The following is a 72,089-nucleotide window of genomic DNA, read 5'->3' as shown; positions in this document are numbered from 1 at the left end:
TATATATATATATATGCATATATTTCTTATAAAGTGTTACATGGGCACATTAAGATTATTAATATCTTCTTACATAATTTTTCAGCTTGCAGTTTTTTCAGGCATATTTGATAGCATAGAATAATTCTGATGATGATGATTAAAGACCTAAGTTGACTGAATGTTTGCTGTGTAAGGCCGTGTGTCAAGCAGTTATATGCCTTTTCTTTTAATTTTCACCACAACCTGATAAGGTAGATAGAACTTTGGGGCCTCTTCTTATAAATTATAGTAAACTTTGGGCATTTTTGTTGAGGAAAACCTTATCTACAAATATTACCTTAATCCGTCTCCATGTGTCAGTCAGTGAGTTTTTCTCTAGGTTCATGCCTAATGAGTAGGATTCTTAACTTTCATAACAAAATATTAAAGCTACTATTTTCTTGGATGCACATTGAGCACATGATTCTGCCTTTAGTTAGTACCTTAGAATTAAGTGGACTTGAGGGAGTGGCAGAAGAAGATGTCAGAACAGGAAGTCACTGTGATAATCTCCTCCAATATATAGAAGCAGCTACATCTAATACAATAAACTCTGAAAATGACTGGAAGACAGAGGAAAAGACCTTCTGCACCTGGTAAAAAAAGAGCAGGCCACATTGAGAAGGGTAAAGGGGCAGGACCATGATCAACTGGGATCCAGGCCCTTACTTAATCCCAACACACAAGTGGGAGGGAGAGAGGAACAGAGTGGGGACAACAAAAATTCTCAGGAACTTGGCACACCTGATGCTGGGAAGACGAGACCCCATAGCATTGCACTTTGAAGATTAATGGGCTGGATGCCAGGGAGAGTTGGAGTGCTGTGGGGGGGCCAAATCTCCACTTACAGAGGACCAGCAGACTCTATTGATTCCTGTGAGACCCAACACAGAGGCAGCAATTTTAAAAGGAAATTTTCTAGCTTTGGGAAGTATGCCAGAGGGGCACGTGTCTCGGGGAGCTCTTGGTAGAGGAGAAAGGGCTGGCAGATGACACTTTTCCAGCCCTCCTTCAGACCAACTGGGCCAGATGCTTGTGGGAGTCAGGTATGAAACACTCCACCTCCCTCACTTGCTCAGTCCTGGCATTCCCTTGCTGACCTGCCCCACCCAACATGCCCAGCCTAGCAGTAGTTAGCCATTGTGGGCTACTAGGCAGAGGGTGGCCCTGCCCACAGTGCATTGCAGAATGGCCAGGCATCACATACTGAGGCATAGCAGTGGGGTTCAGCCATTGCTGGCAGTTGGGCAGAATGCAGGCCCTGTCAACAGCCCACCAATAGCAATCATACCTCAGCCACAACAGACAGCACCCAGCTCTGATGAGCAAAGGGTTTGTGCTTCAAGGCACCACAGAAGGCCTATTACATACAGCCACTACCATCAAGACCAGCAGACATAGCTGACTCTAGTATATAGGGACAAACAAAGACAGACAAAATGAGGAGGCAGAGGAATATGTTCCAAACAAGAGAAAAAGACAAAACATCAGAAAAACTGCTGAATGAAACAGACAGACAATTTGCCTGATGAAGAATTCAAAGTAATAGTTATAAAGATGCTCACTGACCTGGGGAGAAGAATAGATCTTAGGGAGGACTTCAAAAAGAGATAGAAAATATAAAAAAGAATCAGTCAGAGTTGAAGAATACAGTCACTGAAATGAAAATACAGTGAAGGGAATTAATAGTTGACATGAATATGAAGAAGAATGGATCAGCAAACTGGAAGCCAGGGTAGTGGGAAATAACCAAGCTGGGGAACAGAAAGAAAAAAGAATTTCTAAAAGTGAGAAGGTGATGAGAGCTCTGTGATGACTCTATAAACAAAACAATATATACATTATAGGGATCAAAGAAGGAGAAGAGAGAGAGAAAAGGGGAGAAAGTCTGTTTGAAGAAATAATAGATGAAAACTTCCCCACCATGGGGAAGGAAATAGACATATATGTCCTGGAAGTAGAGGGAACCCCTAACAAGATGAATACAGGATCTCAAAAAGATCCTCACCAAGATACATAGTAATTAAAATGGCAAAGACGAAAGATAAAGAGATCCTTAAAAACAGCAAAAGGGAAAGGCCCCATAAGGCAATCAGCAGATCTCTCAGCAGAAACTTTACAGGCTAGAAGGGAGTGGCATGAATTATTCAAAGTGCTGAAAGGTAAAAAATCTACAACCAAGAATACATTACCCAGCTAGGTTATCATTCAAATTGAAGGAAAAATGAAAATTTTCCAGATAAATTAATGTTAAAAGAACTCATCACCACTAAATTGGCCTTACCGGATATGTTAAAGGGACTTGTTTAGATGGAAATTGTTTTTAATTAAATTGTTTTTCAAGTGAAAATAAACCTACTGTGAAAGTAGTAGACCAATCACTTACAAACAGAGTATAAAGTACAAAAGACAAAAATAGTAAAATCAACTAAACACAAAATCAGTCAAGGGATACACAAAATAAAAACATGTAAATTTTAACATCATATACAAAAAAGAGGGGGATCAATAATAAAAAAGTAGTACTTTTAGAATGTTTTCAAATTTAAGCAACCATCAACCTAATGTAGATGGTTTTATGTATATATAAACCATAAACCAAAAGCATATAATAGATACACAAGAAATGTGGTGACTATAAACCAAAAGCATATGATAGATACACAAGAAATAAGAGAGGAATCCAAGCAAAGCACTGAAGAAAATAATCATATCATCATAAGGGAAGAGAGCAAGAGAGAAAGAAAGGAAGAAAGAACTATAAAAACAACCAGAAAACAATTATCAAAATGGTAATGAGTACATGCCTAACAAACATTACTTAAATGTAATGGGAGTAAATGCTTTAAAAGACATAGCATGGCTGAATGGATAAAGAAATGGAGACTCACTTCAGATCTAAAATCTGAAAAAGACATTCTACACAAATAGAAGCAAGAAAAAAGCAGGAGTAACAAGATGTATATCAGGCAAATAGACTTCAAAGCAAAGACAATAAGAGACAAAGAAGAGGATTACATGATAAAAGGATCAGTCTAACAAGATAATATAACAAGTGTAAACGTCTATGCACTGAACATAGGAGCACCTAAGTATATAAAGTAAATACTAAGAGACCTAAAGGGAGAAATTGACAGTAACATAATAATAGTAGGGAACTTTAATACCCACTTACATCAATGGATAGATCATCCAGACAGGTAATCAATAAGGAAACGGTGGAATTGAATGACACATTAGAATCAATGGACCTTACAGACATGTATAGAACATTCCACCCCAAATCAGCAGAGTACATATCCTTCTCAAGTGCATATGTAATGTTCTGTAGGATAGATTATATAATAGGTCACAAAATAAGTCTGAATAAATTTAAGGAGACTGAAATTGTATCAAGCATCTTCTCTGACCACAATGGTATGAAACTAGAAATTAAATACAAGAAAAAATGAAAAAACACAAACACATGGAGGCTGAACACCATGCTTCTAATAATCTATGGATAAATTAACAGATCAAAAAAGAAATGAAAAAATACGCAGAGGCAAATGAAATCAAATACAATGGTTCAAGGTAAGTGGGATGTCACAAAAGTGTTTCTAAGAGGGAAATTTATAGCAATACAGACTTACCTCAAGACACAAGAACAGTCGCAAATAAACAGTCTAATCTTAAAACTAAAGGAACTAGAAAAAGAACAAAGCCCAAAGTTATTAGAAGGAGGGACATACTAAAGATCAGAACATAAATAAATGAAATAGACATTAAGAAAACAATAGTAAAAATCAATGAAACCTCAAGCTGGCCCTTCAAGAAGATAAACATACTTTTAGCCATATTTACCAAGGAAAAAAAGAGAACACCAATAAAATCACAAATGAAAAAGAAGTTAAACTGACATCACAGAAATTCAAAGAATTATGAGAATTCTATGAAAATTTATATGCCAATAAATTGGACAACCTAGAAATGGGTAAATTCCTAGATACATAAAATCTTCAAAGACTGATCCAGGAAGAACATCAGCACTAGTAATTTTTTTCTGGATATGTCTCCTTGGGTAAGGGAAACAAAGACAAAAACAAGTGGGACCACATCAAACTAAAAAGCATCTATGCAAAAAAGGAAACTTGTAACAAACTGAAAAGGCAACCTACTGAATTGGAGAATATATTGCAAATGATATTTTCAATAAGGGGCTAATATCCAAAGTAGACAACTCATACAATTCAACACCAGAAAAAATGTAATCTGATAATAGGCAGACAACCTGAGGAGACATTTTTCAAAGAACACAGACAGGTGGCCAACAGACCCATGAAAAGGTGCTCCACATTGCTAATCATCAGGGAAATGCAATCAAAACCACAATGAGAGATCATCTCTTACTGTCATAATGACTACTGTCCAAAAGACAAGAAATAACAAGTGTTGGTGAGGATGTGGAGAAAAGGGAATTCTCCTACATTGTTGGTGGGAATGAAAATTGCTGTCCAGCCACTGTGGAAAGTATTATGAAAGTTTCTCAAAAAACTAAAAATAGAAATACCGTGCAACTCACCAATTCCACATCTGGAAATTTACCTGAAGAAAACAAATCATTAGTTCAAAAAGTTACATGCACTCCTACATTCACTGCAGCATTATTTACAATAGCTAAGTTACAGAAGCAACCAAAGTGTCCATCAATAGAAAAATAGATAAAGATGTGATATATAGAGATAATGGAATATTACCTCATCATAAAAAAAGAAATCTTGTCATTTGCAACATGGATGGACCTGGGGGTATTATGCTAAGTGAAATAAGCCAGACAGAGAAGGACAAATACCACATGATTTCACTTACATGTGGAATCTGAACAAAACAAAACAAACAAATTAGAAAATAGATTCATAGAGAAGAAATGGGTAGTTGCCATGGTGAAGGGATTGGGGTAGGTGGGTGAAATAGGTGAAGAGGATAAGTTATAAAAGTTATTCACAGGGATGGAAGAACAGCGTAGGGAATATAGTCAATAATATTGTAGTATCTTTGTATGTTGAAAGATAGTAACTACACTTATTGGGGGGAGCATTTAATAGTATAGATAACTGTCAAATCATTATGTTGTATACCTGAAACCAATATAATATTATAGATCAGCTGTACTCTAGTAAGAATTAAGTGGGCTTGAATTTTCACTGTCTAGTCCTTGTCAGAAGCTTTGCTGTGAGGAATATTGCTCATGGAAGAGCACTCAAGGTGTATGTGGTCTGCCCAACATGCCTTTAGGTATGTACAGCACATGGTAACCACTAGTTTCATGTGGCGGCTTAAATTTAAATTAACTAAAAATAAATAAAAATTCAGTTTTTCAGTCAAAATATCCATATTTCAATTGGTCAGTAGGAATTGAACATGTGGCTAGTGGCTCTTATGTTGGGCAGCACAGTTATAGAACATTATGATCATTGCAGAAAGTTTTATTGGACAATGCTGTTATAGACTCTAGATAGAAAGTTTTGCATCTGGAAAGCATATTTCAAAAAAATTTTTTTCATTGAATTATGCCTTGATGTGTTGATCATGACCTACCTTGTGGCCTATTCTAATAATATGTATTGAGTGTTTTTATGTATCAGATACTGTTTTGAACAATTTTTAGGGATTGACCCAATTCTTCTAACAATTCCATGGAGTTGACATTATTATCATCTCCATTTTACAGATAAGGAAATAGAGGCTCAGAGAGGTAAATGACTTGCCTTTGGCCACCCAACTGGTAAAGAATGGAGGTGGAATTTAAGTACTGTAAGTTTGGCTTAAGCCTATGTTCTAAACCGTACAATGCTGTCTTTGAAATCCCTATAAAATTGCCTTCGAATTTATTCTCAGCATATAAATAGTGACCTCATTACTTTTCTCACTTTCTTTTTGTATCCTTATTTTTCCTGGCTGTAGCTCTTTATTTCATTTGTTATTATAATGTTACAGTGCAGTCCTGATGCCAACCACCTGGAGTCAGCACAGACACCAATAGTTTAAGGGCATACTTTCCAAAAAGACTGCCTTCACTTCTGATGCCAGCCACAAATTCAGGGGTCCCCAGATCACCAAAACTTCTGACCAACTGGCTACAAATTTGGGGGTTCCTGTGACTCTCAGGTCTGATAATTTGCTAGAATAACTCACAAAATTCAGGAAAGTTCTGTATGTTTGATTACAGTTTTATTTTAAAGGTTATCAATTAGGATGAGCCAATTGAAGAGAAATTTAGGATGAGGTCTGATGGGAAAGCAGGATGCATCACCCTCCCCACACACTGATGTGTTCACCAACAAGGAGGCTTACCTGAGAGTTGGTGTTCAGAGTTTTTATTGGGGTTTCATTACTAGGCATTAATTAATTGAATCATTGGCTATGTAATTGAATTCAGTCTTTAGCTTCCTCCTCTTCCCAGGAGATTGCTGGTTCAAAGCCTCAACCCTCTTCCCATGGCTGGTCTGTCCAATGACTAACCCCTATCCTGAGTTACCTCACTGCTAAATCAGGTGAGATACCAGGGACTCAGAAATAACAGTCTCTCCTATTACTCAGGAAATTCCAAGGATTTAGAGGTATCTCCCAGGAAATAGGAAGCAAGACCGGACAAATTCTTAATTTACAATAGTATGTATGTCTTTAGGCTGTCTCAGATCTTTTATGGAATAAAGTGGAGGATTTGTGTGTGTGTATGTGCAAATATAAACATTTTATGTATATATGTATACATATATATTTTTAATATAGTTGCAAGAGGACTACTAGATCATAGTTATATAGATTTGCAGACATAAACTTGCTTTAGGAATAACTTGGTTTTATAGTCCTATTTTACTGATGAAGACGTAAGCCAGGGAAGTGAAGTGGCTTGCTCTGGTGGTTAGTGGTAGAGTTGAGACTGAAACTCAGGGTTTTCAATCTTACACTTAATACTCTTTTTCTCTGCACAATCTTAAGCTCCCCCTTTGACATTAGTCATGTTCTTACCAGCTCATAGTTTTCCTGCCATCTTGCTGTGCTTGGAAACCTCAGGCTACCTTCAGGAGACAGCTTTGGAGTAAAGAGCAAAGCTGAATACAAATGTAATTTTCTATTTCCTTCCTTTGCACATGCACTGTTCCTTCTGCCTCAAATGTCATTCTCATCTATTGGCCATTTCTTCATTTTTTGTAAATATGCAAACTAAACTTCACCTCCTCTGTGAAGCCTTCCTTGACCTTCTCTTTTCTCACAGAAGACTCTTCTGTGTTTTTAATTATTTAGAGTATGCCTTATCTCAGTGGTAGTTATCACACTGTATTTTTAATTAATTCTTTTCCCACATCTCAAATATTAGCACAATTCTTGATTTCACCCTTATTGTCACTAAACCTGTTCCTCTTTTCATCCTCCCAGTCCTGATAAAGCGTCATCAGTGACTCAGCTGTTCCATCCAAAAATCTAGGAGTCACCTTGATTTACCTCTTATCCTTATCTTGCACCTCTAATTACAGGCATACCTCATTATGTTGTGCTTTGCTTTATTGCACTTTACAGATTTTTTTTACAAATTAATTTTTATACATTGAAGGTTTGTGGTAATGAGACATTGAGCAAGTGTAGTGGCACCATTTTTCTAACAGTGTTTGCTCACTTGGTGTCTCTGTATTATATTTTGGTTATCTGAAACTATTTCAGACTTTTTCATTGTGTCTGTTATGGTGATCTGTAATCAGTGATCTTTGATGTTAAAATTGTAATTGTTTTAGGGCATCATGAACCACACTCATGTAAAATGGCAAACTTAATCAGTGAATGTGTGTGTTCTGACTGCTCCACCTGCTTCAAGGCAGGAGACAAGTTTCTCCCTTCCAGCCAGATAGCTGCCAGGATCTTTAGTTTCATTTCTTTTCAAGACCTGGTTAAAATGTCGTCTTATCAGAGAGGACTTCCTTGTTCATTGTATCACCCTCCAAGCTCTCTGGTATCACCTTGTTTTATTGAGTTTGGTGGCACTCAATAAATTGTCTTGTTCATTTTAAGTTTCTGTTATCTAATCTCACTAGAATGCTCCCTCCAGGGTACCAGGAACCTTGTCTGTTTTGTGCATTGCTTACTTCCCAGCACTCCTGTCATACAGGGCACATAGAAGACCCTCAAGAATTGGACATTGCTGACTGAGTGTTGTCTGCAGCAGGCTGTGCACTCCCTGAAGGCAGGCATTGTGATTTATTTTCTGATATCCCCACTGCTTAGTGCAGAGAGTTCCAAAGGGGAGGCAGTCAGTACAAGTTCATTGAGTAATACTGAATAAAATTTGGCCTAAAACATTCACTATCTATGTGACCTTGGGCAGGTCCCTTAACCTCTATGAGCCTCATTTATAATGGCCATTTGGGTTGTTGTCAAGATTAAAGAAAGTTAGTACATACAGGAAATATAAGGGATTTTTGTTGCTACCATTGGTCACTTTTCTGCTAACCATGCCACAGGACTTACATAACAGTGCATTCCTTAGTAATGCCAAAGCTCCTTCTAACCAGCCTTCACAAACCTGAGATGCCTCATATAGTAAATTCTCTAGAGACTGAAAGATATTATAGTAACTCTTTTGTTTCTGTACTGTTTATAATAATGCAAGCCTGTTGGTAACTGGAGCTGCCTTCAGACATATTGCTGTTACCAACACATAGTTCTCATTTCCCCTGTGCTTCCCTAGTGTTTCCATTAGCCATGTAATACAGTTTTCTCCAGCTAAATGATTAGCGACCAACTGTTCCTGTGTTAATGCTTGTGTTCAGCTCATTAAAAAAAAAAAAAAAACCTCCTGATAAGGGTTCTTAGTTCATTTAAAAACTGTTTAAAGCTCAGAGAATTCTTTTTTCTTATTTTAAAAAAAAGTAATCATTCAGCTCAGGGATTTCTTTTTTTTTTAGAGTGAGATTAAGAATCTTTAAGATTTCAGTAGTTATTTGGAAAAGTTAAATTGAAATGCAATTCACTGATGTTGTTAAGCACAACAGCTACTGAAGCTATATTTAAAAATGAGTTTCAAAGTGAAGGGTGAGGAAAATTGATTTTTGCAGATGCTCAGATGAAAGCATTTTATATTAGGCAGAAAAAGGTAGTTTGAGATAATCTCAGTTTGAGGGAAATGTGATTTTAGACCAGCCAAAGAATAGGACCACAGTGGGTGGGCTGAAAGTGTAAAGGGTGTTATCACTGATCTGAAGATGCGGAGGACTGAGGAGAGCCTGAGGAGAGTGTTAGCCCAGGTGAGGAGGGATCGATTATTTTTAGTTTTCTCTCCAACTTCAGTTCTTCGACATCCCAGGTGCTTTATCCAGGCCTCCTGTTCTCTTGCTCTACCGTGTTTATTTTAACCTTTTACATCATGTGTCTCATCACAGCATATGCATCCTCTCACCTATTTCATTAGCAGTGTGTTAGCTAATCTGAGATCCTATTTAATGGATACTGAATGAGCAAAGAATGAGCTTATGCAGGTATGTTTTTGTATTTTTCAGGAATCCTCTGCAAATATAATTCCCAATCCTTAAAATGATGATGAGTGCTAGTTTGGATTTAAGATACCTATCTTTATAAAATTTCCCTGGAATAACTTTCCATAGACATTCACTAATTCTGCCCAAATGGACAAAGTTAACCTTGGCCTGGACCAGCAGGCAGTTCGTTGTGGTAATCAGAATTGGAAAAATGTGCTGGCATTGGCTATTCAGGCTCCTCCCTCTCTCAGTTTCAATCCTTCCAAATCAGCTTTCCTATCTCTGTCTTGAGACCAAGGATACAAATACAGTATAATCCTCAGCTTACTAGATTCAGAGACTATTACTAAAGGATTAATATTTTGAATTTTATTATGTAATCAACTGGTTTATCCCCTTCTTCTGTTTTTTTGATTCAACAAAACTAATTTGACCAAATCACTCATGTGTCTTAAGCTAATAGAATATCAGATCAAGCCCATTGAAACCATTGTTTTTATAGGTCAAAATGGTGAAGTATTAGTAATTTTAGACAGTTTAATCTAATAAGAATAGCTAATAATAGCTAATACTTATTACCTATGATATAATTGTGTTTATTAGAAATTTTTAGTATAAGGAAAGTACTACAGTAGCCCCTGGCATAATAGGGGCTTTGTTCCAGTGTACTTTATATGGATGTGTTCTGTTCCAAGTACTTTATATGGATGGTCCCACTTAATTCTCACACACACTTTTTGAGGTAATTGTTCTTATTCACCCTGACTTATACATCTAGAAAATGAGACTCAGGTTATGCAAATTGCCCATGGTGAAATGGCACTGAGATGAGCCAGGATGTGTTCCCAAGAAGTTTGTTCCCCAGCCAGGTTTCTTGACCACTGTGTACATAGTCCCAGATGGTGCCTATGATATTCTCATTAAACAGTAGGTTTTGTTGAACCTACTGCCCAGAATTCTGCCCTAAGTGAAGTTTTCTGGAGAGATAAAAATTGTGCATAAAAAATTTTATCATGAGTGGGCATTCTGGGAGCCAAGATGGCGGCGTGAGTAGAGCAGTGGAAATCTCCTCCCAAAAACACATAGAGCTATGAAAATATAACAAAGAAAAATCTTCCTAAAATAGAGACCACAGGACACAGGACAACATCCAGACCACATTCACACCTGCAAGAACCCAGCGCCTTGTGAAGGGGGTAAGATACAAGCCCCAGCCCGGCGGGACCTGAGCGCCCCTCCCCCCGGCTCCCGGCGGGTGGAGAGAAACCGGAGCGGTTTTTTTTTTTTTTTTTTTTTTTTGGCGAGCGCTTTTTGGAAGCCTTAGAGGGACGGGCCCCCGTTGCTGGGGAGGCAGGGTGGCGGGACCGGTGAGGAGGTGCCTGGGAACGGCGCCGGAGGACAAAGAATATCCCGCGTTTCTCCCTGCGAGACCTGGGGGCGGGTGCCTGAGACCGGTGCCTGAGGACGGAGGAGGTCGCGCGTTTTTCCCCTTTTTTTTTTTTTCTCTTTTTGGCGAGCGTTTTTTGGAAGCCTTGAAGGGACGGGGACCCCAGTGCTAGGGAGGCACGGTGGCGGGACTGGTGAGCGGGTGGCTGGGACCGGCGCCTGAGGACAAAGAATATCCCCCGTTTTTCCCTGCGGGACTGGTGGGCGGGTGCCTGAGACCGGCACTTGAGGACAGAGGAAATCGCGCGTTTTTCCCCTTTTTTTTTTTCTCTTTTCTGCGAGTGCTTTTTGGAAGCCTAAAAGGGACAGGGACCCCGGTGCTAGGGAGGCAGGGCGGCGGGACTGGTGAGCGGGTGCCTGGGACCGGCACCTGAGGACAAAGAATATCCCGCATTTTTCCCTGTGGGACCGGTGGGTGGGTGCCTGAGACCAGCACCTGAGGACGGAAGAAATCGCGCGTTTTTCCCCTTTTTTTTCTCTCTTTTTGCCGAGTGCTTTTTGGAAGCCTTGAAGGGACAGGGACCCCAGTGCTAGGGAGGCAGGGCGGCGGGACTGGTGAGCGGGTGCGTGGGACCAGTGCCTGAGGACAAAGAATATTGAGCGTTCCTTCCCTGCGGGACCGGTGGGTGGGTGCTTTTTGGAAGCCTTGAAAGGACAGGGACCCTGGTGCTAGGGAGACAGGGCAGCAGGACCAGTGAGCGGGTGCCTGGGACCGGCACCTGAGGACAAAAAAAAAAAAAAAGAAAAAAAAATCGCTTGTTTTTTCCTTTTTTTTTTCTCTTTGTTTCTGTTCCCTCTCTCATTGTTGCTGCTGTTGTTTTGGTTCGGAGAGTGCTTTTTGGAAATCTTAAAGGGGCAGGACAGGTCACTTAGACCAGAAGCAGGGAATCTGGGGATCTCTGGGCACTTTAACCCCCTGGGCAGCAGGGAGCACAGAGGCCCCTTACGGAGATAAATAGTCTCCTGGCTGCTCCCCCTCCAACGGGGCTCCACCATTTTGGAGGAGCAGCCCCAGCCAGGCCAAGCCCACAGCAACAGCGGAGATAAACCCCAAAGCAACTGGGCAGGAAGCAGAAGCCCTGTCTGCGCACAGCTGCCCAGCACAAGCCACTAGAGGTCGCTATTCTCCCAGGAAAAGGCTACAAACCAACAAGAAGGGAAGCTCTTCCAGCGGTCACTTGTACCAGCTCTGCAAACTATCTCTATCACCATGAAAAGGCAAAACTACAGGCAGACAAAGATCACAGAGACAACACCTGAGAAGGAGACAGACCTAACTAGTCTTCCTGAAAAAGAATTCAAAATAAAAATCATGAACATGCTGACAGAGATGCAGAAAAAAATGCAAGAGCAATGGGATGAGATGCAGAGAAAAATGCAAGAGCAGTGGGATGAAGTCCGGAAGGAGATCACAGATGTCAGGAAAGAGATCACAGAAGTGAAACAATCCCTGGAAGGATTTATAAGCAGAATGGATAAGATGCAAGAGGCCATTGAAGGAATAGAAGCCAGAGAACAGGAACGTATAGAAGCTGACATAGAGAGAGATAAAAGGATCTCCAGGAATGAAACAACACTAAGAGAAATATGTGACCAATACAAAAGGAAAAACATTCGTATTATAGGGATACCAGAAGAGGAAGAAAGAGGAAAAGGGATAGAAAGTGTCTTTGAAGAAATAATTGCTGAAAACTTCCCCAAACTGGGGGAGGAAATAATCGAACAGACCATGGAATTATACAGAACCCCCAACAGAAAGGATCCAAGGAGGACAACACCAAGACACATAATAATTAAAATGGCAAGGATCAAGGACAAGGAAAGAGTTTTAAAGGCAGCTAGAGAGAAAAAGGTCACCTATAAAGGAAAACCAATCAGGCTAACATCAGACTTCTCAACAGAAACCCTACAGGCCAGAAGAGAATGGCATGATATACTTAATGCAATGAAACAGAAGGGCCTTGAACCAAGGATACTGTATCCAGCACGACTATCATTTAAATATGATGGTGGGATCAAACAATTCCCAGACAAGCAAAAGCTGAGGGAATTTGCTTCCCACAAACCACCTCTACAGGGCATCCTACAGGGACTGCTCTAGATGGGAGCACCCCTAAAAAGAGCACAGAACAAAACACACAACATATGAAGAATGGAGGAGGAGGAATAAGAAGGGAGAGAAGAAAAGACTCTCCAGACAGTGTATATAACAGCTCAATAAGCGAGCTAAGTTAGGCAGTAAGATACTAAAGAAGCTAACCTTGAACCTTTGGTAACCACGAATCTAAAGCCTGCAATGGCAATAAGTACATATCTTTCAATAGTCACCCTAAATGTAAATGGACTTAATGCACCAATCAAAAGACATAGAGTAATAGAATGGATAAAAAAGCAAGACCCATCTATATGCTGCTTACAAGAAACTCACCTTAAACCCAAAGATAAGCATAGACTAAAAGTCAAGGGATGGAAAAACATATTTCAGGCAAACAACAGTGAGAAGAAAGCAGGGGTTGCAGTACTAATATCAGACAAAATAGACTTCAAAACAAAGAAAGTAACAAGAGATAAAGAAGGCCACTACATAATGATAAAGGGCTTAGTCCAACAAGAGGATATAACCATTCTAAATATATATGCACCCAATACAGGAGCACCAGCATATGTGAAGCAAATACTAACAGAACTAAAGAGGGAAATAGACTGCAATGCATTCATTGTAGGAGACTTCAACACACCACTCACCCCAAAGGATAGATCCACCGGGCAGAAAATAAATAAAGACACACAGGCACTGAACAACACACTAGAACAGATGGACCTAATAGACATCTATAGAACTCTACATCCAAAAGCAACAGGATATACATTCTTCTCAAGTGCACATGGAACATTCTCCAGAATAGACCACATACTAGCTCACAAAAAGAGCCTCAGTAAATTCCACAATATTGAAATTCTACCAACCAATTTTTCAGACCACAAAGGTATGAAAGTAGAAATAAATTCTACAAAGAAAACAAAAAGGCTCACAAACACATGGAGGCTTAACAACATGCTACTAAATAATCAATGGATCAATGAACAAATCAAAATAGAGATCAAGGAATATATAGAAACAAATGACAACAACAACACTAAGCCCCAACTTCTGTGGGATGCAGCGAAAGCAGTCTTAAGAGGAAAGTATATAGCAATCCAGGCACACTTGAAGAAGGAAGAACAATCCCAAATGAATAGTCTAACATCACAATTATTAAAACTGGAAAAAGAAGAACAAATGAGGCCTAAAGTCAGCAGAAGGAGGGACATAATAAAGATCAGAGAAGAAATAAACAAAATTGAGAAGAATAAAACAATAGCAAAAATCAACGAAACCAAGAGCTGGTTCTTTGAGAAAATAAACAAAATAGATAAGCCTCTAGCCCAACTTATTAAGAGAAAAAGAGAGTCAACACAAATCAACATAATCAGAAATGAGAATGGAAAAATCACGACAGACTCCACAGAAATACAAAGAATTATTAAAGACTACTATGAAAACCTATATGCCAACAAGCTGGAAAACCTAGAAGAAATGGACAACTTCCTAGAAAAATACAACCTCCCAAGACTGACCAAGGAAGAAACACAAAAGTTAAACAAACCAATTACAAGCAAAGAAATTGAAACAGTAATCAAAAAACTACCCAAGAACAAAACCCCGGGGCCGGACGGATTTACCTCGGAATTTTATCAGACACACAGAGAAGACATAATACCCATTCTCCTTAAAGTGTTCCACAAAATAGAAGAAGAGGGAATACTCCCAAACTCATTCTATGAAGCCAACATCACCCTAATACCAAAACCAGGAAAAGACCCCACCAAAAAAGAAAATTACAGACCAATATCCCTGATGAATGTAGATGCAAAAATACTCAATAAAATATTAGCAAACAGAATTCAACAGTATATCAAAAGGATCATACACCATGACCAAGTGGGGTTCATCCCAGGGATGCAAGGATGGTACAACATTCGAAAATCCATCAACATCATCCACCACATCAACAAAAAGAAAGACAAAAACCACATGATCATCTCCATAGATGCTGAAAAAGCATTTGACAAAATTCAACATCCATTCATGATAAAAACTCTCAGCAAAATGGGAATAGAGGGCAAGTACCTCAACATAATAAAGGCCATATATGATAAACCCACAGCCAGCATTATACTGAACAGCGAGAAGCTGAAAGCATTTCCACTGAGATCGGGAACCAGACAGGGATGCCCACTCTCCCCACTGTTATTTAACATAGTACTGGAGGTCCTAGCCACGGCAATCAGACAAAACAAAGAAATACAAGGAATCCAGATTGGTAAAGAAGAAGTTAAACTGTCACTATTTGCAGATGATATGATACTGTACATAAAAAACCCTAAAGACTCCACTCCAAAACTACTAGAACTGATATCGGAATACAGCAAAGTTGCAGGATACAAAATCAACACACAGAAATCTGTAGCTTTCCTATACACTAACAACGAATCAATAGAAAGAGAAATCAGGAAAACAATTCCATTCACCATTGCATCAAAAAGAATAAAATACCTAGGAATAAACCTAACCAAGGAAGTGAAAGACTTATACTCTGAAAACTACAAGTCACTCTTAAGAGAAATTAAAGGGGACACTAATAAATGGAAACTCATCCCATGCTCATGGCTAGGAAGAATTAATATCGTCAAAATGGCCATCCTGCCGAAAGCAATATACAAATTTGATGCAATCCCTCTCAAATTACCAGCAACATTCTTCAATGAATTGGAACAAATAATTCAAAAATTCATATGGAAACACCAAAGACCCCGAATAGCCAAAGCAATCCTAAAAAAGAAGAATAAAGTAGGGGGGATCTCACTCCCCAACTTCAAGCTCTACTACAAAGCCATAGTAATCAAGACAATTTGGTACTGGCACAAGAACAGAGCCACAGACCAGTGGAACAGATTAGAGACCCCAGAAATTAACCCAAACATATATGGTTAATTAATATTTGATAAAGGAGCCATGGACATACAATGGCAAAATGACAGTCTCTTCAACAGATGGTGCTGGCAAAACTGGACAGCTACATGTAGGAGAATGAAACTGGACCATTGTCTAACCCCATATACAAAGGTAAACTCAAAATGGATCAAAGACCTGAATGTAAGTCACGAAACCATTAAACTCTTGGAAAAAAACATAGGCAAAAACCTCTTAGATATAAACATGAGTGATCTCTTCTTGAACATATCTCCCCGGGCAAGGAAAACAACAGCAAAAATGAGCAAGTGGGACTACATTAAGCTGAAAAGCTTCTGTACAGCGAAAGACACCATCAATAGAACAAAAAGGAACCCTACAGTATGGGAGAATATATTTGAAAATGACAGATCTGATAAAGGCTTGACGTCCAGAATATATAAAGAGCTCACACGCCTCAACAAACAAAAAACAAATAACCCAATTAAAAAATGGGCAGAGGAACTGAACAGACAGTTCTCCAAAAAAGAAATACAGATGGCTAAGAGACACATGAAAAGATGCTCCACATCGCTAATTATCAGAGAAATGCAAATTAAAACTACAATGAGGTATCACCTCACACCAGTAAGGATAGCTGCCATCCAAAAGACAAACAACAACAAATGTTGGCGAGGCTGTGGAGAAAGGGGAACCCTCCTACACTGCTGGTGGGAATGTAAATTAGTTCAACCATTGTGGAAAGCAGTATGGAGGTGCATCAAAATGCTCAAAACAGACCTACCATTTGACCCAGGAATTCCACTCCTAGGAATTTACCCTAAGAACACAGCAATCAAGTTTGAGAAAGACAGATGCACTCCTATGTTTATCGCAGCACTATTTACAATAGCCAAGAATTGGAAGCAACCTAAATGTCCATCTGTAGATGAATGGATAAAGAAGATGTGGTACATATACACAATGGAATACTACTCAGCCATAAGAAGTGGAAAAATCCAACCATTTGCAGCAACATGGATGGAGCTGGAGAGTATTATGCTCAGTGAAATAAGCCAAGCGGAGAAAGAGAAATACCAAATGATTTCACTCATCTGAGGAGTATAGGAACAAAGGAAAAACTGAAGGAACAAAACAGCAGCAGAATTACAGAACCCAAAAATGGACTAACAGGTACCAAAGGGAAAGGAACTGGGGAGGATGGGTGGGCAGGGAGGGATAAGGGGGGGGAAGAAGAAGGGGGGTATTAAGATTAGCATGCATGGGGGGGAGGGAGAAAGGGGAGGGTGGGCTGCACAACACAGAGAGGACAAGTAGTGACTCTACCACATTTTGCTAAGCTGATGGACAGTAACCGTAATGTGGTTGTTAGGGGGGACCTGATATAGGGGAGAGCATAGTAAACATAGTATTCTTCAGGTAAGTGTAGATTAAAAATTTAAAAAAAAAAAAAAGAAAGAAAGAAAGAAAAGGGGGATTACTCCTTAACAGGATAAAACTATTGGTAAATCAAAGATCAACGCATGCTTTAAATATCCTTAATGTTGATCACTTAAAGGGTGTCAGATGATCAGCTATGGAGGTACTCTTTTCTGATAATATTCCTTTCTCTTAATTAAAAAAAAAAAAAAAAAAGCAGTTACTGTGTGCTGACCTCCAATGAGTTCTGCACAGTGGTATAGAGGGCATGTCAAAGTGTGGGCAAAGGGTCTGTTTGTTTCTACGCAGAAGATCAAGGCCTAGCTTGGATACCCAGAAAATGAACTAAGATACGATATGAGGAGGAGCTTCCGGCATCAGCACTCTCTGGAGGACTCGTGCTGGGGGATGACCATCAAAAAGCCTCCACAGGGATCCGGACGATGCTGCGGTTGTGGCTGCATCCAGCCCACCATCTCCTGGACTTGCCATAAGAAGGAGGAGGGAGATGTCTAGGCTGGCATGTGCATACAGTGAGACAACGAATTTGACTGGATCTGTACTGTTGGAACTCAACCAGGAGTTGGGAGGGGTGCAAGTTGTAGCACCCCAAAATCTCATGACTATAGACTATTTATGGTTAAAAGAACATATGGGATGTGAACAGATCCCAGAAATGGGCTGCTTTAATTTGTCTGATGGTTCAAGTACAGTTGGACAATATCCATCATATCATAGATAAATTTTCACAAATGCCTAGGGTGCCTAAATGGTTTTCTTGGCTTCACTGGAGATGGCTGGTAATTATAGATTTGCTTTGTTTATGTCACCGTATTCCTATTATGTTAATATGTGTGTGCAAATTAGTTAGTAGTTTAAAACCTATACATACTTAAGGTACTATACAAGAAGATATGTCAAAGAAATAATCAATCCTCCCAAGTTTCCTTCATATGCTACATCTATAGCTTTTCTTCTTCCTTCCTAATTACAAACCTTAAATAGAATTCGTGCCTCATATCGAATTTACCGAGTATCATAATTCCTCCAGGTGGTAAAGATACCTCGAGACAAGTGCTGGGCATAGAAGCCACAGGGCATAAAGCTGCAAAGAAGTAAAAAGCTAACCTTTGCAAACAATATGGCTTCTCTCTCACTTACCAACTTTACATTTCCCTGTATGGCCCCGGAAGATGACTGGTTAGCCAGAGACGGGTAAGATTCCTCAAGGGAGGAACAACCTAAGACAGGCACAGTCGCAGGGGGGCCATCAGGTGAGAATTTGGGGATCAACAGAGGTGAGGCTCAGAACCTCACCCCCCCTGCTTTGAGAGAAATCTTCTGCATCCGTGGATGTCTTGCTGCCCTTGTCTAGCCTGGATTAATACTTAGTCCATAGGCACACACCTGATCATCTGATCATCTATATTTGCCTTCTTACAGCACTAAACTATGTTTTCTACCTTTATCTTGCATCTACCTACCACTTCAGCATTTTATTAAAAATAAAAATAATAATAATAATAGGAGAAATGTGGGATCAACATATAAATCAAGTACAAAAATCAAATGAATATTCATATTTGACCTGATGGTTTATAGGTCATATTGCATGATCAAAACCGAAAGTTTCTGTGATGACTGCCCTTGTACTGTTCACCATGTAAGAATTTATTCACTCTGTAAGAATTCGTTCACCATGTAAGAACTTGTTCGTTATGCTTCAGAAGATTGGAGACTGACGAGAATTAGGCTTGAGATGGATTAATGATTGTACATTGAGCATTGACCCCCCTATACTGAATTTTATTGTTGTTAACAACCATTTGATCAATAAATATGAGAGATGCCCTCTCAAAAAAAAAAAAAAAAAAAAAAAAAAAAAAAATTTTATCATGAGTGGCCAAGATCAATGTCAGTGCAAGATAGCTACACTGGTCTATCACGAGGAAGTACATGTTAAGGTCCAGGTGCATGGTCAGAAAATAAAGTTTAATTAAAAAATTATTTTGGCAGTGTGACATCCAGAGAAGTTTAAGGACAAATTGCCAGTGGACACTAAATTCAAAACTAGAAGAAATTTATTAGTCAGTGGTTCCATTTTTGTGGCTACATATGCTATATTTTCAGTGGTTGGTGAGTATAGATATGTGATGTGTTACTGCACTGGAGGAATTTTTTATTTCATTTATTGGGAACCCCCCCAACAAAATTCTGTCCTCTTCAATCTTAAGTACACAACTCTGTTCATTCATTATTAAACACTTAGTTGAGCATCTGTAATGTACCAGGCATTGGAAATTATATTCCAACAAACAGAACATAGTTTCTGGCCTTAAGAACCTCACAGTCTTCTGAATGAAAGAAAATACAATATTTGAACAAAATGTCTGAAAAGGAAAATCAATGTGTCACTATGGCACAAGGCTTAGAATTAACAAAGGTTTACTCAGGTAGTGCCTGACATTAAAGATATATGTCTGTGTTGTATCATAACTTAATTCTTGTGGCAGATCCATGGTCATCATCCTATTGCATAGTCAACACATCAGGTCCCGCTGGAAGGTGCTGTTAACATATTGGTTTGTATTTGTTACTTGCAGAGCAATTTTCAGTAAATGTCTGATTTTGGAGTAGATCTAAATTTTTACTGGAACCCATTAAAATTACAGTGATACAGTAGAGAAGAGAGATGAATATGGCTCACTACATCTTCAGAAACTGCTAAACTCATGAATTTCTGGCATCTTGAAGACTGACAATTTAACTTCTCAGATTTTCTCCAAGGAGAAAATTTTGGTTAATGTTTAAATAGTGAATTTGTATCTTACACAAAGTTTACCTTCTGTAGTCATTATATAAGACAAAATTTGGGCATAATAAATATTGCTTCTGAACACTCAATAAAATTTATCTTAATCATATGTATATTCTTATTTTTCAGCATAAAAGTACTGAGAATTGTTTGAAAAACAGTAGATTAATACATGTCACTTCGCTGCCTCTCTTGGCCACATACTAATTGAGTGAAATGATGGGTGAAATTGTCCACCGTATTTAAATAATTTTTTTACTGCACAACATATATTTGAATTTAAGTGGGTTTAAAGAGCATATTGATAAGCCACTGTATTGATTTTACCCCTGCTACTCATTATATAATTCTCTTCCAGTTCAGCTTTATCCCATCATTTAAACAACCCATGAGTAGAGCCCATAAGCTGAAAAAGTTAGAATACTCCAAACACAGAATTGATCCCCAGTTTGGTATTGGAGGTATTGGTCTTCAGGTTCTGATAATCTGCTTGTGGACTCTTAGTATCTATTGACATACAGCATCATTTTTAGCATGAGCTTCCAGGTCATTAGACACCATGCTAATGACCCCAGGGTTCAGGAAACATAGAACTTGCAACATCTTGAGCATATTTAAAATTAACTCCATCACAGATGAGGATTGGAACAGACACACAGTCCATCATCTTAAAGGTATGATTCTTAGGGAAAGAGAAAGGATAAAGGATCTAAGATCAAGTGGCTTTGAGATATCCAGGGCAAGGCATTTCCTTTTGGTGTCTAGTATGGCTCCACATCCCAGCTGAATCTGAGAATTCCCGTATTTAGTCCCACCTTCCAAAATGATGTTCCCCATGAAGAAACATTCCTAAATAGACAAGAACAAGAAGATCCTATGTAAACCAGCATAGTTGATAATCCCGGCAATCCACATGTATTTACAGTTATCCATATGTGTACACTTTTCTTCTCTTTCCTTGTTAAACTTTTACCATATACTCTAACATGTTTGAAGCATTTATTATAATTGATATATCAATTTATAATCATTATAATAATTATTACAGTTATTAAGTGTGGCATCCTTGTTATTGTTGTTGTTTTGGTTCCAAATATTAACTTTCAACTGTTGCATTTCTCATTATGATTTACTTTGGATTGACCTTCATTCAGTGTGTGCTATTCCAGTTTAGGGAAGGGAAACATTTCTATCTGCTAGGCTCGAGGCTTACTACACTGCAGACTCTTAGTAGATAGATATCTGTGGAGCACAGAAGACACAGAAGCTTTCATGATAGTTACTGGACTTGGATAAGGTAATGTATTTTGCATTAAGTAATTCACCAGCATCTTTAGTTGTTGTTAGGTTCAAAGAAACAATAAAAAATGAAATAAGCCTATCACCATCTCCTGCAACTGGACACCTATTATTGTTCACCTATTATTGGTTATTTTGAGTGTACATGTGAATGTTTTAAACATATAAAAATCTGTCCTTATAGTAAGATGGGATTATATATGATATTCAGATGATCTCTTTGAAGGTTCAACTGTGAATTGTTCAGTAAGCAAGGAGCATGCCTTCTGAAGTCCGCATACAACATGATTTCTCTAGGGAAGTTCATAGACATGAAAGGAACATGATATGTAAAACTCCTAACTCCCTGCTTCTAAGACTGTTTCATAGGTCTAACCATCTCCTAACAAAATTTTACTAGTAAAATTTCCTTGTATATGGAATCAGAAGTTATTTTAAATCAGAAGTTAATGGAGTGTTTTAAATATGTTTTTACAAATATATGGAAAAATATCTAGCATATTTTAAACCAGGGAAAATTGATTTTTTGTAAATGCCTAGAGAGGTAGAACTGCATTTAATTAATTATCTGAATCTGAGATTACAGAATATTAACATTGAAGTGACCTTCAAAGCCATCTTGAGACCAAGTCTTTTCTTTAGTGTAAGAATCTCCTCTTTTACCTTTTTTTCTTTAATGCCCGTTTTGATGGGGTGTTTACTATTTATAAGGTAGTGCATTACATTGTAGACCAACTCCCAATTCTTTGCTTTAATTGACGAGAATCCTATTTCCTTTTAACATCCTCCCACTGGTCTTGGATATACAGAATCCAATAGATTAGCTTGCAGAGAATAAGAAAATCATATCGGTATTAATTTTCAGCGTAAACACTGATTTTTCCTTGAATCTTTTTTGTCTTTAACACCATGAAGTTTTTAGGTGAAGATCTTGCCAAAGAAGTGAGCTTGTAATGCTTTTCCTCTAATTAGTTAAGTCTTGGACTAAATTAGGTCTGAACTAGCAGTCTTCAATAAATACATTAAGTTTATTGTTTGGTGAATGCTATCAATTTCACTACTGTCTCTGAATTATTCGTCTCCTATTTGTTTACATTACAAATGCAGTAGGAATAATTATATAATAAGAAAGTGATAGTGTCACTTTAAACAAACTGCTCAGCAACTGAAACATCAGGACTATAATTGGAGGCATCACTCACAGCTTCCATTTTAATACATAAAGGAGAGGACATGATTAGATTTTAATGAACTTGCTTTTGTTTTAACTATATTATTGTTTTATTTTTATCTGGTTGTATTGATTTCAAAACACTACTACATGTTACTAAACATCCTTAATGTCATACATGGGGTGGTAGTGGATTTAACTGTCCTTGCCTCTGACATCAAGCTTTCTGTTTCTGACCTGTTACTTAGATGCAAGCAAATTCCTTCTAGTACCTGGAATGGAGCAATTCTCCAAGGCAGTTTAGGCAAATTCCCCGGCTCATAAACTCCCTTATTTCCAGTCAACTGATGGCAAAATTAAAGGTTATATATACACTAACCCCGTAAGCAAATGCCTTTTTCTACTGCTACCCTTAGTCCAAGATAAGCCCCTGATTGGGCCAGGCTCAGAAATAATGGGAGCAGTGCTTTGGAGGCTTGTGAGGGGGTCTGAGCATCCCAGCTTCTGAGTTATCCTCTTTGATCCTCAGTTTCCTTGTATGTAAAATGGAGACAATATATTCTACCTGTAGTGTTGTGAGGAGTATCTCAGATACTTATCTCAGATACTTATCTTCAGATTAAGGATGTGATCCTGTTTTGTTAACTATAAAGTTAATGTGGTACTAATGTTGACTAAGATTACTATCTACTAGTACAACCTAAAGTCCCCCAAACATCTTCCCATTCCTGAAATTCACCCTATAAAAATCATTCCTCTGAAATAAGTTACTGTTTCTCAATATGCCATCTGTAGACCACCTCAGATGCTTTTTAGAATATGGAGACTCCTAGATTTCACCCCCGGCCTACAGAATTAGAAGCTCTGAGCCGGCACTTAGGAATCTGCCTTTTAACAAGCTCTTTTGGTGACTTTTACGTGCACTAAAGTTGATAACTTACCAAAAATGTGTTGAAACCTCAATTAAAATACCAATACTTTGAAAGGGTCCTATGGTTCAGTGTTATTAGCTATAAGCATTTTCATGTGAATTGATACTGGAATATTTGAAGTTATAGCGAATATGAGATAGGCCAGGAAAAATCAAGGCAGAAATCTAGGGGTAGCTGGGGATGGGCAGAAACGTGGGGAGGCCAAGGATGAGAGCCTCTGAAGTGAGGGTCCTTGAGAAGCTAGAGTGCAGCATGCCAATGCTGGTTGTAGAGGTCAAGCCGTATTCAGGACCTTCAAAGAGAAACCCTCTGTATTTAGAAAAGGGCGTTAAAAACAAGAATGGCGGTGTGAGAATGAGAGCAAGCATGCAAGTGGGGGAGAGAATATGAACTGGAGCATTTGGGGTGGATACATGGCTGAACAAAGCCCACTGAATTTGTTCTAGCTCCTTGAGACTGGAGCATATGTCTGAAGTCCCAATTTTCACCCTCTGAACTCAGCTTTCTCTTTTCCTTATAGCAAAGGGGAACAAAAGAGGGTAAATCATATAACCAGATTTTCATCACTTTATTAATGGATATTACTTGAAAGTTATATTTATGATGTGTAAATAACTGATTTATGGTGCCCTATATATGTTAATAGAGTAATCAAGGGGCCTTAGAAGTTTTAAGAATAAGCACAATTTATTTTTGAGGGAATAAAAATGATAATTCATTTGAGAATCCAAATGAATGTACATATACCCCATCCATCCCTTGCTCAGCCACATCTTTCATTGTTATTTATACCTTGTTTTAACTGAAACTTTTAGAACTCTGAGGAGCTAGACTATTGCAGGTGAATCTCTATGGCAGCCTTTAACATTTTCAAGGCTCAGGGCACTAATACAAAAGATAGCCCACTCACTGTATGTCTAAATATTTAAGAGTTGTATATCAGGCTGACAAACTATTAAATAAGATATGTTCTGTCCTCCTACATTAACCAATTAATATTACAGAATGATTTGGAAGGCCATGTTCAGAGTTAGTGCCAGAATGTAGTAGCAATCAGTGTGGCTTCTACTCCCTCCCATCACCCCCACATCTATCTGTTCAAGTGTGTGGATACTTCAGCCTGCATCTCACATTCTCTGCAGACAGCAGCCTGTCTAGAAGCTGGCTCAAGGCCATTTGAACACGGTACATAGTACATGGTACATAGTGATTAGTATGGAGACCAACCTTGGTGCTGAGCAGAGCTGGTACTTGAAAGGGCAGATCTCCTTATCTGTCTTCAGATGACAAAACACCTGAAACTCTAGGCTGAAGAGTTTCGTGTTTATCCTTGGGCAAATTGGCATCTTTGAAGGTTTTTATCCAGGCTAGAGACTGATTAATTGAAGTTTGAGGTATGTGCTTTGATAGGGTTGGGACTGTAATAAGTAAAGATTTTGTCCACTGCTTCAAAAGTCTGCCATGGGGAGGTTGTGATTGTGTTTGGAAAGGGAGGCATTCTTAATTCTTGTTAAAAATCACCTTGTTCTGATTGCAGGGATACAGTCTGCCACATTTTAAACTTCCTGAAAATAGAGGGTCTATGTGTTGAATAATGGTCACTGCCAAGTGTCCAAGATAGTTTTAAACCTCTACGAGCACATTAAATACTCATATGAAAGACTCTGGGCGGAATTGGGCAAGACTGTGGTTCTATATTGTACTTCATGCTGGGCTTTCAGAGAACCAATTGATAAACAGATGCCTGCTCTGCTCTCCCCTGTATCCAAAAAGTACTTAGCAAGAGAATTACTGCCTTGTCATTCTCAGAAAAAAAAAAATAAGCCAAATCTCACGACTTGCTTCTTTGACCTTTTTTGCTCTGCTCCCTTTGGAAGAAATGAATAGCGTGTATTGTCTGACTTGCCACCGCTACCATCAAGCTGTCCATCAAACAACCAGGGGTTCTGACAATTTCTGACTTTCTATTTAGTCTCCCACAGGTGACTCTCAATACTGGCTTGTATGTGTTCCATGGCAGGGCCAACTCAGAAAGTGGGAAAAATATGGCCATCCACCCTTTAGAAGGAAATTCATAGGAAAATATATGATGATGGCTTTCTTTAAGTCCCATATTGGAAATTAAGTGATGGGGTTAGTCCAACCATGCATCTTGATCCCCATTTATGACTTGGAGTGATAAGAGTTGGAAGAACATGGACTGGGTATCAGAACCTAGGTTCTTGCTTCAACTCTGCCTCAATCTAGGCCTCAAGCAGAGAACTTATCTTCCTTAGGCTTTAATTTCCTTCCATATAAAGGAGCTTAGAGACTTTCTCTGTACAGAAATATCTGAGAAAGCGGGTCTGAGAAAAGTGCTCCAAGATGTCAATAGAGGAAAATCCCAATCACAGCAAAGAAATTAAGGGAAGATCCTATTACACGTCTTTAAGAGATACATTAGTCACTAGGTAGACTTTCTAAAGTCTTTATAACATCTTTACAAATTCCTTCCTTCCCTCCCTCCCTTCCTTCCAGAATCTGTATGAAAAAGAATGATAGAAGATAGAAAGAAGTTTGAGATTGCTTTTTGGTATGATGAAACAGAGAGAATTGGTTGGTTGTTTCTGTTCCTCTTTTGTCAGTGAGCTAAGTGCAGGTGACCTGGAAGTCCTGGCAATCAACTGGGAGGAAGGTGGCGGCCGTATTTCCTTGACTAGAGGTACACAGTGAATTTTTCCAGGCCACTGCCTTAGTTTGATACCTTGTGACTTTATATCAGACATTTAAAAATTTTTGATCCATGCTGGGCATTCTTCCCCCTTCAGCTGGCCCACATGGGCTACAAAATAACTTCATATTTTTAGAGTACCTGCAGTGGGCTCTAAAGTGGTGGGTTTTCAGTTTTGTGAAACATTCCACATTTTTAGTTTTCCTCTGCTACCTTTCAAAAACTTTCTGTCTTCATTGTGACTTACCACATTTTGCCTGTATCTTCGTGGTTATTTGTGTAAACATCTAGACTATAATAATATCCTTGAAGGCAGAGACTGTGTTTTGGCCTCTTGATAGTTACAAAGGATGACTAGTGAGGTAACTGGCACAGAGCAGATGGTTGTTGAGTTTAACTCAATTGCATTGAATTCCCTTGGGTTGTTTAGCAATTAAGGTGCTAGCTTAAATAAAATCAATGCTTTCCTATAATCTATTCAGTGTCCCTGCTCCAGGTATTGAACAGGGCTACCAGATCCAGAGAGTACAGTGTGGGATGTATGAGTTAAGTATAGAAATGTCATTTTTGTGGGCTCAGTGCCCAAAAAGTGAAATAATTTTTAGTGTGGTGACAGGGTAGAAGTGGTAAATTCTACAGCCTAGGTATTTACTGATAGATGCTTCTGTTTCACTTCTGTAGGATGCACTTAAAATCCTGATTCCTTCATGTTGGAGAAGGGAATAAATGAAGAGTATATAGAGATAAACATAGTGGTAAGGGAAACTGAGCATACATGTTTCTAATGATTAGAGGGGATAACACTGGGAAGAGAAGGTCCATGTACCAATTACCGCAGGTGCTCCAGAAGCCAACTCTTGCCCTCTGACTCCTACTTTACCGGTGAAACAAGTGATCCTGAGAAAGTCACCCTAAGGCTAAAGTATCACCCTAAGGATGATAGAAGACTAAAAACAAGAACTATTGATTTAAAAATATTTTTGCAAAGAGCAAATCACTTCTTCCTGCAAGGAATGTACAGAGGATGATGGCTAGAGTGTTGATAAGTCCTCTGTCATCAGCTCACATATAACAAATAGCCCACTAGGAAGGCAACTGACTGCCAAGAGGTAATACTATATGGGGTTGGAAAAAAGCTCAAGGCCCCTTTTCTGTACTTCTAGTAGCTCAGAGAACATGATGCTCACACCCAAGGAGCTGGCCTAGTGGTGAGCTGGAGAAGTGAGGATACTGGGCTGGAGATGTCTGTGAGGCTGAAGGACCCACAAATTATCCCTGTGATAAGACCAAACATGAAGCAGTTAGATGGGGGGACACACCTTTGGGTTACTGACTAATTTCACAGCCAGTAGAATGAAGGGTAAGAAATTGGTCTTCAGATACTTCTTAGGTATTCAAAAGGTGCTGGTAAAAGGCTTCGTAATAGTGTGTATTTGTATTTGAAGAGACATACATTTTATAATCAGCAGCATATTAATCACTCAAGTTTGCCCTTAGCTAACTGGGAACTAGGAAAAACTCATTAATTTATTTAAGAACATTTATTGAGCATTTAGTCTGTGCTGGACACTGTTCTATGCACTGAAGATGCATAAACAAAACAGAAAACCTTGTCCTCATCTAACCTCACCTAGGTACTAATCAGTGCTATGAGGATAAAGTGTGGTTGGGGATAGAGAAGAGTGTGTGAGTGTTGGCAGGAGGTGGAGAGAATTTGCAATCGGGTTTCTAAAAGCTGTGTAGCCTTGTCAAGTCTCTTCCCCTTTCCAGGCCTAAAGTTCTTCATTTGTCAAATGAGAGGGACAGGCTAGATTAAAATATCTATGATCCTTTCTTCCATTCTGCAAGAATCCTTATGTTAGATGTACAGAACCATGTTGCTTTCTGCTGATAAGAAGGCTATGGTACTTTGCCATTTGCCATTTTACATTTCACAAGCCCAGTTAGTTTTGTACTCTGGTATATAAATTTTCCTTCTTAGTTGCAGATAGGAAACAAAATATTGGGTTGGACTCTTGGACCCAGTTTGGTCACATGCCATACCTGGATTAATTACTGTATTTAAGGAAACAGGAAACAATGATTAGCCTGGCGTTCAACTGTAAAGAGTATCTGTAGAGGAGAAGGGTCGGAGGAGCCTCTGTAATGGGCAAACTGGTTTTGATCCTTTGCTTAATTTGGTGTCAGGATGATTACCCTAAGCAAATGTTGTGATGTTACTGGAAGAAAGGCTAAGGGATGCCGGGCAGTCCAAACCTGCCTATGTGCACTGTGTCAGTTAGGGTTCCTATCTGCATGTAACAGAGGCTGATCGTGGCTGGATAAACATGAAAGAGTTTATTAAATGAATGTTGGGGAACACTCAGATTGGTTGTGAAGGCTGAGGATCAGGTTTGAAGCTAATCCTCAAATCCTGCCATTGAACTGGTCTAAAGAGAAAACTGCTGCCACCACCACTAAATCTTGGAAGTCACAGTTTATACTACTGCTATTTCTTTACCCTGAACTTGGCTTTTCTGTAATTTACTGCTGCCACAGGGAAGAAGTGGTCCTTTATCTTTTCCCTTTTCCTTCAAAGTCTCCTGTCAGTTTTGGGCAAGGGAAGATCATATGCCTCTGGCAAAAGAGTTGGGAAAAGCAAGTTTCTAGCATTTTTAGCTCTTATGGAAGAGTAACTTTTGCTCCCTCTGCTCCATAGAATCCTCCAAATGCAGAAAGAGGTTCTGAAGCTGAGCAGCCCGAACACACAGCAAACATCTGCACATGTTACATATTGTTAGTAACACAGGACTTTCTCCCTCTGCCTTTTAGCCCTAGTGTAGTACCTTACTTCATAGATGACAACATAGATGACAGCTTCTAGAGGTAAAGAAAAAGTCAGCACCTCCATCATAAAAACATGCTTTGCGTCAGGAGTTACAGAAAGAAAGTTGAGGTCTCCACAAGATGATAGGTCCTTAATGTTTTCCTAGACAAATACTGTCACCTCTTTGAATGAATGTTACCTGTGTTCCTTTCAAATAGCTTTTTTGAAGTTTGCCACAATGAAACTGAAAGTCCATTTCCCCTTCTCCGATGAGTATCAGAGATTGTTCATCTACCTGAGTTCACAACAACTTGCCTTCCCTGCTGACCACAAGGCAATTTTCACATATAAGCAGAAGTGTACTTTTGATGTGTTCTGGAAAAGGGATGTGGTGGTTGCCCAGCTGTTGACAGTTGAGCATCCTTGTCTTCCCTTTCTACAATGCAATTCTTAGAAAAACTCCTTTTTAAAAATTTTGGCTCTGTGGACCTATTTTCCATAGCAAGGAGCACACACTAGGCAGTGAATAAACATTTTTTGACTTGATGTATGAGGCAATGTGCAGTCCTGGAGCTCAGGTTCGGTGGACAGGTAGACTGAAAGGTTAAATTCTGTTTCAGTTACTTCATATTTGTGTAACCAACAACTCATGTAATGGCAGTGAAGGTCATTTATTCATTATAAAATGGAAATAGTAGCCCCCACCTTGCAGGTATGTGGCAAAAATCAAATGAGATAATATGTATAAAGTGACTGGCACATAGGAGGTGCTCAAAGTATGGTATCTATTTTACTATTCACACCAGAGTGGTAATTCATTAGGTGTTAAATGAATGACTGAAGAAATGATGTCATGAGGAATTCCACTGGTAAATGGAGAGTTTTCTAATGGATTCTTGGTAGGTGGGGTTCCCAGGGATTATAATAATTTTTTGTGATGGCTTATGAAAGAGAATAGAAACCCTTAAATTCAGGCCCAGAATCTACCACCATGCTTTCACATGCTGCCATTTCTCTCTAGAATGTCCCTGTTCCACTTCTTCATGTGGCTGTCTCCACACCTTGTAGAACACTTAGCTCAGGAGTCATCTCTTTCTCTGTGAAATCTTCCCTGGCTCCTCACTGTAGGTTGGGTACCAAGCTGCTCCCTGTTTACTTATGCCACAGCACTTGTGATGGTGCTTAACTGGATTTGTGTCACCAGCATCCACTAAGTGTCTGATCTCTGAAGTTGAAGGAATGAATGGCTAGATGGTTATCCAAATTGTACAGTCAGATCTGATACCTAGGCAAGTGTTCTAATCTAAGCTCCAGTTTCCTTAGTAGTAAGATAAGCTTGAACTTGACCTCTCTGCCTCTCACCAGAGTTGTAAGACAGCTGTAATTGCAGAGGTAACCTAGCAGGGCCCTGAGAGGGTGCTTGGAGTATTCAGAAGTAACTGTGGTTAGGTTAAGGGCCAGGTTTTTGCTTAGCTTATACCACACAATTAGCTTTTATTGTGTTGTGTGGATATTGCAAAATAACAGGGTTTTAAGTATTTCTGAGGAAAAGGTAAGCTGGGGAAACTGGGGCAGTTTTTAGGGAGAGAGATTAGGGATTTAGAAGGAATTTTGTAAATATTTCTTCTGTCTTCACCAGAATCCATTAGTAACAGTGACATAGCTCAGCAGTACTTTTGTAGTTGAATTTCTGAGGTCTGTCTGTGTTTGGGGGGACAGGGTAGGGTGTGGGTAACAGGCAGAATCAGTGATTATTGTTACTGGCCTCAGGATGGCATGGGCCACACACAGCATTGGCTCATTAAGGTTTAGGCAGTTTGATTTACAGATGTGAAAGTGGCTCTGTGATGAAATGCATCTATGAGGTAGGTTATGGACTGGATCCAGATAACGTCACTTCTGTTTTTGAAACTGCACTACCCTTCTAGATGATCCAACAAATAGAGAAATGTCATCTTAGACTAATCCTTTCCTACCTTTTCCATTCTCATTGCTTTGTCCCAGACCAATTTGTAAATAAGTCTAAATTTATTTTAAGCATTCAAATTCTTCTACTTCTGTGTACTTTGTACTGTCCTCTGCCCCAGTTTAGAGCTTCTGCATTATTCTAATCTCTACTCATTTTTATGGCCCATAGGCCCTCAAGAATGATATCAGCTATTTAGATGTTTCTATGAACTTAGATCATGAATGCTTGCATTTTAATTATATTAATCCTTGAATTGCATTAGGGAACATAAGGCATTATTTCCCATTAGCAGCAGCATTTCAGAAACCACCTATCAAGTAGAGAATTTTCAAGCATTGTTGACAGATGATAGATATAGCTAGTTACCATGCTTACATAGGAAGGTCACTTTGCCTGATACTGCCCAATTCTAGTTCCAGTGCACATCTTTTCATAGGGCATAGAAGACTGGTGTCACTGCTTCTTCCTTTTCTTATTAAAAATAAAATCAAGGTGATTATAAGAGCAATTAGTGAACTAGAGATTTGTTCAGCAGTAGAATGCACTGCAGTCTTTTCTTTTTAAACCTATAAATCAGTAAACCAAATATCTGGAGACTGAATTTAAAATATCTAAGACATCCAAATAAAATCCACTATTGTGAATATGAGCTTATTGAACTGATGAGTTTCTTTTAGGCAGAACAAATAAATGGTTCAGACAAAGCATCAGCTGAAGCAAGCAAAAGTTTATTGTCCTCTATTCATCACCCCTGCTTTACATCTTGGTACCAAGCAGGACTACAAACCCACATGCGAAGGAGTAATCCCATATATGGGAACTCACGGTCTTCCTTACCCCAGATTGCAATATTAGTGAATTTTGGAAGTGGTAGTATATGGCCATAGATTTCAATGGTACCAGATGGTAGTTGGTTACTTCTACCATCCACAGTACATGCAAAGCTTTGGGAAGACAGATGATATTTTAACTCAATCTGAGAAAGAAATTCCTCATGGAGTGGTTCAGAGAGGGAATATGTCACCTCCAGAAGTCATTGGTTTCCTGTTTCATCATCGGCTCAGTGAACTGTGCAGGGATGAGAGAGAGGGTTTTCAAGCATTGAGTAGGGCTGGGCCCTACTCCTCTGCTGTGGTAAGGTTTTAAGGTCATGAAAATCTTGAAAATCCAGTGAAAATTCATCATGAAGACACCATTATGGAGAGCCGCAGACTATCTGGGCAGGTTCAGTGCTTCTCTTTTCCCCTCCAGCCTTGGAGACAACTGCTGTTTCTTCATTTGGATGCCAGAATAAGTAATTTGTGAGTGCCATAGTTAGAAAGTAATAAATTACCCTTAATTACCACAACTAGAACATCACTCTGTAGGGGGCTGCACATGTGATGAAAGTTCTAGAGAATTCCAGAGTTCCTGAAGAACTCCAGAGGGACCAGAATCAGGAAATGTGAGTGACTAAGGAAGAAGATTTCTTTTCTCCCACACCAGGCATGGGTTCAATGAAGTGGAATGGTAGGCTAATGTTCTATGCTATTTAAATTGTTCACTTTTTTTCTCTTCCCTTCTTTTCTTCTTGAACTTACAGCATGTAGAGTTGAATTTGGGTCACTAAATGCACCATTGATCTGATTCCTGTGTAAGGATCCTTCCAAATATGAGATTCGGTGTTTTCTATTCAATGGGTCAATGGAAATCTAGTTTAAGGAGTTACTAACCCTTTAGCCTAGTTGGCAAACTACTGCCCATGGTAGATGGTTACTTCTACTTCCACCCAGGTCACAGACCAAATTTAGCCCATTGCCTGGTTTTGTAAATAAAGTTTTATTGGAATACAGCCATGCCCATTTATTTATACATGTGTCTGCTTTCAAGCTATAATGGAAGAGGTAAGTAGTTTCAATAACAAGTGTATTGCTCCCAAAGGTTAAAATATTTATTGTCTGGCCCTTTGCAGGAAACAGTTTGTTCATTCTGCTCTAGCCATTTGTGTGTGTGCGTGTGTGTGTGTGTGTGAAGAAACATGCATATACTTACCACTTGCACATAAAATGTCTTCCTATAAGACAGGAGTTTTCTAATGGTTTTCCACCCACTAAACTAAAGCCAAGAATTTCTGTAAAAACAACCCATGAAATACTACTTATCACTATATCAAAACTGTCAGTAAAAATCAACTCCCATCTCTTTAGTGAGAAATTCTGCGAATGATTATGACTTAAGAGAAAGATATTTATTTCATCCCTTGTCTCAACAGCAGCCTTTCTCTGCCTGATTAGCAAGGGTGGAATTTAATTCTGCCTTTGAAGATTTCAGATTAGATTACAGGAATGTTTGTTCAGAGGAGTAGGTATGAGCTATACCCACATATGGAAATGCTGATATTAAACCTTGTGATTAAACTTAGTTTAAAAAAAAGCATTATTTTTTTTAATGTGCCAAAGGAGGCTTACAGTTCATCCGACCTCAATTTCCCTGAATAGAGCTGAATGAGATATCCTAGCATAGTTCAGAGCTGCTTATCTTGAGGTGGAAAAAAAAGTGTCATTAGCTGATTCCTGCTGAGGCATCATATTTAGAAGCCCTTAAGATCAGAAAGGAGAAATTATTGCTTATTATAGGACTGTTTCCACCTCTAATTTGCTTCCTAATTTGATGGGATCATTCTGCTAGCTTAGGAACATGTAAAAGGGGATAGTGGTGCTAGTTCCTTTTTATCCACATCCTATATCACAGCTGTTACAGGGAAACATCTGGTTCTACACATCAATAAGTTAGTAACTATGTGTGGCCATAGTTTATTTTCTAAAATAATTTTAGTATAGCCTTGACACATTGCTTTTGGCATTTTCAAAAAGGCTAGAGAAAGACTATAAATTCTGTCAACAAACACTTTTTTAGGTAAGGCATTTATTATCTCAACTCTGCTACAGACCAGCTGCTAGCTGAATTAAGAAACTTCATTGTCTAAGTCTCAGATTCCTCAGCTGTTAAATAAAAGATTAGGTGGGTGATTGATCTGGGTCTTGATTTCCAGTCTCTCAAGAGCCAGTGCTGTATGTAACTACCAGCTTTGCTCCTCCAGTTCTTCGTATGCTGACAGTGTTGGTTACGTGTAGGAAGTTGGAAAACGGTATTGACCTCTCTGTTGACCTTCTCACCTCCCCTCTCTCTATTGGAGGCACCATCACTGTCCATCTTTCTGCAGACTGTAGCTCCCCATCTCCCTCTCTTCCCTTCATCTGTTTCTTAGTTTCTGAAAGCTCCCTACTTTTGCTCCCTCCTCCATTTTCAACTTATCTCTTATTTCTGTGTGTTTTTTATTATCACCCTTCCTGCCTTCTTTCTTTCCCCCCTCTCCTCCTCCTCTCTTTTCTGCAGGTTTGTTTTGAAATGCCCCCAAAGCACACTTGGGAGGCTCTTTTCTCTCACAGTGCTGAAGTCCTCAAGTGAAATGCCTTTGCTGGTGGTGTTAAGAAGGATACTAAGTATTCTTAAGGACCTGTGAAGGTCAAGGACACAGTGAGACCAAGTGGACACAATAGGAGGACCCAGTGGATTTTTCTTTTTATTACCCATGGTGAAATCAGTCATAATACACCTCCCTGAAAATCGAACTCAGGTAATTGGAATCAGTAAGGTTCTTTGTAACTGCGCCTGAAGGAGTAGGAGGGAAAAAGGGAGATCTGAATGGGCTGCGCAGCATTTTAAGAAGAGTATCTTAAAATACTTTTCCATTGATGATTCATGCTTATTCTTGTGTACAGAACCACTAGAAACCATTCATCATGAAATCCTAAGTCCCCAAACTCCTAGATTAGATTTTAATATGTATTCCATCAAATTTTGATGGAGTCATGAAGAAGGCATAGAAGGCTTGTGGCAAAAATTGATCATGAACTTCATATATATCACGAGTAGACTTTGCATTACGTACAGAGATGAGTATAATCCAAAAGTAATATATATGTGGATTGGAAAGGCACTGTAACTGCTTATAGTTAAAGGTTGGTCATGTAGAAGAGGAAGCATATTTTTTTCTATTCTGAACCAGAGTGACTGGATGGGAGTTGCAGGAAGGCAGAATTTGGCAGAGTGTATGGATAGAATTTTTAATAAGCAGCTTTTCCCCACTAAGTTATGGGTTCTGAGTTTCCAGTTCAGGAGAAGATAGAAGAGACAACTTTCAAGGGGTTTATTTATTCATTCAGCAAATATTTACTGAGCACCTGTTCAATGGCAATCACTCTTCTCAGTTCAGGAACCTAACAATGATCAGAGATATCTGGAGGATTCAAGTATCACATATGTGACTTTAAGATCCCTCATACTTTGAGAATAATTCTTGGGTTTGTTCAGCTTTTAGGAATAGAGATTTTGATTAGCTGAAAATAAATGAAGCCATAACACACGAACTCTATTTTTTTTTTAAGATTTAGAATGAACTAAAGCTTACATGTAACTGAAATTACACTGAACACAGTGGTCAGATGATTTAGTCTTTGTAGATTTTACATGCCATAGAGTCATCATTCTGAATATCCGTTAAAAATCCAAGAAAAAAGCTGGTCATTTGTGCTTTGAAGTGGCTTGGATTGTGAATAAGTAGACATTTACCTATCTTATTAGTTTTTCTTAAAGGCCAAAAAAAACAAAATATATTTGTATTCCTAATGTAAGACTTGTAGGGAAACTGAAAAGCAGGGGAAATTTATTTCTGGTCCCTTCCTTGCATTTTTGCCTTCCTCTCCCAGCTCCAGAATCTTCCTTATTTGCTTCCAAGACAGTGGTGCGCTCAGGGCCCAAGGCTCCTGTGCTTCACTTTATCTCCTATCTTCCTCCACTCCGTCAGAAGTATCTAGAGCTTTTCAAATCATAGATTTCTATCACCTCCCCTCTCATCTCAAGTATTTTTTTCTTCAGTGCTGCTTTCCAAACTGTCATCATAACAGTAAGACCCCGTTGAGGATGCCAAATTGTCTAGTGCCATGCTTCTCAAGCATACATTCGTACACATGAATACACATCTCTGTGGCTCTTGTTTGGATGTGGAGTAAGATTCAGCATGTCTGGCCTGAAATTCTGCATGTCCAACAGGCAAGCTTCCAGATGCTGCAAGTGCTGATGCACAGTGAATCCCAATACGGTAGCAAGGGTCTGATGGATTAGGAATTAGGAATTTTCTTACTTAATTTTATGACCTTGGGAAAGTTACCTACCTCCTTGAGCTTAGTTTTGTCTTATAAAATAATGGAGATAAACCAGTCCCCTTTTTCTCAGCATACTCTCCAATCTAAGTTAAACTAGTTTTCATACATAGAAAACTACTTCGTCTTTTACAGAAAAGACTTATGAATGCTGTTTGGTCACACTTTATGTTAAAATAATGCAAATTGCAAGCTACTAAATGATTATTCTCATTAGAATATCAAGAGTGAACTCCCTGTCTTTACATAATTGCCACTGTATTTGATCAAAAGCCCACCATTTGACTTTATTGTGCTCTGTTAGGAAAAAACAAAACTCCTTTCCTATCGGGTACATTTGACATTCTCATAGTCAGGGTCTCTTGGGAAAAGTTATCGCCATGGAATCCAACTTATGGCTGGTACACTCTGGGGACAAATTTGAACCAACTTTTCTGTACTGGTCTGTTCTTGATTATGGCACTTAGCATCTCTCTAAATTTAGTGGTCATTTTCTGCTTTAATGAATATCTGACTGTGTAAATATAGATGTTTGGTCAGCACTTTCCCCAGCAGTATTTTTCAGGGATAATTTGCCTGCAATAAACTCCTGAGGCAAACATGCTTCCCCTCTACCAGCCTTGCACAAACAGCTGCTCTAGGCTTGGGGACATAAATAACCTCTTTGAAAGTACACTTACCTCCAGACAGTCCCAAACTTTGTCAGAGCAGCCTTTGTCTTGGAAACAACTGCCTTTCATATTTCTATTGATTGGGTCTCAGTTTCTCTTGGAAACCATGACCCTCCTTTGTTAAGGATTGTGGATCTTTTTAGACCAGCTGTTCTTTGAGATGAGCTGGTCTTATGGTTCTTAATCTGGAGTCTATGACAGCTTTTGGGGGGCTTAATTTGAAAATCCCCTCAAAATATGTTTAAACTTTGGAGGATCTGGAAGCTGTGAGGATAGAGAGGCTCATAGCATTCTTCAGATTCTTAAGGAGTCCGTGATTTAAAAAATTTAAGAACCTCTGATCTAATCAAAGCTCCCTCATTTCCCAAGACAGCTCTTTTTCAAGCATAAAATAATGATTAGCCTTCACCTGTATTTTTTTTTCAATTGTATGTCTTTTTTTTTTTTGAGAGGACATCTCTCATATTTATTGATAAGATTGGTTGTTAACAAAAATAAAATTCGTATAGGGGACTCAATGCACAATCATTAATCAACCTCAAGCCTAATTCTCAACAGTCTCCAATCTTCTAAAGCATAACAAACAAGTTCTTACGTGGTGAACAAGTTCTTACATAGTGAATGAGTTCTTACATGGTGAACAGTGCAAGGGCAGTCATATCACAGAAACTTTCGTTTTGGTCACGCATCATGAACTATAAACAATCAGGTCAAATATGATTATTCATTTGATTTTTATACTTGATTTATATGTGAATCCCACATTTCTCCATTATTATTATTATTATTATTATTATTTTTAATAAAATGCTGAAGTGGTAGGTAGATGCAAGATAAAGGTAGAAAACATAATTTAGTGCTGTAAGAGGGCAAATGTAGATGATCAGGTCTGTGCCTATAGACTAAGTATTAATCCAAGCTAGACAAGGGCAACAAAACATCCACGGATGCAGAAGATTTCTCTCAAAACAGGGGGTGGGTGACGTTCTAAGCCTCATCTCTGTTGATCCCCAATTTCTCACCTGATGGCCCCCCTGCGACTGTGCCTGTCTTAGGTTGTTCCTCCCTTGAGGAATCTTACCCGTCTCTGGCTAACCAGTCCTCTTCTGGGGCCATACAGGGAAATGTAAAGTTCGTAAGTGAGAGAGAAGCAATATTGTTTGAAAAGGTTAGCTTTTTACTTCTTTGCATATTTATGCCCTGTGGCTTCTATGCCCAGCATTTGTCTTGAGGTATCTTTACCACTTGGAAGAACTATGATATTCAGTAATTTCGATATGAGGTATGAATTCTACTTAAGGGTTGTAATAAGGAAGGAAGAAGAAAAGCTATAGAAGTAGCAGACAGAAGAAAACATGGGAAGATTGATTATTTCTTTGACATATCTTCTTGTAGTGTAACATAAGCATGTATAGGTTTTAAACTACTAATTAAATTGCGTGCACACATTAACATAATAGGAATACAGCTACATAACCAAAGCAGACCTACAATTACCAGCCATCTCCAGTGAAACCAAGAAAACCAGTTAGGCACCGTAGGCATTTGTGAAAACTTATCAATGATATGATGGATATTGTCTAACTGAATTTGAATAGTTTGAGAAAAATCAGACAAATTAAAACAATACATTCCTGGGAACTGTTCACATCCCATATGTTCTTTTAACAGTAGATAGTCTATAGTTGCAAGATTTTGGAGCGCTGCAACTTGCACTTCTCCTAACTCTTGGTTGAGTTCCAACAGTATAGATCCACTCAAATTTGTTGTTTTACTGTATGCACAGGCCAGCTTAGATATTTCCTTCTTCATTCCAATGGCAAGTCCAGGAACCGGTGGGATGAATGCAGCTACAACTGCAGCAGAGCCAGGATCTTTGTTGAAGTTTTTTGACTTCTGGAATGACTCTTCCAGAGAATGTTGATGTTGGAAGTTCTTCTTCATATCGTATCATAATTCGTTTTCTGGGTAGCCAAATTAGTCTTTGATCCTCTGTATAAACACAAACAAACCCTTTGATATGCCCTTTATACCATTGTGAAGAACTTATTGGAGATGACCACACAGGAACTGCTTTTTTTTTTTTTAAGAGAAAGGAATATTATCAGAAAAATGTACTTCCATAGCCTGGTCATCTGACACCCTTTAAATGATCAAAATTAAGGATATTTAAAGCATGCATTAATCAGTGATTTGTAGTTAGTTTTATCCTATCAGGGAGTAATCTCCCTTTTCTTTCTCTCTCTTTTTTTTTTGTTATCATCAATCTACAATCACATGAAGAATATTATGTTTACTAGGCTCTCCCCTATATCAGGTCCCCATCACAAACCCCTTTACAGTCACTGTCCATCAGCATAGCAAAATGTTGTAGAGTCACTACTTATCTTCTCTGTGTTGTAGAGCCCTCCCCTTTCTCCCATCCCCCCCATTATGCATGCTAATCATAATACCCCCTTTCTTCTCCCCCAACCATCCCTCCCTACCCACCCATCCTCCCCAGTCCCTTTCCCTTTGGTACCTGTTAGTCCATTCTTGGGTCCTGTGATTCTGCTGCTGTTTTCTTCCTTCAGTTTTTCCTTTGTTCTTATACTCCACAGATGAGTGAAATCATTTGGTATTTCTCTTTCTCCGCTTGGCTTATTTCACTGAGCATAATACCCTCTACCTCCATCCATGTTTTTGCAAATGGTAGGATTTGTTTTCTTCTTATGGCTGAATAATATTCCATTGTGTATATGTACCACATCTTCTTTATCCATTCATCTACTGATGGACACTTAGGTCACTTCCAATTCTTGGCTATTGTAAATAGTGCTGTGATAAACATAGGGGTGCATCTGTCTTTTTCAAACTGGAGTGCTGCATTCTTAGGGTAAATTCCTAGGAGTGGAATTCTGGGTCAAATGGTAAGTCTATTTTGAGCATTTTGAGGAACCTCCATACTGCTTTCCACAATGGTTGAACTAATTTACATTCCCACCAGCAGTGTAGGAGGGTTCCCCTTTCTCCACAACCTCGCCAACATTTGTTGTTGTTTGTCTTTTGGATGGTAGCCTTCCTTACTGGTGTGAGGTGATATCTCATTGTGGTTTTAATTTGCATTTCTCTGATAATTAGCGATGTGGAGCATCTTTTCATGTGTCTGTTGGCCATCTGTATTTCTTTTTTGGAGAACTGTCTGTTCAGTTCCTCTGCCCATTTTTTAATTGGATTATTTGTTTTTTGTTTGTTGAGGTGGATGAGCTCTTTATATATTTTGGATGTCAAGCCTTTATTGGATCTTTAATGTACGAAGATATTCTCCCATACTGTAGGGTACCTTTTTGTTCTATTGTTGGTGTCTTTTGCTGTACAGAACTTTTCAGCTTAATATAGTCCCACTTGTTCATTTTTGCTATTGTTTTCCTTGCCCAGGGAGAAATGTTCAAGAAGAGGTCACTCATGTTCATGTCTAAGAGATTTTTCCCTATGATTTTTTCTAAGAGTTTTATGGTTTCATGACTTAAATTCAGGTCTTTGATCCATTTTGAATTTACTTTCATTTATTGGGTTAGACAATGATCCAGTTTTATTCTCCTACATGTAGCTGTCCAGTTTTACCAGCACCATCTGTTGAAGAGACTGTCATTTCCCCATTGTATGTCCATGGCTCCTTTATCAAATATTAATTGACCATATATGTTTGGGTTAATGTCTGGAGTCTCTAATCAGTTCCACTGGTCTGTGGCTCTGTTCTTGTGCCAGTACCAAATTGTCTTGATTACTATGGCTTTGTAGTAGAGCTTGAAGTTGGGGAGTGAGATCCCCCCTACTTTATTCTTCTTTCTCAGGATTGCTTTGGCTATTCGGGGTCTTTAGTGTTTCCATATGAATTTTTGAACTATTTGTTCCAGTTCGTTGAAGAATGTTGCTGGTAATTTGAGAGGGATTGCATCAAATCTGTATATTGCTTTGGGCAGGATGGCCATTTTGACGATATTAATTCTTCCTAGCCACGAGCATGGGATGAGTTTCCATTTGTTAGTGTCCCCTTTAATTTCTCTTAAGAGTGATTTGTAGTTTTCAGGGTATAGGTCTTTCACTCCTTTGGTTAGGTTTATTCCTAGGTTTTATTCTTTTTGATGCAATTGTGAATAGAATTGTTTTCCTGATTTCTCTTTCTATTGGTTCATTGTTAGTGATTAGGAAAGCCACAGATTTCTGTGTGTTAATTTTGTATCCTGCAACTTTGCTGTATTCCGATATCAGTTCTAGTAGTTTTGGAGTGGAGTCTTTAGGGTTTTTTATGTACAATATCATATCATCTGCATATAGTGACAGTTTAACTTCTTCTTTACCAATCTGGATTCCTTTTATTTCTTTGTTTTGTCTAATTGCCATGGCTAGGATCTCCAGTAGTACGTTAAATAACAGTGGGGAGAGTGGGCATCCCTGTGCTGTTCCCGATCTCAGAGGAAAAGCTTTCAGCTTCTCGCTGTTCACTGTGATGTTGGCTGTGGGTTTATCATATATGGCCTTTATTATGTTGAGGTACTTGACCTCTACACCCATTTTGCTGAGAGTTTTTATCATGAATGGATGTTGAATTTTGTCGAATGCTTTTTCAGCATCTATGGAGATGATCATGTGGTTTTTGTCTTTCTTTTGTTGATGTGGTGGATGATGTTGATGGATTTTCGAATGTTGTACCATCCTTGCATCCCTGGGATGAATCCCACTTGGTCATGGTGTATGATCCTTTTGATATGCTGTTGAATTCTCTTTGCTAATATTTTATTGAGTATTTTTGCATCTACATTCATCATGGATATTGGTCTGTAGTTTTCTTTTTTGGTGGGGTCTTTGCCTGGTTTTGGTATTAGGGTGATGTTGGCTTCATGGAATGAGTTTGGGAGTATTCCCTCTTCTTCTATTTTTTGGAAAACTTTAAGGAGAATGGTATTATGTCTTCTCTGTGTGTCTGATAAAATTCTGTGGTAAATCCTTCCGGCCCCAGGGTTTTGTTCTCGGGTAGTTTTTTGATTACCATTTCAATTTCTTTGCTCGTAATTGATTTGTTTAACTTTTGTGTTTCTTCCTTGGTCAGTCTTGGGAGGTTGTATTTTTCTAGGAAGTTGTTCATTTCTTCTAGGTTTTCCAGCTTGTTGGCATATAGGTTTTCATAGTAGTCTTTAATAATTCTTTGTATTTCTGTGGAGTCTGTCATGATTTTTCCATTCTCATTTCTGATTCTGTTGATGTGTGTTGATTCTCTTTTTCTCTTGATAAGTTTGGCTAGAGGCTTATCTATTTTGTTTATTTTCTCCAATAACCAGCTCTTGGTTTCATTGATTTTTGCTATTGTTTTATTCTTCTCTATTTTTTTTATTTCTTCGCTGATCTTTATTATGTCCCTCCTTCCGCTGACTTTAGGCCTCATTTGTTCTTCTTTTTCCAGTTTCAATAATTGTGATGTTAGACTATTCATTTGGGATTGTTCTTCCTTCTTCAAGTGTGCCTGGATCGCTGTATACTTTCCTCTTAAGACTGCTTTTGCTGCATCCCACAGAAGTTGGGGGTTTGTGTTGTTGTTATTTGTTTCCATATATTCCTTGATCTCTATTTTAATTTGTTCATTGATCCTTTGATTATTTAGGAGCATGTTATTAAGCCTCCATGTGTTTGTGAGCCTTTTTGTTTTTTTGTAGAATTTATTTCTGATTTTATACCTTTGTGGTCTGAAAAGTTGGTTGGGAGAATTTCAATATTTTGGAATTTACCAAGGCTCTTTTTATGACCTAATATGTGGTCTATTCTGGAGAATGTTCCTTGTTCACTTGAGAAGAATGTATATCCTGTTGCTTTTGGATGTAGAGTTCTATAGATGTCTATTAGGTCCATCTGTTCTAGTGTGTTGTTCAGTGCCTCCGTGTCCTTACTTATTTTCTGCCCAGTGGATCTATCCTTTGGGTTGAGTGGTATGTTGAAGTCTCCTAAAATGAATGCATTGCATTCTATTTCCCCCTTTAGTTCTGTTAGTATTTGTTTCACATATGCTGGTGCTCCTGTGTTGGGTGCATATATGTTTAGAATGGTTATATCCTCTTGTTGGACTGAGCCCTTTATCATTATGTAGTGTCCTTCTTTATCTCTTGTTACTTTCTTTATTTTGAAGTTTATTTTGTCTGATATTCGTACTGCAACCCCTGCTTTCTTCTCTCTGTTGTTTGCCTGAAATATGTTTTTCCATCCCTTGACTTTTAGTCTGTGCATGTCTTTGGGTTTGAGGTGAGTTTCTTGTAAGCAGCATATAGATGGGTCTTGCTTTTTTATCCATTCTATTACTCTGTGTCTTTTGATTGGTGCATTCAGTCCATTTACATTTAGGGCGACTTTTGAAAGATATGTACTTATTGCCATTGCAGGCTTTAGATTTGTGGTTACCAAAGGTTCAAGGTTAGCCTCTTTAGTATCTTACTGCCTAACTTAGCTCGCTTATTGAGCTGTTATATACACTGTCTGGAGATTCTTTTCTTCTCTCCCTTCTTATTCCTCCTCCTCCATTCTTTACATGTTGGTTGTTTTATTCTGTACTCTTTCATGTTTCCTTTAACTGCTTTTAGTGGGTTGTTGATTTTATTTTTTTGCCTTTAGTTAGTATTTGCTTGGTCTGCTTTCTTTGCTGTGATTTTATTTTCTCTGGTGACATCTGTTTAGTTTTAGGAGTGCTTCCATCCAGAACATACCCTCTAAAATACCGTGTAGAAGTGGTTTGTGGGAGGCAAATTCCCTCATCTTTTGCTTGTCTGGGAATTGTTTAATCCCTCCATCATATTTAAATGATAATCGTGCTGGATACAGTATCCTTGGTTCAAGGCCCTTCTGTTTCATTGCATTAAATACATCATGCCATTCTCTTCTGGCCTGTAAGGTTTCTGTTGAGAAGTCTGATGATAGCCTGATGGATTTTCCTTTGTAGGTGACCTTTTTCTCTCTAGCTGCCTTTAAAACTCTGTACTTGTCCTTGATCTTTGCCATTTTAATTGTTATGTATCTTGGTGTTGTCCTCCTTGGGTCCTTTCTGTTGGGAGTTCATGTATTTCTGTGGTCTGTTCGATTATTTCCTCCCCCAGTTTGGGGAAGTTTTCAGCCATTTTTTCTTCAAAGACACTTTCTATCCCTTTTTCTTTCTCTTCTTCTAATACTCCTATAATACAGATATTGTTCCTTTTGGATTGGTCACACAGTTCTCTTAATATTGTTTTATTCCTGGAGATCCTTTTATCTCTCTCTATGTCAGCTTCTATGCGTTCCTGTTCTCTGGTTTCTATTTCATCAATGGCCTCTTGCATCTTATCCATTCTGCTCATAAAGCCTTCTGTAATCTCCTTCCGGGTGTCTGTAATCTCCCTCTGGACTTCATCCCTTAGCTCTTGTATATTTCTCTGCATCTCCGTCAGCATGTTTATGATTTTTATTTTGAATTCTTTTTCAGGAAGACTGGTTAGGTCTGTCTCCTTCTGATCACAGGTGTTGATTCTGTGATCTTTGTCTGCTTGTAATTTTGCCTTTTCATGGTGCTAGAGATAGTTTGCAGAGCTGGGATGAATGATGGCTGGAAGAACTTTCCTTCTTGTTGGTTTGTGGCCTTCCTCTCCTGGGAGAACAGCGACCTCTAGTGGCTTGTGCTGGGCAGCTGGGCACAGACAGTGCTTCTGATTCTTGCCCGGCTGCTATGGAGTTTATCTCCACTGTTGCTGTGGGTCTGGCTTGCCTCGGGCTGCTGCTATGATATGGTGGAGCCCCATTTGAGGGGGAGCAGCCGGGAGGCTTTTTATCTCTGTGAAGGGCCTCCGTGCTCCCTGCTGCCCAGGGGTTTAGAGTGCCCAGAGTGTCCCAGGATGCTTCCATCCCGTTTTGGTGTCCCTATCCCTTTAAGACTTCCAAAAAGCACTCACAAAAAAAAGAAAGCCACTTGCTTTTCTTTGTCCCTGAGCGCCGGCCTCAGGGACCCTCTCACAGGTCTTGCTGTCCTGTTTCCCTAGTATCCAGGACCCCAGGCATGCACTGTGTCTGCGCTCTGTTCTGGATGGCTGGGGCTGGATGTTTAGCAGTCCTGGGCTCCCTCTCCCTCTGCACTCTGACTCCTCTCCTCCCAGTGGGAGCTGGGGTGTGGGGCGCTCGGTTCCCATCGGGCCAGGGTTTATATCTTTCTCCCTTCATGAGGCACTGGGTTCTTGCACGTGTGGATGTGGTCTGGATGTTGTCCTGTATCCTCTGGTCTCTATTCTAGGAAGAGTTGTCTTTGTTATATTTTCATAAATATATGTGGTTTTGGGAGGAGATTTCCGCTGCTCTACTCATGCCACCGTCTTGGCTCCACCCTCCCTTCACCTGTATTTTACAATCCTTAAACAAGTAACAAATTTGTTGCATTTAAGACTGTGGAGTGCGCAAGGAGATGCAGTGCACAATCACTGCTTTCCTATATCTTACAAGATATTTATTCATTCATCAAGTAATTGAGGATTAAAGTTACATGGCATCCCCTGTTTAGACTTTGGATACAGAGATGAAAGATGCTATTTCTACTCTTAGTAAGACCTCAGTGTTGAGGAAGGCTTGTGACCATACAGCCATATGGCAAACATCAGTGTCATATGTCCCCTCACTTGCCAAAGGAACTGTAGGGCACATGCTAGAACTGCCAGTACATGAAAGTATCTCTGTGAATCAGGAAGCCTAAGTGTTCTGCAACAGTAGAAAATCCACATTTTTCATCAAGAGAGAAAATAAAAACAGGCTAACTATTCCAAGTTTGGGGAAGAGTTAGTAGTATCCCAGGATTGGGGAAACAACCACATTCATCAAAATAGTTCCCAAATCTGTCTGTACATTACAATATCCTGGAGAGATTTTTGCCCTTTAAATACATACCGAAGTAATTCCTGCACACAGTTATAAATATCATATAGTAGTTGAGGATAGTAAGGAGAAATCGTAGCTTCCGATCCAGCACTTTTTCACTCACTGAATTTGCTCTAACAGGTGCATTCCTAGGACTCCACCCAGATGTCCTAATTGTTTGGATGAGTGGGAAAGGTCCCAGAGCTTTATTCTGTGTTGGGACACAGTTCCAAAGGTTCCCTCTGGACTGGTCTGGGTTGGCTGACTAGAATCACTTGGCTTGGGACCTTTCCACTCACCAGAACACTTTAGGCCTTCACTGCCTGTGAATAAAGTGTCATACAGTTGCTACAGATATGTTTGAAGGAAGGAGGAATCACTTCAGCCAGTGTCGACTTCAGTGTCCACTTCTGAATGAGATGGCATTCAAATGCCTTTTGATGAACAGGTTAATTTTGAGGCATAGTGTGCACTTCCTGTCCTGCCCTTCTTAAAGATCTTCTGAAAATTCTAGAAATTGAGGTAAATTCCAATTTCCTCTCTTCATTGGCTATTCAAATAGACCTGTTTACTCACTCACCTAGCTCGAATATTCACCACATTATTGATGATTACCTCCAGATGAGGGGGAAAATAAGATAAAAGGTCACAGCCGTATTCTCACTGCTACATTTCCTTGAAACCAGTGCAGATTGCCTTGCAAAATGCTGTGGCAGAAAATACAGGGAACCAAGATGAAAATATGCTTCTGACTTACTTGACCTATTCTCATAACAATCTCTAAATACTAATCTCATTATGTGATTCTAATGCTATACATGAGGGAAGGATGCTTTTAAAGGTCAACAAATGAATATATTAAAACTGTCTCTCATTTGCTTATCAGGTGAAAACCCAAGACATTCTAGCTTTTTCTATTTCCTAGGGACTTTTTTTCCTCTTTCCTATTCTTATTATTCATCTTTGGCTTTAATCTTTACAGATTACCATTAACCTCCATTCCTTGAAAGCTTTATAATCTTCAACAAAACAAAACCCTTTTTGTTTTTCATTTACAGTTGTAGTTTTTTATTTTCCAAGGGGGCAACCATACTATTCTCAGTTGAAAGGACAATAAACTAAATATTATATTAATAAAAAATAATTTGACATCCTTGTGAGAAGTGTACTACAGAATATACTACATTATTTCAGAGGAGAAGCAAGTACAAGAGTTAGGTTCAGTCAAGGAATGGTTTAAAGAATTTAGAGGAGTACAGCAATAGAAAAATAAGAAATAGTTTATGAACCATAGGGGAAAGAATGTTTCCTGTTTATTTAAGTATAAAGAAAGCAAGGAAGATATGATTGCAGAATACACTGACTTTTCTTACTTGGCGAAATGAATGCTAAAGTCTGCTTTGAAAACTGTAGTGGACAAATGATGGCATTCTAAGTTGGGATAGCAGGAAATTACATAAGAAAAGAGTAAGAGACAGTTCTCTGAATCCTTGTAAAAATGACATTTGAAGAAATTTTTGTTGAGAGAAAAGAGAGAAACCCTAGGCCTTGAGAAAGTTTTTCAAATATATCTGATGTGAAAATAGGAGCCCTGTTTTGCTATATTCAAGTCAGGGTCTAGAATTTTGGAGAAGCAGTCAGATGTTAATTCTAGAAAGAGAAAGCCAGAGGGGAAAGGTCATGCCCAGGTATCCTATAGACACTTAAGTAACCGCCATGGAAAGTAGAATAAATTCCAGTCCAAGGCCTAGGATCAGGATTCGAATTAAGATGTGTAGCCAAGAGTTTTGAGAGTTTGGTGGGAATAGTGGCCTAGCAAGAGCTGAGAATAATGAGGTGAGAGATTTTAGCATGCTTTAGGGTTTTTATGACTCACTTATCTTGGGTTCCTGCAAAGAATATGTCGTCCTTTAGAGTGTCTGAGTAGTTAAAAGAGACAGAATAGTTCTTGTCATTGAAGTATATACGCCAAGTGCACATGTTCAGATAGACCAAATAAACTGTAGTCTCTAAAGAGTAGGTTGGAGTCATTGCAGAATTGGTCCATACAATTTTTTTAGGAAAAGAGGTAAATGTTGGAGGTTTAAACAGGAAATACTTTATTTGTTAACCTAACTTCTATGTCTAGAAATTATTAAAGCCAAATGTTCAATTAGACATACTATGCAATTGTTTGTCAAATGATTAGACCCATTTCCTCAAAGAAAATATCACTAAAATCAGTGGTGTGCTGGTAAAAAAAATAACAACTGTGCTTAAGACTGTAGTTTATTATAATGGTTACAAATGAACAGTCAGATGCAAAAACATATAGGGCAAGATATTGGGGGCACAAAGCTTCTATGCCTTCTTTGAGCACACCACTCTTTAGCACATTGATATGTTTACCACACTGGAAAGCTCTTCCAAGCATTCTTTTTCCAAGTCTTTTTTTAACAAAAGGTTTTATTATATAAGCATGATTAATTAAATCATTGGCCATTGGTTAACTAAACTCAATCTCTAACCTCTGTCCCCTCATCTGAGGTTAGGGATGGGGATAAAATTTTCAGCTATCTAATCTCATGGTCTGTTCCTTTGGTTATTAAACCCATGAAATTATCTAGGGTCTATACCTGGAATTGCTTCATTAGCATAAACTCATGTATGCGTCAAAAGGGACTAATCTTGAGTAACATTAGACCTTGGATATTCCAAAGCTTTTAGGAGCTCTGTGCCAGAATGGGGCAATGGGGCAAAAATGAAATATGTATTTTTTATTATACCACTGCTGATATTATAGCATTATGCATAACAGAACCAGAAAGGCTTAAGATGATGTTCTCTTTCACCAGAGGTGAATTCCTCTTTCCTCTATTAGGCTTATAGGGTGGAAGGCTGATTACCTCAGTCCATTCGGTGTATTCTCTGAGTCTGGCTTGGGTAGCAGTTTTGGTAAGACTCTGTATTCATTTTTCTAGGGTGGCATCCAGTTGAGTGCCTGGCTGGTGTTTGTTTGCTGAGCCCTGAAAGACTTTGGGAAATTCAGTTGAAAAAGCTTAACTCCTTAGCTTGATGCCCTCATGCAGCTTCTAAATTTTGCAAATGTCCTAAGGGAAAGATTGACCATATGTTTTAGGACTCTCAAGTGTCCAATGTTACCACTCTAGTTCCACAGAAATACCAAAACCTCTTGGTTTGTTTTTGTAGCAGTGGCCTTTAGCCAGGGGCCCAGCCTCGGTTTTCAGCTTCTGGGTGAGCCCAGAACTGATAAGTGCCCCTTTCTGAAAAGTGGCTGTAGAACTCAGGGTCAGTTCACCACTCCAGGCATCTGTTGCCCATTTTGTTTGCAACATCTCTCCTCATGGTGGTTTTTCACTTCTTAATCACTGCAGGATTTCACTCTCTTTTAGAAGATTTTGGCTGTGTTCTTTAGCTTTCCACATAAACTCCAGAATTCAGTAAATATTACTGAGGTTCATTTGGGGCCCCTTAAACCTCCAATTTCTTATGCCCTGTGCAACTGCTAAAAATGGTACTAATTTCTTTTCCCCCAACAGCAATTCTGCTTAATCCAAATCTGCATACTCAGTTGGTGCTCAGAATCAGTGCATGCCTCTGGGGGAAAATTAATCTGCCACAATCTCTAATTCATCTCTAATTAGTTCTCTTCTAGCTGAAATTTCAGTCCTTCTAGTCCTTATCGTCTTTATATTTTCACATAATTTCTTATAATTTATCTGGCTTTTTATTTGTTGTTAGGAGTAGTGTTAGCTTGATATGACCTACACCCAACCTAGAAGTAGATCTATAGGGTGCAAACTTTATTAAAAAAGTGCTGCTCTTTAGTCATGGAACCCTGTTACCTCCATTTTTCCTACAGATAGTGATTTTTTGAGACTTGATTCATTTTTTGACAAATGATTTGTTCTTCATTTTATATGGCACTAAGTTTATAACTCGTCATATTGCCATGATATATTGTTAGATATCAAATGTGTATTTCTCATTACAATTTATTATAATTGGCATAATTTATTATAATCGGAGGTTTCATTCCCTGGGACTTAAAGATAGGATTATGTGTTGTTTTGTTGCCTCTTTAGGACATTTGACTAATTTTGATCATCTTAGAACATCAGCTGCAGGGCTTTCACTCTACCTGGTTGTGACAGTGACCATGTGGATCTGTTACTCCTGTTCTTGCTATACATACAACTTTTTCTGGTGCTTTATGGTTTACATGTGTTATTTACTCCTGCTGACACAGAGAGAAACTGGTACCTGTCTATATTTTATAAGCAGACATATGAACAGAATAAATATCCATATGTATTATTTCCTACTTGTTAAAATCAATAGAAGCTCCACCATCTATTATATTCATTCTAGATTTGTATCACTATATTTTGGTATTCTGTATATTAATATTTTTATGTTGAGCATCATATGACTCATGGCCTTTTACACATTTAACTTGTTTCATTTAATTATTATTATTTGCTCAAACAGACACATCTTAGTCAGTGGGAAAACTCTAAATTGGCTCCCTTGTCCTCTGGAATCCTAGGAGGCAAACCTTACATTTTGGAAAGTATGGATTTCTCAACTCATTTTAAGTTTGTTCATCCTCAAGATTCAAAATCAGTTACCTTCCATGAAGTGTGGTGACATTCTAGCAAAGAATACTAGAGATCAAAGTCTCATAAGTACACATGAGATGGAAGGTGGGTAAAAGTGCTGCTATTTTCATTGAGTCATGGATAGTGACAGGACTGGTAAAAATACTCATTTTTATAATTTTGAGTTCAGACACCTCTTTTCAATTTAACTTGTTGTTTCCTACTTTCCTTATATCATAAGATTTAGCAACAACTAATATTATTGCCTTCCTTGAAGTTTGACACCCTTCTACCTGCCACCCGTAGTCCTTCCTGAGAAGTGGTTGTATTCATATCCTTGTTTGGGCAGGCATATCCCATGATTCTTAGACTCCCATTGCTAGAGTTAGCTGAAGTGAGCTTCTGCTTCTTGCAACCAGAGATCTTAACAAACATAAGCTTATTAAATATGGATGAATATAATGAATCTGGCAGATAGGCTAGAGGCTAAGATTTACTGAAATTTGGAAAAAAGTTCTAAGGGTAAAATTAACAAAATCCTATTTCTTGTGGTGTTTAGAGAAAGAAGAGTAAGGAAGCTAGTTCTAATGGTGTAACCCTAACAGAAAAAAGAGGAAAAACTGAACCAACAGAGAAAAGAGAAAAAGCTTTCAGGGAGTATTATTTTCAAACATGAATAAGTAGAACATTCATGAAGAAGAAAGCTGGAATCTACAGGGAGCACCTCATTTTAATGGTTTTAAGTTATCTAGGATGTGCAAATTATGTCCATGTGTGCAAAGAAATAGTTTGACTATTGTCAGTGATCTTTCATGAGTCCTAGGATATAAGAGTCACTAGAAATGGAAGAGAAGGATCTATAGTTCTAATTTTTCTTTTTTAAGTTGAAAGAAGATCGATCAGAATGGCACTGATTGTGGTGAGACTGTTGTTTTTTTCATGTTTAGAAAAGGTGTCACAAGGGACTGGCCTGGGTTTAATAATAAGTGACTGTGACAGAAGAACCTGCTATTCTCTGTTTCCTTTGACAGAGTTACAGACGTCTGTTACAGCAGACATTGGGCACTTGGATTTCAGCAAGGCATTTGATAGTATCCATCATGACATTCTTATGAATAAGGAGAAAGTTAGGTGGATAGTGATAAAAAGCTGGTGGATTTGTAACTGGTCGAAAACTGTAGCAACTGTAGCCATGACTGTTGATGTAAGGGATTGCTGTCTGTTGGAATAATCAGTTGAAAGAATGAAAGAAACATTTATTTCAGGGCTGCATAAAGGTGCTTTTTTTTTGTCCCTTTATATCAGCTGTGTCCAATAGAACTTTCTGTGATGTTGGAAATGTTCTATATCTATGCTGTTTGGTACAGTAACTACTGACCACATGTGGTTTTCTGAACATTTGAAATGTGGCTAAAGCAACTGAGGCACTGAATTTATTTTAATTTTAATAATTTTAAATTAAAATAACCACATGTGGCTAGTGGCTACTGTATTGTACAGTGCAGCTTTATAGTACCTCCAGATTTTTAATGAAACACATGTAAAGTATGTATTTTTACTAAGAGGTATTTAGAGTTTCATTTTATAGGATCATAAAATGTTTTTACTGAAAGTATTCTCAAGTATTTTATAACTGTTTACAGATGAGGTCCAAAGGAACCAAATGATTTATTCAAAATCAAAGTTAACAACTGAACAGTGACTCAAACTAAGGTTTTTTGAATCTTAGTCAATGTATTTTCATGTGTACCTATGTAATAGGAAATAGCCATGTATAGGTATATAATGTGTATTAGATATTGACTTCCAGTGGCCAAGTAGTAAAAATGTTTCCTTTAAATATTTTAAAAATTTCAAGTGAAGATAAATAGTATTCTACAATCAATCATTGACTCTTTATAGATAGAGATTCCTAAAAACGGAATGTTGAGATTTTGCTACTCATTTGTGATGGCCAAAGCTAATTAACATTAGCTTCCAATGAGTAAATATGTATCCTTTTGCAGAAGATTATTTTTAGGTCTTTGAATTTCAGAGTTGGTTTACTCTTTTTTTCCTCTACTCAATTAGAAAATATATATTATTTAGGACTATAGCACTGTGCTAATATATTTGTGGAAAAAGGAAGAGGTGACCTACTGCTGGGTAAAATTGTAGCAAGAAATCAACAGGGAAGGAATTAGAACAATTAAAATCTAACATTCACAAAAGGAGGAAATGAAGTCTGATTAATAAGATTTATAGTCTGTATTTATAGGAAGGAGAATAATATTGTGTTTAAGTATTATTTGTACTAAATTGAACTCATCATCTCCCACTCCCCAAGATATAGGAAAATTCCTCCTTCTAGTATTGAATTGAATGAGCATATGTGTGCTTGTATAACTTTCATAAGAGTAGAAATGGATTGTCTTGATGCCATTTTAAAGAAAAAACTGTTTATTCTGTCCCCCTAGATGCAGGGAAGTGATTTATAAAGCTATTTGCTAATAACTGGGATTTTTACTTTTTAGAGAGAAAAACACAAAAATAAATTGTCATTTTTCACTCTGGTTATTGGTATATCCAAATCTTGCTTTATTTATCACATAGGATTTGCAAATATTCTGGTAAGTAAAAGGAAATAGGGAGAGATTTTAGAAAAGGAGCTGAATCTGAAAGTGCTAGGTAGGGTAGATGTGAAGATGGAAAAAGCAAAAGATGCCCCAGAGAAATAATCATGCACATGGGTGTGTCCCCATATCTGATCAGTGTCTACAGTGCCCTGGTTATCCCTCTTTCTCTGATCCCTACTATTCTCTGCTGCAATATATATCACATACCAGAAATAGACTTAAGAGGCTAGTAGTCCAATTTTCCCTTTGCACAGAGGAAATTGAGGTGCAAATAGTTGAAGGGACTTTCCTTTACTATGTGTTTTTGCCTCTGGTGCCTGGACTTCTCATCAGGACTTTACCCGTGGTGCCTGGTGTACAGAATGTTAGGTCAAAGTTGGGGCCAGTACAGAGCCTCATAATTCCCAGTTCAGGATTTCTTTTTTCTTTATTGTGCTTCTGCTTACCACAGAAGTGTGAAAATGGCCTGAGTCTTGCTTTCAACCATTTGATCAATTCAGGCAGTACAATACACATTTCATTCTGAGCCTTCTCAGAAGCTATATTGGAGTAGAAACAATAATGTTTTAGAGCCAATGATTTGCTTTTTACAGACAAGATTGAAAACAAAACCACAAAACAACTCGCCCCCCACAAAGTAAATGGTTCTTTGGGGTACCATTTGCATCTCCCTCTCATTCTGAACTTCAACAATATTTGTTCAGTGTCCACTGTGTACAGAATGTGGAATTTAGCTCTGTGAGGAGTTAGGTTGTTAGATAAAGTATCTGTATTAGTAAAGCTAGTTTCTGCTGTACTGTGAAGACTCCCCAACCCTAGCCCTCACTCAGAAGTAAAGGTCTACCTGAAGTTGTCATCTCCAACTCTGCTAATTAAAAACAACTATCATTTTTAAAGGGTAGTTACCCTTGCCAAACTTCCACACCCCATCCCCCAAACAACTATAATATCTATAATGATTTGAATCCAAGAATTATGCATGGAATCTAGTATGTAGTAAGGATTAATATATATTAGTTCCAATCTTTTGTAATTTTTTACTTTTTGACTGTGGAGAGGTATTTTAATCATTCTGGCCTCAGTTGTTTTTTCATTATAATAATGTCATTCATCAAACTGGGGGCCTGGAAATAAAACTAGATGTATAGAATCTAGAAACAGACTGATGACAGGAAAACGTCTTAATAGTCAAGCCAAATTCCCTGCAAATACAGTTAAGCTTTATCCTTGAATGATTATGTGACTAGCCCAGGGTTATGGTGTTGTTGCTGAGTTTATTATCCTGGTCTGAAGCCTAGTCCAGTGCTTTTCACCCCATAAATTAAATTCATCTAATTTAGTTATTTCTCATTTGCTGCTGGTGATTGCCCAGTACAACCTGGGGACTGGGCTCAGCTTCTAAGGTACTTTACTTTGTCCTCACAATAACCCTGAATTTACTAACAAGGAAACAGAAGTTCATAGAGTTTGGGAAGTCTGTCCATGGTCATACAAATAGTAAATGGTAGAAATGAAAGTGGAAGTCAAGTGTATCTGGCACTTAACTGTGAACTTTTCCTGAAAAGATCCTTGCTGAAGAGAGAAGTAGTAGAGTATAGAACCAGCAACCTGGTTAGCCCAGCTAGACTAATCTACCTGAAAGTCACCTTGTCCAGATATTCTCCTTGTAGCATCCTGGAAATCCTCTCCTCCAGACATCTTAACTTGAAATCCGCAGTGAGAGGATCCTTTCCTTATTTTGGCTTGCCATTTGGCCTTGAATTTCTCACAGGTATAATTGTGACTCCAGGTGGTCAGGCAATCTCATGATTGTTTTCCCCACAGGTTAGGCACTGAAGATGGTATTCCAGGTCAGATTTCTGCCATGGTATCATGGATATCCTATAATTTTAGCTTCCAAAGATTACTTTGTTGAAATACCATTTTCTAAATTATTCCTCCTTCACCAAATTATGGAAGACTAGAATTACAAATAGGATTGTAAGACCTGATAAGTTTTTTTTTAGAGAGCCTGATTTTGAAAGGTGAAAGGTATATTGGGTCTGCACATCCAGCAACATTTATTGAATGTCCTCCTAGGTGCCCAGTGTTGGGCTTGTTACTGATGACACAAATATGAATAATATATGATCTTTGATTTCAGAAAAGTCATAGTTCAGTGGTAGAGATGGAGATATAAGTATACAAATTACAACACAAAATTGGCAACTTTTACATTACTGGTGTGGGAAGAAGGACTTTCTACATCTGGATATCTGTAAGCAAAATTGTTATTCATAGACACTGCACCCTAACTCAGCTCTCTCTCCTCTGTGAGCATATGCCCATGCTGGTGCTGAATTTGGTTTAATAACCAACAGGGCCTGTTTGCTAACATTTCCTAAAAGGAAGATTATGTTTTGTTTGTAAAAGTTATTCTGGAATGGTGATGCAAGCTCAAGTAGACATGGTGGAGGTATATCAGTATTTCAGCTTCTTTCTCACATAGTGCTGTGGCCCACCTGAAGGGAGAGTGTCAGTGGCAGCTGTACGGGCTGTGGGGAGCCAAGGAACAAGGAAAGAGCTGTTTGAGGATCACCTGCACATGCTTCTTCTCTGTGAAGCCACTTCTGTGAAGTTCTGTGTTTAGCCATTAGCTAAACACATTGGAAATTTAGGGCTGTCTGTGTGTGTGTGTTCCTGCAGATTCAGAGCCTGACCTTCAGTGCTGCAGGAGAAAAGAACTCAAGGCTGTGGGAGCATTGAGGAAGAAGAACCTTCTTTTCATGGCTTCACAGAAAATGGTGACATTTCAGCAAGGTACTGAAAAGTTAATATGACTTTTCCAGTTGAAGAAGTTGAGGAGAGAATTCCAGGTAGTGTGAACAGAATGAAGTGATGAAAGGGCCTGAGGCATTCAGGTACCAGTGGGGAATCCAGTGAGTATGTGGCCAAGGTTGTATGTGTATTAAGGCACCATTGACTGGAGTGTGGATTGTAGTCAGATTGTGAAGGAATTTGATACCAGGAAAAAGATGTTGTACTTAAAATGAACCATTGAATGGTTTTAGGCAGTAATAGGATGTGATCAGATTTAGTTTTTAGGAAGAAAACAGGAAGTAATGCAAGGGATGGATTGTCATGAGAAGAGAATGGCATATGAAGAGAAACAAGGGGCCTGAGTTAAGGCAGTGGCAGTCTGAATGCGGAAGGAAGACCAGATATGTGAAAACTCTCTTATCTAAAAATTTAGGGAGGAGTTGAGAATGACCCCATGGTTTCAGACATGGTCAGACCATTTAGCTGGATGAAAACTGTAACAGACTAAGTGGATTTGTGTTTTGGAGGTAGGGAGAAAATGGGAAAGTAATGAAGTCAATTTTGCACATGCTATATTTGAAGTGTTCTTACTAGGACATCAGGTGAAGATATAAACAGTTGGAAGTATAGCTCATGGGATAGGCATTTGGCTTTTAGATTGGCAATTGAAATTTGGGAGTAAGGTCATCCAGCAAGACTCAAGAGGTGGATAGCTAAAGATAGAACCCTAAGAGGCATTAAAGTTTAATATAAGGTAGAAGAAAAATCAACAACGATGACATTGAGCTAAGAGCAGAAGAACTAGGGAAGATTGCTATCGCAGAAATTAAGGGAGGATTGTGAAGTGCTCAAACGAAAATGTTGCATAGTTCTTCAGTAGTATGAGTATTGAAAATAACCATTAAATTTGACATGTAAGAGATCAGTGTTGATTAAAAAGTGTATTTACTATGGGGTATAAAGGAATAAATTAGAAGTGACAAAGTGGATACCGTAAGTATGAATGATACTTTAAAATTTGGTTTTTGTAGGCAATACATGTGCACATTTAAAATAAGCTCAAATAGTGCTGAAAGAATCATTAGGAAAAAAAGAACAGCAGTCCCTTTTCCTGGAATTAGTATTAGATGTTACATTTCCTGGATTCATTCTCTAATTTTCTTAACTTTGACTTTCAGTTCCATTTCTTTGATTTTTTTTTCTTTTTGGTTCTATTTTCTGGAAATTCTCTTGGCTGACTCATTAAACTCTTTTGTTTCATTTTAAACGTGGACAAATGATCACATTTTAAATCTTCAATCTCTTATTTTTCTCTGGTGTTTTTTTTGATAGTACCCTATTCTTGTTTCGTCTATACACTACTTCTTTTATGTTTCTAAGGAAGGAGAGTTAAGGCTAGAAGTAATGATGCTCAGAATTTCAAAGAGAACTCAGGAGAACATTTCTATGCCTTGTTGGGAGAGAATGGTCCTATTCACTCATGCCCATAGAATTCTTGTAGACCCATTTTACCAGGCAGCCAGATTTGTCCTGACATGTTTGAGTATTAAGGGTAGACAAAGCTTAAGTTCAAACCAAGAATCCTGCTAAGAAGACACATGCATACTTTATTTTATATGCTGAACAAAATTCAAACCTGTCCCAGACTTTTGACGGGAACCATGTCTTCTTTGGCATAGTGGGATAATTAGAAAGGCAAAACTATTTTCAGATCCCAACTTGAATATCATTTAGAACCAAGTAGCCCATGGAATGAGAACCTGATAACTTCATTTATCTATTCCTATGTCAGGTGGGACAGAAAACCATAGTGAATATCAGGACAGAAATAAATGTTTGAGTTATGTTGTTTTGAGTTCTAACTCTGTGCTCCAAATTTTCCGACAGAGTTTCCTTAGGAAATTTTCAGAATAACATCATGAGTTAGGTATTACTTTCCTCATTCTTGATAAAGAAAATGAAAATCAGAGAGATGGTGAATCTTAGCCAATTAAGGAAGTATACTAGGATAGCCAAGGCCTTCTGACTATGCACTAAACCATCTCTTTGTTCCCAATTCAAAAATGGAAGAGAACCAGAAAATAAGTTACAGAAAAGATAATAAAGAAGCTACCCTTAACTCCTTGCTCATATGTTTATAATTTCTTGAGTATTAATTAGCATCTATCAAACTGTTAATTTCTCCCCAGGAATAATTTGCTGTTTTGTCCTATGTAGTCTTTTCATTTATACTTATTTTAATCTATAAACCTTCCCATGTTTGAAATTTGGGAAAGGGAGGATGATGATTCTATTAACCTTTGCTTTAATGAACTTTCTACAGATAGGCTTTGACTTTTCCATTACTATACGGTAAAAAAGATACGTTATGGTAGAAAAATAGAAACTATATATAAAAAGATAAAAATAAAAAAATCTGTAACTCCTCTGCTTAGAGGAGTTACACAAGACTTTCTTAATCAATGGATAAAATTTAAAAATGGAGCTGTACTGCATATAGTTCCATAAAAAGTTGTGAACATCTTATGTCAGTAACTATAAATCTATACCATTGCTTTTAATGACTGATGAATTTTCCATTGTATGATTCTAAGTAAAACTTTGTTTTCACCCAGCTTTCATTAGTTGTTCACAGCTTTGTTTTATACAAAATCCCAAGTAGGTGTCCTTTGTCTCTTGTAATCCCACATCCCTGACCTTATTTACCTTCCAAATAGTGGCATGATTTCATAACTGCCAGTCTCGCTGGGCATTGAACTCACTTAGTAGAAATTGCTGGAATTGTCCAGCAAGAAGTAAATACTTGTGTAGTACTTATTCTCAGCATAATACTGTAAGTGAAGATGCTAGATAAAAAAATGATTAAAGTATAGACCAAAGAGGCTCTGAGTAAACAGCAAGGGTCACTGCTTTATTGCTTTTTATATAAAAAAAAGAGAATGAAAAGGAAAGAAACTCCGGGACAAAGTGTAAATGAATTTGACTTGCTGACCCTTGAGAAATTTGGGATTTGAGTACTGAATCTTAAACACCTTCAGAGAATCACTGAGTTCAAAATTTAATAGCTCAAGCTGGGATTTAGGAAGATAAAGCCAAAAGCTTCTTCATTTTTCCATGTAGCAATAGATAACTGTTTTGAAAATTTCAAGTCATCTGTGGGAAAAACTGCAGGAAACCAACTATGTGTGTTAATGATTGGAAATTGCTTATTCTGGGTAAAGGAGAAAAGCAAATCCAGCAGAATAATAGCTTTCTTCATTTTTTGAAGACATATAGATGAATATAGGAGATGAACCCTGATTTTGGAGAAGTGATGTGATGTAACAAATTAAATTAGCAACCAGGAGATCTAGGTTGATGCCTTTTCTACATTAACTTTCTGTGTTACTTTGTACAGATAACTTAACCTTTTAAAAAATTTTAGTATCTTCATCTAAAAATTGGGAATGTGTTAACTCTGGCCCGATCCACCTTCAGGTAGATGCTGTGGGAAGCAAATGACATAATGATATAATGATTTTGGAGACACCTTGAGAAGGACCAAGCTAACTACACTTGTTGTGGCAAGTGTCTAGTAGTGTACGCAGTTATCAAGTCACTATGTTATACATCTGAAACCAACATAATATTGTATATCAACTTTATTGTGATTAAAAAAAAGAGAGCCAATGGAGATACATCATCTGATCGCTGTGATATACCTTTAAATGATATTTAATAAAATAAAAATGTAAATTAAAAATCTATTTCTGATTTAAAAAACTTTTGTGTACTTGGAACAGAGTCAAACTGTCTTAACATAATAACATAAATAAAAACATGTTAACATTAATAAAAAAAGAAAACAGCCAAACTCTCCAGAGTAACGGTTCATGAAAAATAAGTTACTTTCATTTCCTTGTGTTCAGTGAAGTGTCTGGTTCTCTTGTTCCCAGAATATAGTTTTTGTACATCAGAACCATTTCCCTTGATAGAGCTCCACAAAAGTTCTACCAATTCAAATAGTAAATAAACTTGGTCATTATTGGTTTCTAAGATCAAAATTTTTAGTGCTTTTTTTAGAAATACAGTTTCATTTCTAGAAAATCAGCATTGAGGCATTTAGACTAAAACATAGGTTCATTCATTCAAAATTTAGACTCAAACATACAAGGAATGTAGTTAACTAAAACAAAAACCATCAAGGAAACAAACAACCTGCTGACCTAGTCCAAGGACTAGATTATTTCTCCCCACAAAATAAAGCTACATATTTTAAGTACGTGGAAAGAATTTTAAAGAGGCAGTTGTTCTTGTTTGTAAATTGAACTCTGTGTCTCTCCCTTCCTCTGTGTGTGTGTACATGTGGACAAATAGGTCAGTGATGCTTTCAACTTTTGAAAACATTGAAAGATGCATGATTTCTTAGACCAAAATTTCCTTTAACTGCTTTCCAGTATATTGCTATGTCTTGTAATTTTAACCTAAAAGTGAAAGCTCCCTGACTTTGCCTTCTCTTACCCAAAGTAACTCCAGAACAATAGGTGGCTTTCTGAAGTGGTTTAAGTCACTACAAGTCTCATTAATCTTTATGTTGACCACCTAAGGTATCTACGTAATGTAAGACATTCCACAATGTGAGCAATAGTTTGCCTTTACTAGTGCCATTCAAGTGCTTGGTCATTGAGGGCAGTACCTTAAAGACTCTGAAATCATGTGAACACTTACACTTTAACTTTGATAAAACCAGCATTTGCTAGCATCTTTTCTTAATTGGGGAAATTACACTTAGAATTCAGAGGTACTTTGATTACATGGAAATCTATACTCGTTTCCCATTTCTTTTGTCTCAGGAGTTTGTATTGTCGATTACAAAGTGATGTGATAGAGAACATACAAGTCCTGATTCTGTCATTGAGAGCTCTGTGTGGCACATAACTCATCCAAAAGACTTAATGTTCTTCTCCAATGTGAGAAATTTTCTCTTTATTCATTCGAAGTATCTGTCCTAGATCAAAAACTTCAGTGTTGGAATGGTTTAATCTTGATTTTAGGCTTTTAGTTTCACAATTTAAGTGTGGAAAGCCTCCCCGCCCCCATCTAAGAAATCAGCTTGTATAATTTCCACCAATCAACAGATGAAGTTGGATCTGGGGTAAGTCTATTCAGCATCTTTTGATACTAGCTTTCAGAGGAGTAACTTTTGATCTGTTTGCACTTTGCTACTAAGGAGATTTTATAAATAGACATTCCAAATGTGTAAAGGGAATTTAGAAAAGGGAAATGTATTTTGTCCATTACTTCATCTTTTGGGGAGGCATTTGCACCTATCAGATAAATGTCAGTTGTTTCTTCCCACTCTCCCATCCAACTCTCTTTTCCTGACCCTGATCTGGGAGTGGTGATAGATCTTAATGGTCCCATTTGAAGAGAGACTGGGGTTGTTTTGTTTTGTTTTGTTCTGTTTTGTTATATGAGTAGGACAGCTTTCAAACAAACCTTTCTCTTAATATTGACCTCCTCTTTTAGCATCACTAATTTAAAAATCCTCTTTTTCAATCACCTTTACTAAAACATACTTTCACCTAGTGATGAGAACTAGAAGGAAAGAAGTAGGTGTGGAATCAGAAGACCTCATGCTGCTATAAGCATTAGAAATTTTACCCTTTTATCCAGATTGGCATTCAATTAATATTTTATTGATAAGCAAGATCAACCCTGATTCCATGGGCAACATAGAATAATAATTATAGCAGGCAACATAATAGCCTTGAGAATTATTTGGGTTTGTTAGTAAACATCTGCAACTTTTAATATATGAAAGCAGAGATTGTCCTCACTTTATTGGGTGTTATATGGAGTGATAAGAAATCTGGGGTTCACAGTCCTTTCAACCCCTGTCCCCCTGTCTCCTCTCTTCCTTTCCTTTTCACAACCATCTCCTGAGCTTAGCCTCTTGTTAACCAGCATGACTTCAGACTCACTGAGGTGATTTTATGAAGTACTTCAACTTGATACAAGCTTATTAGTCCTTATATTGGTCACTTAAGGTATTTCTCTATAAAGCACAGTAACTTTAAGCAAAATCAAGAAGAAAAGTTATAAATTGAAAAGAGGTACTAAGAAGGTACTGAAGACAACTTGGCATCTTCTAATATCTCTTTGAGAGCTTCTTCTCACCTTTTTAGTACCCATTAGCAGTTTTATCTACTCTTGATACATGCTAACTCTTCTATTGGAAGAGACCAGATATACTAAAACTAAGTTGTAAATAAACAACAGATAGCTTAATCTGTTACCCCTCCCACTATGTGTGTCTATTCACAGATGTCTGTAAGAAAAGAAATACATTCTTGGTTGTAGAAATGTTTGGCTCTATCCACCAGACATATTTTATGTACCTGGTATTCTAGTTAACATTTGTAAGTTTCCTTAGTAGATTGGTTCCTTGCTTGCTTGGTGTGCATTTTGATTTGATTTATTCTCTATAATTATTGATGGAGTCTAAGGCAAGTTTGAACTAGAGTCAGTTGTAGATCTGTATCGGTTTATCTCAAATTAGAAGTGAAAAATAAAATGAGAGGTCATAATCACACACACCTACCTAGGAGAGCTAACATTTTCTTATTTTCACACGTCTTTTCTGTTCCTTACTTATATAAATTTTTATTTTCCATTACAGCCACACTGTGGCTTTACTTTTCCCTTAACATTATTATAAACATTTTTTGCAAGTAAATTTTAATGAATGAATAATAACCTAGGCCAGTTCATTTCAACTTTTTTTGACCAGGCCCTACCCTAAGAAGTATATAGTACTTGGTAAAAACACTGTACATTGTAAATACATAGATGCAAATATACACATATACTATTTTAGAAATAAAGATTTCATGAGATAAGTCTTGCCCTCACAAGGAGTGATGCACTATGATATTTTCAATTCCATTTTATTCCATGTCATTCTAATTTCTTTTCTTTTTTTTCCCCATTTCATTAAAAATACTGCTGGCTTTGACTAAAATATTTTCATCTATTCCTATTGATTGCAGATCAGTCTTGAGAACTACTATTGTAGCCTTCAATGTACTACAATTTACTCCCCAATTCTTGGGCATTTGGATTATGTCCAGAAGTTGTTTTTTCTTCCTTCCTGACTTTACTTTCTCTCTGTTTCTTTTCTTTTTGTTATCACAACATACTGCAACAAATGGCTCATGTATTTAATAGTTTGTTTTTATTGAATTATTCCTAAGAATGCAATTACTAGGCCAAGGATTTTTTTAAAGTATGGTTCTCTATATTTGTGCTTTAATAGAGACTGATTTCTTCTAACAGGGATGAATACAAATCATAGAATGTCAGGCAGTTTTGACAAGTGGTGAGGAGACAGGAAAGATATACAGCAAAGAGAGGCCTTTATTTACAAAAGCCATTAAACACCAACTATGACCTGGACAGGATACTATTGTGGGGAAAGGATCAGAGTGAGGGGCTCTTTGATATAATTCTCAACATTGTCATTTGCCTGTTTTATGTTAGTGTTGTGATCCTCACTGACAGCTACCTCTCTGGACTATTGTGATGAGTATATAAAATAGCATATCACTGAGAAGCTTAAAGATGGAAGCATGAGAAGTGAAACAGAAACCTCCTCCCCAAATCACATATAATATGAAATAGAGCAAATACAACAAATCCTGAAAGAGCAACTGGAAAGAAGACTGCCTACATTGGGGGGAAAAGAAGACCTCACACAAATGGGTAAAGTAGCAAAGCCATGATCTGGTGGGACCCAGATCCCACATCCCAGCCTTCCCCACACCCCAGCTCACCAGTGGGAGGAAGAGAAACAGAGGAGGGAGGAGGTAGAGCCTAGGACTGTTGAACACCCAGCCCTGGAGATATACTCAAGGAGCACAAACCTACATTACATGGAGCTGTGTAGATTAGTTGGGTTGGAAAGCAAAGACAGGTGGAATACTCAGAGAGACTGAGATTCCAGCCAATTGTGGAGAACAGGTACCCACAACTGGCCACTCTGGGACAAAAGAAAGGTGGGTGCTTTGAAAGACTTACAGTGAGAGGTCTCCTAAAGGGGCAAGGATTACACAGAGCTTGCTGCTCAGGTAAGAGGACAAGTGGACAAAATTGTCCAGGCAAACTCAGCTGAGCAGGTTGGGAACTCTCAAGAGCTTTAGGCGCTCCATCCCCCTGGCTGGCAACTTGTGCCAGGGCCCCACTACACTGTGATGTGCAGCCTGCAACTCCTTCTGCCTGGCTGGCATTGATTCACAAACCTGCTGTCTCCACAATTGCGCCAGGCCAGCCAGACGGTGGCCCCACCTATAGCAGCTACAGAGGCATAATGCAGAGGCTCCTCCCAGCATGCTCGGCCCATTGGTCCTGGCAGTGGAGGCAGGTATTGCAGCATGGAAGCAGGACAGAGCTCTTTCCTCCTAGCATGCACTAGTGCCACACACCTGCAACCCCTGCCATTGCTCCAGGTGCTGGGAAGATCCAGAGAGTAGAGCTTCTGGGCAGTAGAGGGTACCACCAACATAAAATTTTATTCCATAGTAATCATTACAAATATGAAATGGCAAAAGAACCTGGTAAAACCCCAAATCCGACAAACACCAGAAAGAGGACTAAGTGAAACTGAAATCACCAATCGTACTGATAAAGATTTCAAAATAAAAATCATAAACATGCTCATGGAGGTACAGAGATATATTCAAGATCTCAGGGAGGACTTCAAGGAAGAGATAGAAACTCTGAAAAACAAAGTATCTGAAATGAAACATACAGTGGAGGCATTTAAAAGCAGATTAGATGATGTAGAAGAGATGGTAAATGAAATAGAAATTAGAGAACAGGAATACAAAGAAGCCAAGGCACGGAGTGAAAAAGGATCTCTAGGAATGAAAGAATAGTAAGAGAACTGTGTGACTAATACAAGCAGAACAATATTCACATTATAGGTATACCAGAAGAAGAAGAAACAAAAAGGGATAAAAAGTGTCTTTGAGGAAATAATTGCTGAACATTTCCACAATCTGGGGAAGGAAATAGTCTCTCAGGCCGTGGAAGTACACAGATCTCCCAACAGAAGGGACCCATGGACGACAACAAAAAGACATATAGTAATTAAAATTGGAAAGATCAAGGACAAGAACAGAGTATTAAAAGCAGCCAGAGAGAGAAAAAAGATCACCTACAAAGAGAAATACATCAGGTTAAAAATCAGACTTCTCAGCAGACACCTAACAGGTCAGAAGGCAGTAGCATGATACATTTAATGCAATGAAACAAAGAATACTCTACCCAACAAGATTATTTAAATTTGAAAGAGATATTAAACAATTTCCAGATAAGCAAAAGTTGAGGGAATTTACCTCCCACAAACTGTCTCTGCAGTGTATTTTCGAGGGACTGCTCTAGATGGTAGTGCTCCTAAAGCTAAATAGCTGTCACCAGAGAAAATAAAACCACAGTAAAAGAAATAGACCAATTAATTACTAAGCAAATGCAAAATTAAATCAACTACCACAAAGTCAGTCAAGGAATACACAAAGAGTACATAATATGATAGACACCTAATATATAAAGAGTGGAGGAGGAAGACTATCAGGAGTTAGACTGTTAGATAGTAAAGAAGCTACCCTTCACTTTTGGTAACCATCAATCTAAAGCTTGCAATGGCCATAGTACATATCTATTGATAATCACCCTAAATTTAAATGGGCTAAGTGACCAATCAAAAGACATATAGTTATAGAATGGATAGAAAAGGAAAAACCTTGGACATCTACAGAACACTCCATCCAAAAGCAGCAGATACACATTCTTCTCAAGTGCACATGGAACATTTTCAAGAATAGATCATATACTAGGCCACAAAAAGAACCTCAGTAAATTCAAAAAGATTGAAATTGTACCAATGAGCTTCTCAGATCACAAAGGTATGAAACTAGAAATAAATTACACAAAGAAAATGAAAAAGCCTACCAACACATGGAGGCTTAACAACATGCTCCTAAATAATCAATGGATCAATGACCAAATAAAAACAGAGGTCAAGCAATATATGGAGACAAATGACACCAATGATTCAACAACACAAAATCTGTGGGACAAAGCGAAGGCCGTGCTAAGAGGGAAATATATTGCAATGCAGGCCTACCTCAGGAAAGAAGAACAATCCCAAATAAACAGTCTAAACTCAAAGTTAAACTAGAAAAGGAAGAATAAATGATGCCCAAAGTCAGTAGAATGAGGGACATAATAATGATTACAGCAGAAATAAATAAAATCCATTAGAAAAAAAAAATGGAAAGAATCAATGAAACCAGGAGCTGGTTCTTCGAGAAAATAAACAAAATAGATAAACCCCTACCTAGACTTATCAAGAAAAAAATAGTCTACACACATAAACAGAATCAGAAATGAGAAAGGAAAAAATCATAATGGACAACACAGAAATACAAAGAATTATTAGAGATTACTATAAAAATATGCCAACAAACTGGATAACCTAGAAGAAATGGACAACTTTCTAGAAAAATACAACCTTCCAAGGCTGACCCAGAAAGAAACAGAAAATATGAATAAACCAATTACCAGCAAAGAAATTGAATTGGTAATCAAAAAACTACCTAAGAACCAAACTGCTGGACCAGATGGCTTCACCACTGAATTTTATCAAACATTTAGTGAAGACCTAATATCCATCCTCCTTAAAGTTTTCCAAAAAGTAGAAGAGGGAATACTTCCAAACTCAGTCTATGAAGCCAGCATCACTCTAATACCTAAAGCAGGCAAAGACACCACAGAAAAAAGAAAATAACAGACCAATAACCCTGATGAACATAGATGTAAAGATACTCAACAAAATATTAGCAAACTGAATTCAAAAATATATCAAAAAGATCATCCACCATGATCAAGTAGGATTTATTCCTGGGATGCAAGGATGGTACAATATTCGAAAATCCATCAACATCATCCACCACATCAACAAAAAGAAGGGCAAAAAACATAATCATCTCCATAGATGTAGAAAAAGCATTTGACAAAATTCAACATCCATTCATGATAAAAACTCTCAACAAAATGGGTATAGAGGGAGGATAAGTACCTCAACATAATGAAGGCCATCTCCAACAAACTGACAGCCAACATTATACTTAACAGTGAAATGATGAAAGCTTTTCCTCTAAAAGAGGGAACAAGACAAGGATGCCCACTCTCCCTGCTTCTATTCAACATAGTACTGGAGGTCCTAGCCACAGCAATCAGACAACACAAAGAAATAAAACACTTCCAGATTAGTAAGGGAGAAGTGAAACTGTCACTGTTTGAGGATGACATGATATTGTACATAAAAAACCCTAAAGAATCCACTCCCAAACTACTAGAACTAATTACTGAATTCAGCAAAGTTGCAGGATAAAAAATTAATACACAGAAATCTGTTGCATTCCTATATACTAATGATGAACTAGCAGAAAGAGAAATTATGAAAACAATTCCATTTACAATTGCATCAAAAAGAATAAAATACCTAGAAATAAACCTAACCAAGGAGGTACAAGACCTATATCCTGAAAACTACATGACACTCATGAGAGAAATTAAAGAAGACACCAATAAATGGACATACATCTATGCTCATGGATAGGAAAAATTAATATAGTCAAAATGGCCATCCTGGCCATCTACAGATTCAGTACAATCCCTATCAAAATACCAAAGGAATTCTTCACTGAACTAGAACAAATACTTCTACAATTCATATGGAAACACCAAAGACCCTGAATAGCTAAAGCAATCCTGAGAAGGAAGAATAAAGCTGGGGGGATTATGTTCTCTAACTTCAAGCTCTACTACAAAGCAATAGTAATCAAGACAATTTGGTACTGGCATAAGAACAGACTCCATAGATCAATGGAATAGAATAGAGATGCCTGATATAAACCCAACCATATATGGTCAATTAATATACAGTAATAGAGCCATGGATATACAATGGGGAAGCAACAGCCTCTTCAATAACTCCTTTTGGCTAAACTGGTAAGCTACATGTAAGAGAATGAAATGGATTTTTGTCTAACTCCAGACACAAAAGTAAACTTGAAATGGATCAGAGACCTGAATGTAAGTCATGCAACTATAAAACTCATTAGAAGGACACATAGGCAAAAATCTCTTGAATATAATAAACATGAGCAACTTTTTTTCTGAACACATCTCCTTGGGCAATGGAAACAAAAGCAAAAATGAACAAATGGGACTACATAAAACTGAAAAACTTCTGTACAGCAAAGGACACCACCAGAAGAACAAAAACTCATCCTTCAGTATTGGAGAATAAATTTTAAATGACATATCTGACAAGGTGTTAACATCCAAAGTATAGAAAGAACTCACATGCCTCAACACCCAAAAAGCAAATAACTCAATTAAAAAATGGGCAGAGGATCTAAACAGACACTTTTCCAAAGAAGAAATTCAGGTGGCCAACAGGCACATGGAAAGATGCTACACATTGCTAATTATCAGGAAAATGCAATTTAAAACCACAATGAAGTATCATATCTCACCAGTTTGGATGGCCAACTTAAAAAAGACCAGGAAGAACAAGTGCTGGCAAGGATGCAGAGAAAGGGGAACCCTCCTACACTGTTGGTGGGAATGTAAATCAGTTTAACCTTTGTGGAAAGCGATATGGAGGTTTCTCAAAAAATTGAAAATAGAAATACCATTAGACCCAGGTATTCCACTCCTAGGAATTTAACCAAAGAAAACGAGATCCTACATTCAAAAAGACATATGCACCACTCTGTTTATCACAGCACTATTTACAATAGCCAAGATATGGAAGCAACCTAAGTGTCTAAGAGTAGATGAATGGATAAAGAAGAGATGGTACATATACACAATGGAATATTATTCAGCTATAAGAAGAAAACAAATCCTACCATTTGCAACAACATGCATGTAGTTAGAGGATATTATGCTAAGTAATATAAGCCAGGCGGACAAAGGCAAGTACCAAATGATTTCACTCATTTGTGGAGTCTAACAATAAAGCAAAACTGAAGGAACAAAACAGCACAGACTCATAGATCCAAGAAGGAGCTTGAGGTTACCAAAAGGAAGGGGTTGGCACACATGGGTGGGGAGGGAGGTAGAAGGAGATTGAGGAGCATTATGATTGGCACACTTGGTGTGTTGGGGATCAGGGGGAAGACATTATAGCACAGGGAAGACAAGTATTGACTCTGTGGCATCTTGCTACCCTAATGGACAGTGACTGCATTAGGGTGTGTTTTGGGGACTCAAAATATGGGTGAATGTAGTAACAACAATGCTGCTTATGTGCAACCTTCATAAGAGATTGTATATCAATGATACCTCAATAAAAAAGAGTAATATATCAGTGCACTACACTGCTTTATTATTACTGCCTCTATTGCTAAGGCTACCTCTGTGCACAGTCCTGAGATAACTCTGTTGCTCAGTCAGTTGGGGACTCAGTGGATTCTTAATTGCTGGCCTCACTGGGAATTGTGTGGCCTGGACAGTTTATTCCATGTCTACAGAATGAAGGTGCCCTCAACTCTGATTTTAGTGACACCAGAATCACTAGCTTCTGCTACTTGTTACTGAAACTCCTTTTCTCCCATTGGGGTATTGATGTGAAGAGCTGACAGAAGGATGAAATTGGAGAGATAAGAGAACAGAGAACATAAGGAAACCCACAAAACTCTCTAGGTAATTTTGTACTTCCTTTCTGAATGGTTTGGAGCAATATCTGAATTTTTTTCTTTCCCATATTTGCCTTTGTTCTAAAACCACCATGGAAAAATATATTTATCCTATGATGTAGCTTTATTGTTAAGATTCTAATAGATAGAGCCCATGTTTACCTAGGGTGAGCCCTAATTTATTTCACCTCCTGGAGTTCCTGAGGGTTTCTGAGGCAGTTTGACATCTACAGTTAATATAAGAATAGATCTTTTTGCCTCAAATCCAGGAACCCTTATTGGGAGGGCAATTAATTTTATGAGTTCAAATAGAGTCAGTTCCTGATTTCTCCTGGGGCTAACTTCTTCGTAGATTATACAGCCTCTTCTTTTCATACCTCCTGCCAGTTACTTGCTTTTTATTTGTTAGTGACTTTACTCTGTTTGCATTGGGAAAATGATTTTTAAAAAGGGTGCCTTTAAGACAGTTGGAATTTCCTATTTGCTAAATTGTTCTGATAAAAAAAATGTGTAGGGTAATTCTAGGGCAGTGAAAATACTCTGTGTGATAGTATAAGAATAGATACATGTATATTTATCCAAACCCATAGAATATACAACACCAACTGTGAACCATAAAGGGAATTACCGACTTTGGGTGATTATGATTTATCAATCCCTTAGAATAAATGTACCACTTTGGAGGATGGGGAATGTTGATCACGGGGGAGGCTATGCATGTGTGGAGGCAGAGGGGTGTGGGAAATCCCTGTATCTTTCCCTCAATTTTTCTGTGAATGCAAAACTGCTCTTAGAAAAGTCATAAAAAATGTAGTAGAGATTGAAACTGTTACCTATAATGAAGCATTTGTGAATTCCAGTAATCATTTGAAGAGTAGGTGTGAAGATTAAACAAGATAATAATGATTGCAAGATGCCTGTTTTTGGGCTTGGTGAACAGTGCTATTTTCATCCTCTAGCTGAAAAACTTGAAATATAGCTGCTAAAACAGAAATATCTTTATTTCACTTATTCTGTTATTTTCCTTATAACTGCTGCTTAAAATTCCATTTTATTACCCAATAGCATAGTACCTGAAAGTCCAGTTATCTAAACTCATGTCTTTTTTCTTTTGGCCCAGCAATGCCACGAGATCTCTGAAGAAATTTTCCTAAGGAGATTTATACAAGGAGATTCACTGAAGTACTTACTGTTTGTTGTAATGAAAACTCTGTCAGTAGAGGAATAAAGAGAATGTGACATATTCATGTGATAGATTATTGTATAACTGATAAATGACAGATATATGTATATGTCAACATGAACAGACCTCTAAAACATTTTTTGAGTGACAGTCTCAAGTTTTCAGATTATGGAAATACTAAATATAACATTTTATAATTGCATCATTATGAATAATGTTCTTGAGCTAGGACACAAATATATATTTGTATATAAAGTATACATATGATTTACATATGAAATATAAATATAATTTGTAAGTATTTTAAATTCATGATAGAGATTTCTCTGAGAACAGGGGCTAGCAGAACAAAACTGGAATGGGGAATGGAGGGCACTTTAATTTCATTTGTATGTTTTATTTCTCTGTAACAAGAAAGGATTTCTCGTCCCCCATATATTCAAATGAAAAGACAAATAGATAATCACAGTAACATAAAAACTCCCAGTTTCCTTTATTGGTACCTCTATTTCGATCAGTATTATTGTTTTTCAAATTATCTGGAATTAAAAGTCTAAGAATGATGTTTGATATTCTTCTGTTTTATTACCTGCAGCAGTCTTTCATCCAGGTGTGTTACTTCTTTTAGGATATATCCCAGATCTTGACTTTTTGTTGTGCTTCTAATATTGCTATTCTAATTCACAAACTTATCACCTGTATCAGTCAGGCTCCCTGCAAGAAACAGATAACACACTTAAGTTGTGTGATTGAGAAAAGTTAAATAAGGTACACTTTATAAATGTGTGAACATAGAAAAAGCAACAAGTGTTGGTATAGGCTGGTAACAGGAAAATCACACATTGTAGCCTACTCTTAGACCTGAAAGCTAAGGGGAAAAAAACTATGATAATAAGTTGGGGAGTGGAGAAAGAAAGTGGTAGAGGGAGATGGAGAGAATTTGATTGATTGACTGACTGATTATTACCAGGAATCCTCTACCTTTAGGAGAGGACACTACCAATCTTAGGGGGGCTTGCAGTTAGGTGACTAGGGGAAAGAGACCTGACTTTTCTCCTTTTGATTTCCTGTGGATGCATTCCTCTGCATAACTTCAGTGGGAAGCCAAAGAGCAAGGGCACTGCTGCAGGTCCTACAGGCCAGCAGCTGGGGCACAGAGCAGGGTGGAGGAGAGTGGGAATGGGGCTGGAGGGTGCAGGCTCTATCCAGCATGCTAGCTCATCTGCTCAGGTTTGGATTTCTGAAAGGGTAGATGTGGGATGTAAAGA

This window comes from Manis javanica, chromosome 3, assembly GCF_040802235.1.
Source record: "Manis javanica isolate MJ-LG chromosome 3, MJ_LKY, whole genome shotgun sequence".
Lineage (NCBI taxonomy): Eukaryota > Metazoa > Chordata > Mammalia > Pholidota > Manidae > Manis > Manis javanica.
Note: the sequence above shows the minus strand (reverse complement) of the source record.